The sequence below is a fragment of the Azolla caroliniana genome, unplaced genomic scaffold (genome assembly GCF_043228905.1).
Source record: "Azolla caroliniana isolate FFs.n. ecotype wild unplaced genomic scaffold, voAzoCaro1.0.p SCAF_10, whole genome shotgun sequence".
Lineage (NCBI taxonomy): Eukaryota > Viridiplantae > Streptophyta > Polypodiopsida > Salviniales > Salviniaceae > Azolla > Azolla caroliniana.
Window position 1 is genome coordinate 19,907,083 of NW_028230445.1, and position 72,089 is coordinate 19,979,171.

At 40.5% G+C, this 72,089-nt stretch overlaps 3 protein-coding genes and 1 long non-coding RNA gene across 8 annotated transcripts; 2 read left to right on the forward strand and 2 right to left on the reverse strand.

Annotated features, from left to right (window-relative positions):
* Nucleotides 1–18,806: 18,806 nt before the first annotated feature.
* On the forward strand, nucleotides 18,807–23,274 carry LOC147859445 (uncharacterized). The gene is made up of 5 exons (XM_087325695.1): nucleotides 18,807–19,075; nucleotides 19,169–19,248; nucleotides 19,355–20,914; nucleotides 21,261–21,564; nucleotides 21,709–23,274. Exons 1-5 carry the CDS (start codon nucleotides 18,889–18,891, stop codon nucleotides 22,542–22,544), a joined length of 2,967 nt encoding a protein of 988 aa, XP_087181821.1. The 5' UTR covers nucleotides 18,807–18,888; the 3' UTR covers nucleotides 22,545–23,274.
* Nucleotides 22,528–23,539, reverse strand: LOC147859446 (uncharacterized). The gene is made up of 2 exons (XR_015530346.1): nucleotides 23,200–23,539; nucleotides 22,528–23,070 (listed from the first exon to the last, which is right to left on the reverse strand). It is a non-coding gene; the product is annotated as an uncharacterized LOC147859446 (long non-coding RNA).
* A 6,500-nt stretch (nucleotides 23,540–30,039) lies between these two features.
* On the reverse strand, nucleotides 30,040–36,488 carry LOC147859447 (cyclin-T1-3-like). 5 transcript variants are annotated; one of them, XR_015530314.1, is made up of 7 exons: nucleotides 35,914–36,488; nucleotides 34,782–34,863; nucleotides 33,620–33,754; nucleotides 33,368–33,543; nucleotides 32,942–33,276; nucleotides 31,809–32,853; nucleotides 30,920–31,627 (listed from the first exon to the last, which is right to left on the reverse strand). XR_015530314.1 is itself a non-coding variant. In XM_087325318.1 (6 exons), the coding sequence occupies exons 1-6, from the start codon at nucleotides 36,363–36,365 to the stop codon at nucleotides 30,382–30,384; spliced, it is 1,032 nt and encodes a 343-aa protein (XP_087181444.1). In that variant the 5' UTR covers nucleotides 36,366–36,481; the 3' UTR covers nucleotides 30,040–30,381. The 5 variants fall into 5 exon arrangements, 2 of the variants coding, with proteins under 2 accessions (XP_087181444.1, XP_087181445.1); XM_087325318.1 differs by lacking the exons at nucleotides 30,920–31,627; nucleotides 31,809–32,853; nucleotides 32,942–33,276 and adding exons at nucleotides 30,040–30,416; nucleotides 30,560–30,711 and having other exon boundaries at nucleotides 35,914–36,481; XR_015530313.1 differs by having other exon boundaries at nucleotides 31,809–33,276.
* Nucleotides 36,489–38,995: 2,507 nt separating this feature from the next.
* Nucleotides 38,996–44,334, forward strand: LOC147859448 (transducin family protein / WD-40 repeat family protein). Its single transcript, XM_087325780.1, has 6 exons — nucleotides 38,996–39,488; nucleotides 40,192–40,353; nucleotides 41,390–41,576; nucleotides 41,895–42,320; nucleotides 42,550–42,957; nucleotides 43,784–44,334. Exons 1-6 carry the CDS (start codon nucleotides 39,094–39,096, stop codon nucleotides 44,033–44,035), a joined length of 1,830 nt encoding a protein of 609 aa, XP_087181906.1. The 5' UTR covers nucleotides 38,996–39,093; the 3' UTR covers nucleotides 44,036–44,334.
* Nucleotides 44,335–72,089: the final 27,755 nt, after the last annotated feature.

Consider the following 72,089-nt stretch of genomic DNA (forward strand, 5'->3'; position numbering starts at 1 on the left):
AATCCAATGTTCTAAGAACTATCAAACAATCCTTAGTTTGAACTATATGGGCAAGGAGAGTTTGTAATCGACTTTTGTAGATGAACAATCAATGTCATGGATATATTCTATCTCTACATTGGCTTCATACCCCAATTCAAATATTCTGTATGATCATGGAATTAGTTTTATCCATTGAGCTTTTTTGTTTTTGAAAGATTCACCTTAGTATATCCCTTGAAAACTGTACATGGAGAAAACACATAAGGAGACATATCATCTCACTTCTATCGTGATACAAAGGCTAGTATAAGCATATGATCCAGCAAATGTTGTCATATATGAAACAAGTAGAACAATAAAGATTAGTTATGCAACATAAAAGAAGGTATGGCATAATTCCACTTCAGACTGGAAGTTGTATCCGAAAATAAGTGAAGTCCTTGCCATCAGCTCTTAAAGTTTCATCCATAGAGTTAGGAAGATATTCAAGGAATTTGTCAAATATGAACACTATGACAAGCAAGTATAGTGAAGAAAGTTAGAGTAAAAGTGGATGTAGTTATCGCTCATACTCACCAAAATTTGGAAGCCAATACTTATAAAAGTCGATACATTTGTCTACCCACCCATACAAAAGATCCAATACAACTAGCTCTCTCTAAACAATCGTTTTTTGAAGGTTGAATGTAGCGAGAGTGGCAGTACCAAGTACCACTTGATGCCATGGCGGTGGTATGGAACGCCGATCAAGGCTCATGTCCATCTCGATTCCTTCATTCGAGGGTGGTGAGGTGGATCGGCACCCTTCTTTACTATCTATCATTTATTTCCTTATTTCATACATACATTAGAAATAATTTATAACCTGAAGACCTCTTTGTTGTGCACCAGTAACAAGTTATGCATGTTCTACTCCTAGAGGTCCCAACAACTTCAAGTGGTGTTTTAAATACTTTCTATACTAATTGAATGATTCTTGTACATAAGCCTAAGGATGCTTTACACTTTACTTGATGATCTAGTGATCTAGATTGATCCTAAGCTCTTTCACATCAAAAGTCACTTTGAGATCTTGTATCCTTGAACCTTTTCCATGCTTAAACCGCCAACTTGATCCTTAACCCTTTTACATCATCATAAGGTGCTCCAAGATATCAAACCAGCCCCATCATGTTTCTAGCTAGGGAACCTTTTTCTTTCCATGACTAATTTGCAGGACTGTGTAATCGTGATACATCAATGATGCGCATGCTAAACCATTTTATGAGATATCCTTGCAAAGTCCATGATATACATAAGACAATGTTTGTCCATTTCATCTCCAACCATGTATTGTCCTAATAATTCCATTTTAAAAATAATTAGCCAAAACATTATGTGGTATCTTTGGGTGATATAAAAAATAAGCCAAATTTCAATAATAGTTTTATTGGTTAACCAAGTGAGTGGAAAGGATGAAAACATGGTGGTATTTGGTGGGCACATCTCATTAGGAGCATATTGGTCAACCAAGTTAGTGGATTTGGATATAAGCATTCATTGGTTAAACAAGAAAAGAGTGCGTTCCCACAATGGAAGGCAAGGTTCAAAGTCATTTCCATTGTTATGAGATGAAAAATGAAAAATAAAGCCATCAAGCTTCTTCTTCTTTTCAATTACTACAGAAAAACACAAGAGCTAAAATCAATTCATTACGAAACGCAATTAGGGAAATCACATATTTAAGTTAATTAATAAATAATCATTTAATATATACGATAATGCTAATTACAATAAGATCTCATTACATGAGAGAGCATATGTTATTGATGTGACTATCATTGTATTTACCATGTATTTTGAAGTAATTTTCGTTGTGATTTCGTGGACAAACTTGTCACAGAACATGGATGAACGTGTCAGCCACACTAAACTTGGGGTTTTTAACACTAATGTCACACACAAAATTATTTGTTTGATTGTTTACCTATGGCCATTGACATACATATAAATTAATGATAAAGATATCACTTTAAAGGCTTAAAAAGTATGTCGATTGTCTGTGTGCTCATCAATGAGAAAAAAGCAGAGGTAACCATTTCAAGTCTGTGTTATCTAAAAAGGGGCCTTCTTTTGACAAATGTTCAAATAAAAATAGCTCTAGTTCTTATCGTGACAAAAGTTTAGAGACAAGACTTTTTTCTTTTTGAGGTCTTCCTTTCTGTATATAGTAATTAAAGTGAGCGGCTTAAACTAGTTTAATTAAAGCGGTTGTCGGTAGAAAAACTTGCACGACCAAGTTAAGACTTTACGTGAATTAGGTTAGAATTACCGATAATATAATATCTTGCACATACAACACTTACTTATAATAGAGCATCTTGAATATATGTGTATGTGTAAGATATGTGTATTATAAGTGTAACATCATCTTTATAAAGCTAACCTCTTGTACCCAAAAGCGGTCATCTTGTCATTGTTTTGTTTTTATATTTGAGACATGTTTCTCCAAACATGACGACATTGTGCACAATAATGCATTGTATACACCTTGTTTTAATTACATTTTTATGTGGGTTTGTATCGAGTAGGAGTTTCGTCCGTGGCTTTACGAAGGACATGTGCATCGGATCATGTGTGGCGCTTCAACATGTAGTGGTCATGACAAATTGTTCAGAAAGCAAAGGTCTCAATGCATTGCCCTTCCTGAGCTTTTTAAATATGTGAACTTTTGCCCCCAGCTTTTTAAGTAGAAAGAAAGATGTTTTTAAAACATGTACATATGTGAGATAGCAATCCTAAGTCGTTGTGCCAAATCCCACAATTCGATGAATTTGATTAATTGAAGTTTGCATACTTTCACATATATAGTAATTGCTTCAAAGTCTATGACCTACTCCTAGGGTCTATTTTGTATAATTTGAAACTAGAGACTTTTTTGGCATGGCCTTGGCAACCCTTGGAATGTGGAAAGTGATTTGTAAAGCCATGTTTTTCGCAAATTTGTTTTTTTTTTTCCCAAAATGAAGCTACTTTCCCATTAGTAAGGAAGGATTATTACAAGGAGGCTTAAACATAGATCGGGGAATCTCCCTCCGATCAAGTTCAAGATAATGAGACTAGTTACAACGCCTTTCGATTGACTACTTAATGTAAGTACCTATAGCTAAAAACGATGTCCTTCAGTGATGGCTAGTGCGAGACAACTCCTGGGGTTGACAACGAAGGGAGGGTGGTAAGTGAGACGGAAACAACCAGCGTGGGGGCTGATAGTTCCACCTCGGGCCACTTCCTCCTTGTGTCTCCATAGGCGTGTTCCACCATTTCTGCCAAAAGCGCAAACGGGCAGTAACCACGTCGGTGGAATGGCTGCAAACCTCATCCAATTGCCCTCATAGGCAGCTGATAAGCGCAAACCATATGTCCATGATCACTTTCCTCTGGGGGGCGCGTTGCCTAAATTAGTTTGTTACCAAGATCTAAAAGTAGAGTTGTGACACATTTCTATAATGAAACCAACATCAAACACAAATGCATCTAATTCTTCGCATTTCTCCCATTCTCGATCCTTCTTACTAGTATTTTTATTTGCACTATATCAAATTGCCCAAATGCTCGTCAATTAATCCCTACAAAGAGAAGTTGCATAGATTGTCTAAAAGTACAAACGTTCCAATGATATCGAGGGTTATTCTTTACAAGAGAAGCAATAGTTGGGATATTACATGGCCTTAAAAAAGAAGGCGGAGATTGGAATCATCATTGAAAAATTTTAAGACGTCCATTGTGTTATTGAACATGTCGTCGGTAATGAATGCAAAATAATACCTTGGATGTATAATTTGCTAAAATTTATAATGATGCTAGGTAGGTCTTGATCAGAAGAGTTGTTTCTTTCTTTTACAATATTGGTATGAAAGGATACATGGACTACAAAGCATGATTGTATGGGGGATATCTGTTATGTGCTTAACTCCTTAAGAATGAATACCATCATACCATGTAGATTTTGGCATGAAGATTGAATTCGTAGAAAGGTCTAAGGAATTAATCCTTATGTGGACAATGGAACTAAAAAATGTAGACGTGATGAAATACAATATGAGTCTTGCATAGTTGAAAGAGTGCCTTGTACACATGTTGTCACTAACTTAATCTCAAGGTTTGTGATGAGATTTCACATTTGATGTCAACTTGGCTCCATGGTTGGTTTAAGCACAATATGTGATCAACCGAGTAATCTAGTAGTTTTCCACAACAACTTGTTTTCCTTAGTTTGAGTTTTCTTTTTGTTTTCTTCACACCATTGGGTCTTTGATTGATTTCGTTTTGATACAAATTGTTTCCACCCTCTTTTGTGATGAGTGTTGTTGTGCGTGAAAGGAAGGCTTTATTTAATTGAAAACGATCTTGACACTACTTGCCAAAGTTTGTCTTCCTTCATTGCTTCTTCTTTGTATGTTTCCTTCTTGGTTGCTTATGTTATATTGCATCATGTGTTTTCTACTTCCCCTGTGTGTAACTTGTTCCATTACGTAAGTTAATCATGCACATAACTCGAATATAAGAAAATCATAAAATGAGTGTTGCACTTGGGTAGCTTCATAATTTCCATTGTAAAAATACTCTCAAATAGAAATATACTACTTGATAAGGTTGGGTTAACATTACGCTACATATGCCCGAGATTGTATGTGCTAGGTGACTAGCACTTTAAATATAATCTCAAATTCTAGGTCTATGTTCCCCTAGACACTAAACAAACAAACTGCCTAGCCGCTAATGGTTTTTTTTTGCTTTTATGTCATCCTCCTAACCACCCTAACAATAATATGCATTGTCACGAGAATCACGGAAGCCATGTTAAGGCTAGCTCCCTTTAGAAGGAAGAAAATGTTAAGTTTGATAAAAAGAAATTAGTTGAGCTCGTTGAGAGGAAATAAAGAAAGTCGTAAGATCATTATAGTGTGTGGTTTCATATCTTACATCCATTATTATTTCCTCATCTAGCACTCTCGTAATTTGGGACATGTTTGCTTTATCCCTTTGTCTTTAGATGTCCGCACATGGTAGGACAATCAAGTGGCACCACCTTGATTGGTTTTTGAAACAACTGACAAGGCTTGAGTGGTTATGGCGGGACGATAATCAAAATAATTCTACAAATTTTAGAAAGTATTCATTGGATTGTTGTTCTTAAAGACTCATTATCCAACTTGGAGACCAATATGGATCATGCTTTTGTCTCGCGAATGTTTAAAGACTATAAAGAATGTGGTCCAATATCTTGAAATATATTATCTTTTGGGGTGTGCAAGATGAATGCATGGCTCTCGATGTATCACATGCCACTCTATCAACAACCTATTTTTGGACCATACCGCGGTGCATTATTGGATGGAACGTAATATAGATTTCAGCTCATGGTTTGCCTTTGGCGGACTTCAACGACAAATTGACATGTATATGGAATGTCAACTTGAAAATTTTCCACATAACTTGCAATGATGTGTAGGATATGTGAAATAACAAGTCAATGGAGTCGTCAAGATATTCTTGTGTCACAAGGAACGTCTATTTGGGGATTTCTACTTCACCTAGTCTGGACTTATCCCTATACAACATTTTTCTGCATCAAATGACCTATACTATAGAGTTTTGGTTGTTGCTCGTCCAATCGATGAACTGTTTGGCATTTTACCCTTCAACTTTTGGTCGTATTGTTTTGACAGTTTGGTTTTGTGATCGATGGACACTCTTGATTGTTGGTAATGAGTACAATCCTGGGCAATCCAATCCATATCAATTATTTGGGTTTTCCCTCCGCCAATCCCTTTATGGTTATCATGCTTGCGATGATATTGGTGAGAGCATTTATGTCGAGTTCTTTAATGTATGTAAATCACACATTTTTAAATATTCTTTGTGGGTTTAAAATCACTTTGGATTTTTTATTTTAAAAATTCCTTCTTAGTGCAAGACTGACAAAATAAAAATGCCCATCAATCCATTGGCAAAAACAAAATTTTGTTATCGTGGGCAAACACAATGTAACTCCCTTCATGGATTGGAAAGAAACTAAAACGCAAAGATTAATGAAGAAAAAAAACTAATTGAATTTATGTTTTGTCAAAATCAGAAATTTTATTTTATTTTTTATATGTGAGAAGAGAAGACGACCCTTTTGAATTATATGGTTTTTGTTTTTTATTTTTATTTTTGTGAGAGGGGAATGCGTTGGCCATTAAACACAAGACACCCCCCCACCACCCTTGATTCAATGAATATATTGAATATGCCAAAGAGTGGTATGCCTAGGAGAATGCATGTTGCACATGGAATGGAAGGTTATAAACAAGTTCATGGGTATTGTGTAGATGTATTGGAGTGTGCATGGTTGCACATGGAATGTAGTTAGGATATAGATGTTCATGGATATGTCATGACTCATGCGTATGTCAAGGATGGGACACCGGATGGTATGATTATGAGAATCCATGGTATAAATGTTCATTGATACGCCCTATATGTGTAAATGATCTCTCTTGAATAAGTGTATGATTAGGGGAAGATATGTGGTCACACAAGGTTAGTAAGGACATAGTACATACACAATTATGAGTATGTCAAGGGTACGTTATGGACGGACACGGATATAGTATAACACGATTAAGTATACCAAACTCGAAAGTCCATTGACACTTTGTGCAAATCATTTTCATAAAGGGACATATGGATGCTACAATGTGCATAAATATCATGAAAATGTTGCGTGTTACTAATTATGCTATCTAAGAAATAAGCAAACACTCAAAGCTACAAATATAGTTTTTATCATTACATCCATAGAAAATATGGTGTCCAAAAGATTGCACATGGATAAACTTATTATTCATCAATTACTCATGTGTCGGAAAATGTGATTCATTCACAAATGCCGAAAAATCCCCAATATTAAATTGGCACAAGAGGAGATGTTCAAATAACCACGCAAATCTCTCAAAAAATCTAAGCTCTCTGATAATCATGCAAATCCCATTCATTTTGAACTTTGAATCTACGGAGCTACGTTGTAGGTTGTGAAGTTAACATCATAATTCCCCTAGCTTTAATTTCTTGTGGACAAACTCACACATCAAGTTATGGGAGGACATTAAGCCACTAAGTGGATGTGCTTGAGTGCTTACGAAAAGTCTAATGTCGTCTTGTGTGTAAACGACCTTCAAAGTTTGAACTCTTAAATTGAGGTCATGGTGGGTATTGTCTTTGGACCCCTCCACCCTCTCTCTCTTTCCATTATAATTTATGCATATTTTATTTGTAACAAAACGATGAATGTATTTGAATATGAGCACACATTATTGACCTGAAATATATGTGCATTTACCTAGAGCTCCCAAAAGACCAACTACGATTTCTCAATGTCACATTGAGTTTTAAGTCCCCAGGTGTCCCAATTACTACCATTCAGAATTCCATGATTGCTTCACAATTTCCACAAGAATTTAATTTCCCCAAATTTCTATGCAGCCGACTTCATTAGTCCCTCTATTTTTGGTCAAATAGATCTTCTTCATTAATGTATAATCGCTCCCAAATGCCGAAAAACCCCTCAACCTTATATTGGAATGAGGTGGCATGGACTAGAAGAAACGCCTCAAATAATTGTACAATATTTCGAAGCTTTTAGGCTTCTTTGGCTTTATCCCCATTCACTTTAACTTTGAGTTGGTATAGTGTTAGTTTTAGATTCAACTTACCAGTATAATTCCCTTGGCTTTAAATTCCTGCGGACAAACTCGCACACATCAAGTGATGTAAACATTTGCATTGAAGAAATGGCAGCACCAAGATCGTAGATTTTGGTACAAGAATAACCTGACAAATACCCTGTCCAACATGTACCATAAGGATTTATTACATTGGGTAAATCACAATGCATGGTGGGGGAAACTTGAGGCGACCTTATCTTCGTAGATGAGAACCTTCGAGAACGGTTAAAACGTTGGGAAGTGTCTCCACATCGCCATTTTTAAATCATATTTTATTGTTTCAAAATTACCTCAATAGTACCATATGTAGTTTAGATTTTTAGTACCACTCACTTTTATCTCTCTCTCTCTCTCTCTCTCTCTCTCTCTCTCTCTCTCTCTCTCTCTCTCTCTCTCTCTCTCTCACACACACACACACAAAATTCTCATGTTCAATGCGCATATATAGTTAGTCTTGTACGATGCTTCCACTTTCACCAATATGTAAGTCAAATGTCAAACATGGTCAATACCTCTCATATTTGTGATCATTATTATAAAATGATTCGTGGTCACTTGTGTTCCAAACTAGGAACATCTTGTTGGAATTGCGGTGATACATTGACGTTTTAGGATTATGTATGTGCATTCATTGTTGTGATTCAATATTGTGGATGTATATCACTTGCTTAAGTAAGAGGCAACTTCTTGATATTTATTACAGACATGTCCACACATCATGTACAACATAGAAATATTAAGTATATGTGCGCATATTGTGTTGAAACAAACACCCCATGCATTTGCCCGAATGCACAACATGCACACACACAGATTCACTTGAAAATAGGAATTACGCGCTCATATATATATCTTCAATGCACTAGTTTCTTATGGCTATGTACCTTCTAGATTTATCTATCATCAACATCAAAATAAGTGCTCGATTTAGAGAGAGGACCCTCACCTTTTTTTGCTTTGATTGTGGCTATTGTTTTCTAGCAATTAGAACTCCAAACTAAGTCATATCAACATATTTGTATCCATATAGCTTATCATATGTTAAGGATATATTTTCAACCTCCATGTGATAACGTACATAATCTATACATTGTGCATCAACCCCTCTTCCTTTCAACGTTTGCCCCGCTCCACATTTTTCTCTTTTCATATTTATAGTTCCACTTCTATTAGAAACTTCAAACCCCCTCATTCTATACCTTTCAACTCTAGTCTCAAGGCACACACTCTCTCTCTACACCCTGTTTACTTTCCCCACACTTTTAGACCGCACCTATCCCTACACACATCTCTCTCTTAGTCATAATGTGCACTCTCAATCACAACATTCATTAGTAAGAATTCTTGAACATCGAGTCAATAATCAACTCTAGACACATAACTCGAGGTAAGTTATATTTCGCCCTTTGACAAGGATGATCTAATCTCTCTCAAAAAGAAGAAGAAGAGAGAATGCTTTGTACTAAAATGGTCCACAAAATTGTCAATATGGGACCAAAGAAAAGGCACTAAGGACCAATGAGGAAGGGATGCGACTTTTCCTCAACAACCCAAAAAAGCATGTGGAAGCATCATACTTACTCTCAAGGGTGTGGATAAACTTCCCCCGTATGATAGCTAAAGTATATCGAGCTAGGTCATGTATTGTTTCCAAGTATATGAGAGGATGAACACATCCAAATATTTTACCATTTAAACGTTTGCAAGCTTTGCTAAATGTAAAATCTCAATAATGACCATCAAGCTCTCAAGATTTGCAACATATGATCCAAGGTGCCTATAGAATACAAGGCATGATAAAGTTGTATGCAAGCTAAATAGTTTGCTTATGTTTGAAACAAATCACAACTCCCTGTGGAAAAAACTTTTATGTAAGCATGAGCATGCAATCAACGTGTTAATTGCATACCATACACTACAAACGAGCGTGTAGCCATACATAATGTACTTGTGACTCGTGCACATGGTCATAGTTCATATGTAAACATGTCCAAGTGCGCTACTTGAGTTCAAACCAATTGTCCTACATGTATAGCATGCATGCGTTGAAAGTAAACAAATCGATATATCAAATGATAGAATTGTGGCAAAGAAAATTTCAAAAAAATGTGATACTCTTGCTTGAAGCCATCACTATAATCAATAGAAAGTGGCATAGTGATGCTCATTCTAGATGTGTCTCCCTATCCAAATAGGTAAGCGAAGAAAGAGACCATGTCATAACCACATCATCCCACGTTATTGTTCACTCTTGTGGTGGTTTTCAATGATATAACAATCTGGCTCAACATAGTTATGCATCCTAACCATGTGCCATCCACCCACAATAGTGAATTAACATGTCAATGGTTCCCTCTACCTCTAAGTCTACATTGGTTCAACCTAGTTCAAGAGATGGGGAAGGAGGCCCCTACATATAATTACGAAGGAGACCCTCCCTTTTGTTTGTAGGAGCATTAGGCAGGTGGGTAGATAATTGCGGGGAATTGAACAAACTAATAGATCACCTCTAAGTACTATTTTCAACACATGCAAAAAAGCACTACTCTAATTAGACATTTACTCAATATTCACTTGAACAACCAACAACACACCTAATACCAAGCGAATTTGTTGGTATATTTGTTTATCCAACACAACTTTTGTAGTTTTTATGATTTTATAATACCAAGGCGTATCTTTTTGAAGAAAAAAAAAACCAACAACGACACCTAAATGGTACTAAATGAAGTTGTTAACAATCTTGCCCTCACAAATAGGGTTTTACCAAACCTAATATATATCTTGTAAAGATATTTGTATTTAGTCGCCCTTGCGAGGGCAACCACATTAGAACAAAAGAAAGAGCCTGAGTCAATTGTGAAAGTTGTCTCGAATTCCTAGGGTGGCTACATGGAACCCAATTTGGCAAATGTTGTTACACTTGTTATCACTTGATCCCAAACTTATGTAGCTTGATGAGGGCAAGATTCACTAATGGAGCTCTTAATTGCACAACGCTTGTCTCTGGCCAAAAAAGCAAATAACGCATCCAACTTGGTACCATACATGTAACAAAATGTTTAGGATGGATCTATAACATGCCCTAGTAGCTAGGATGGATCTCATGGGGTGACTTGGGCCTATTAATCCCAAATGAAGGTCAATAGGGCAAGCATGAGTTATTGTAAGGTGATTCCATTTGTTCACATTCATTCAAGAGCAAACAAGCACATTATCCCATTTCCTAAGTATTGCACTTAGTGCATACGAGCATTTCCATATCATCATAACATGACATCACATTGTTTATCAATGGTCAATAAATAACAACACACTTGCATTCCAAATAGTTGGCTTTCCTCATCTCCTTGACACCAACTATATGCTCACTAATGTGTAATCCGTAAAAAACATATTGTAAAGTCTAACTAGTATTGTTCCACCATTGAAGGAAGTTACATTGATCTAATTCCACTATCAAGATGAACACGCTTGCACCAACCGAATGTCAACCGAATGTTTTTCGATCATGAAATGTTGATAATGAGTAATTTGCTACCTATGGGCATAGGTTGTTCTCTCTTACATGGAATCAAGACAAATCATCATCCAGTCTCCCAAAATATATGTAAATGTAATCAAACCTTCACTATTCAAGTTGGGGCACAACTTACATAAGTAATGAAGAATAGTATAAAGAAAACATTTAACACAACTAATAAATGTCTATCAAAGCTAATATATCCTCAAACATTAACTTACGATAGCTTGCCTCGTATGCCTAAGCTACAATGTGTGAAAGTTGATGTAAATACTTCACATTCATTTATAGAATACCACCATAAATGTATAACATATATTTTGAGTGCACATGCATTGCCCATATTCTTACGAAGAGGAAGTCACTTTAGAAATGATTGATGTTGAAAGCCTTGATGGCTCATTTGAACTTTCATCTCTTGCATTCCTATGAAGGTCGTACACTCAAAATCCCGCGTCCAAATTTCATCAACTTTACATCTTCATTTGAACTTCCATGTTTTGCATTATTGTGAAGGTTGTCATTTGCCTTGCACCTTTGCCTTTGGCATGTGAATGTGAATCCAAGATTCAACCATGAAGGCAAAAGTATGCATGACTTGCCACAAACCATAACTCTACATTGTAGACTCACATTTAAGAGCATTGGCTCTACATTTTAGTCTCACATTTAAAAACATTGTGCTCTACAAGAGCTTACCGTCACCAAAGTTGTGGAAATTCATAAATTAAGAGTTAAGAACTTAAACCCTTATCCTTTCTAGTTGACGCATGTCATGGTGACCATGAGAGTGACATCGATGTCTTTTTCATATATCTAGAACAAGGTCCTCGGGGTCCTCAACAAGTGTGTTAATCATTTTCAAGCCATTGGCATTGCTCCACCTTTAAGTGTCCATTATATACTCTAGACCTATGGTTGAAAGTATTGGTGATGTTCCAAAAGTCAAATTCAATGAGGTCCAATAGAAAAAAAAACTTTGACCTTATAGTTATTACTCTTTGGTGCATCTTAGGAGTGGAGAACTTTTCCTACCCCAATGGTTGATAGAGTGAAGAAATTTAATCGCAATTGTTCTTCTCCTTAATATTGACAGAGACATTAAATCGTCAAGGATAGTAATGTGTATTCCAAGTTAAAAGTTACGGCCCAATTACTATGCATGCTATTTGTGAATAATAAACGAAACATACTCAAAACAGTCAAACTTGCAAAGAGTTTTTTTTATGGGAAACGATGACTAAAACTCTTTGACATTAGAATTCCAAGGATATGTGGATATCTATAATGATTGTGTTTTCCAAGACACTCGGTTTATACAACGTTTGCTACGATAGACCAATTAGACATTGAAAGGTCGATAAGGGTATCAATAATCTAACACGGACAAGGAGAGGACACCCCATTGAAACAATTATACTCATTAACAACACGAAGGGAACAAACACTCTTAAACAAAGAATAAGAGCTTCTTGCGTGTGCTCATCACAATAACACAGATAGACAAGAATTACAATTGTGCTTATTTTATAACAGACCTTTAAAGATCATATTTATTAATATATATATGTACATATATGCACAATAAGCTCCAAGTCCAATATACATAGATTATTATTTTCTAGGCATGATTGATTTTGACCATTCCTTGACATTGATCGAGAGAGTGATTCTTCGTGTCCATGGGAGACTAAATATGATCTATGGAAATGGTTCAAGCCACATGGATCGAACTTGGGTTCCCTCAATTGTTACGATTTTTATGTTACGATTTTTAAAAAGAGATAACCACTTTGATGTTATAGAGCCTTGATGTGATGGTGGCATTTAATAATGATCGGTTATACATTTTTGCGGCTTTGTGTTGTATTTTAATATACTACATTTAATATCTATGTGTGCACGCGTGTGTGTGAAATAATATGAAATCTTAGAGTTCGTCTTCGAGTGTTGTCGAGTCTATCTAAGACGATCACCACGATAAAAGGTCCTCATCCATGGTAGGAAAAACAAGACAAAAAATGCTTGTCTTCGGCGCAATGTCCAACTCAAGGTTTGCCATCTAGTAGTTAAGAATAAAAAAAACGACTTGTATGTGGCAGCAATTGAAAGCAAGGTCTAACTCTAGTTATTATTTAATTATGTGTTTGCTATTTTAGCAAAACCCTTGATTGACCCCTCCTGAGCAGTTACATGTGATATTTGACGATTATATGGTCAATTAATTCCCGCGTTTCTTGATTATGTGTGTTATCTGCGCAATTGCCACAATCACTTGGGAAAATAACAAAAACATAGTGGCATCTCAGGTAGTTCCGAAGCTTTTCCTAAATATATGAGTAATACCTCGACCATATTTATAACATTTTAAATATGTAACTCAAAATCAGTTGTGTTATCAATCAATCACAAAGAGAAATGTAACAAAGGGGGCTTGTTTGGTATTAAGTGTGGGTTAATTCGTAATTAACTCGACGCAACAACTAACTTTTAGAAGATTGCAATATGGAGATTCTTGCCTACAACTCTTTTGTCAAAAGAGTTCTTGACATCTTAGTTGTGCCTTTAGTTGAAGGCGAGGAAGGTGATGATAATAATGCTCACAATGATGAATTCTTTATGGGTTCTCTAGCCTATATGATAAGTTTATTAGTCATAGCATGTTTTCTCGTCTTATGTAGAAAGGATTCCATTTATCTGCTCCGACTCTCTATAGTTTGCATATTGCCTATATGCGTGTATCTCAACCATGCATGCTCATAGATGGTATACATGAATGTATAAAAAACTTGTGAGTAGGGAGCTAAGTTTTATTGTAGCAAATATATAACACACTAATATATGCACGTAATCCCCAAAAATTTCTTAGTCAAGCATGAGTGCATGCATACCAATTATTTTGTGTGTCGTTGATTCATGATTGCTAGTGTGCAAACTTATACTCGGAAAATGCACTAACTCATATGGCTAATCCTCCAAAACTTGCACTTACATAGCTCATCCCACATTTTGCTAGCCATATATCATGAGTCAATATATTGGTACCAATCTCGAGTGCATGGATTTGTTTTTCATATTTTTCAATTGCTTTCAATGTTCCACGGTTCCTATCACCAAACACCACATGACTCAACAACCATACAAGATGATTGGCTATGCAAACGTTGCATATAACTTCTTCTTCTTTTCAAGATTTTTAGATTTCCACTTTTGGGTGCAATTTCAATACATGGAACATGAGCCTTTTGAGTCCAACGTTAGCTCTTTGCTTGACAAGTTTATTGTAGTTTAGATTCGTGTGTATGAATCATCAAAAATATTTCTAGACATTGGTAACATTTATAGACTCCTATATGTACATGTACATAGTTTAAGGTGATCCACGTTATTAGCACCCAACCATTGCAATCATCACGGTTTTATATCCCATGAACAAAAGTTAGCCTTGTGTGTCACAAAAAGGGGCTGAAGCGTCCATATCTTTTTGTAATCCATCCACATTTTTGTGAGGCAGGATTACTTCATATGTATGAAGCAACACAATATACAAACATATGACACAAGCAATTGTCCTCTCCTTCATGAGATCTAATCGAACTTTCAAGCTGATATATGAACCAACCAAACAATATAGGTGATTAGGAGACACCCCTACTTGACACTGATATTACTCGTCACATCATCTACATAAATGGAGATACATATATCAGTCTCTCTATCTCTTTGCAGCTTCTTCTTTAAGCCACAAAAAACTGCATGAGTAACAATAGATACGTCATCATTCGATCTCTCTTATGGATCAATGTGAAAGGTCTTGCGATTGCAATTTAATCAACTAGTTTGTAGCTATTTTTGCACGAAAGAGATGAAATGCATGAACTAACTTTGTGACATTGACTCGTGAGACAAGAAATGTATCTATCAAAGGTGATGCAACTAATAAAAGAAATTTATGTCTACATACAAGTTTTTCATCCAAGGATCAATAATGTGGCAGTGTCCATGAACTTTTGGAAAATAAAAAAGTATGTATGAAGCATGCTTTTTGATGCATGTAGTATGACACAAAGACTGATCATGCAAATATGAAGAGCCTTTACAAAGTGATAATGACAATAACGTAAGGCCTAATTCACAAAGGAAACAAAGCTTGTAGCACATTTGCTTGGCTTTCTTCATATTCTTTGCCGAAACAAAAGCAGGCGAGGAAATCAACAACTCGTTGCAATACCTATCGCAACTCATGAACGAATCACTAATATCATGCATGTTCTTCTTACTCATAAATCCCTCCCGTTTTTGTGGACTCCAACCTAAGGTGCTAGGCTAAATAAGGACTTCAAGAAACGAACATAAATCCAAATACCACAAAAGGGACGATTGGTTTTCGAGCTACATTTTTGAGCTTACTAATAAAAAACTATGCAAACAAGATATACACAAACTTATAACAATATCGAGTAGTGGAGGTCAATGGATTAGGAACAACTTGTTGGGACTGTTGTAATTATAAATGGGGAGGTGACCAACACACATGTGCGTGTCACAAAGCCATGTATAGAAAAGGGAGTGAGTGTGTGTGTGTCCATAAAAGAGGAGTAATTTTCCCCCCTTCACTTTAGAAGAACAAAAAGAAAAAGAAGAAGAAGAAGAAGAAGAAGAAGGGGAAGACCTCGCGTATAACTTGTATTTATTGTTTATTTTTTGGGTCACCCAGAAAATAGATGAGTCGTCAAAAAAGGGAAAAAAATTATTTATTTGATTTAACTGCTAATGAAATTAAAAACAAATTGAGATAAAACAAAACAAAAGAAACAAACTTTGTTTGCTTTATCTCCGACCCACAACTCTCCTCCTCGTTTTTTCTTTTCTTTTTCTTTAAAAAAACAAACAAAGACCTGCGTGTGTGTATGCGGACACTTTTGTAAAATAATAGAAACATAAAAATAAAAAGGAGAGAAAATAAATAAATGTATCGGGAAAATATTAAAAGGGAAAAAAAAACTAATATGCATGCAGCACGAGGCAGTTCCCACGCTACGCCATCTTTACCTCTGCACAAGCCCTTTCTTCTCTCTCTAATTAAAAAAATAAAAAAATAAAAAAATATAGCACACTTGTTAAATCTAACGTGTTAAAAAAAACAAATAAATAAACTCGACGAGAAAATAGGAATTAAGAAAAAATAAAAAAACAAAAAACAAAGCAAGGTAACAAATGTTAGTACCAAAGAGCTCTTTTTAATTTAGACGACCTTTTATTTTGGGTTTATTTTTATATATAATGTAGAATAATATGTAATTTTTTTGCTGTTTCTGGCTATAAACACTTTTCTTGTTTATTTAAACACATTGGCAACTAAAAAATAAATAAAACAAAACAAAATGTAATTAAAAAGGTAATTAAAAAAGATAAACAAATAGAATAAGCACAACACGTAGATTTGGTTCGGATGTCGAAGGAAATTAGTAATTAATTAAGAGAGAGAGAGAGAGAGAGAGAGAGAGAGAGAGATTGGGACGAAAATGAAAATTTACTTTATTTATTTATTGGTGGTCGGATAAAAATTTATCGCGGGGTGTCTGTTAGTTAGAAGACACGCACGCAATTCATTCAAAAGTTTTGAAAAAGAAAAAAAGAAAAAAAAGAAAAAACAGAAAAAACAGAAAACCTTTTTTTTTTTTTTTTGTTCGACAGTAAATAACAGACGTCAGATAATACATAATTCTATTTAGTTATATAAATCTATTTTTGCTAATAAATATAATTTATAAATATAAAAATCCCGGCCGGGAAATAATCTACCGGTTTTCTTTGACTGCACTTTTCTCTCTCTCTCTCTCTCTCTCTCTCTAAACAAACAACAAAAAAAAAACAGACACACACACACACAGAAACGAATTTCACGATCCGCGGTTGCTCATCAATCCATTTCATTCTCTCTCTACTCTCTCTCTCTCTCTCCTTCTTCTTCTTCTTCTTCTTCGTCTTTCCTTTGTCCATATTCCCGTGCCTGCACAGACAGACCACAGACAGACAGACAGACAGACACATTATCGATCGATCGCCATTGATTCATCTCGCCATCGCTGGCTGCTCGCTCTATCTACTCTTCTTCGTCGCAACTTCTCTTTCTCCGGGTAAGTAAGTTAAAGCTTTTTCTTCCTCCTCCTCCTCCTCCTGCACCTGCTACTCTGCCTACCTCTTTCTTATGTACATACATACATATTTGCTTCTATATACTTCCATGAACTAGCTAGCTAGGGCCTCAGAAAACTCTACTGTCGTCTGTCTGTCTGTATGTATGTATGTAAGCAATATAGCTTGCGCGGCCTTCTGCGAGATCGCCATCGCTACTTTCTTCACACCTTTTCACGCAAATTAATATATATATATACGTATACACACAAATGAATAAAAAAACCTCGGGCCTGCTGCAGACATGGCGATTTCAATACATACTGTGCATACATACATACACTAAATTAGAGAAGAAGAAATAAGGTTCTTTCTACATACATACATACATACATACAGTATATGTATGTATGTATATCTTCTGCTCTGGGAGAAGAATCGATGCACAGACAGAGAGACACAGAAGAGAGAGAGAGAGAGTGAGAGAGAGAGAGTTGAGAGAGAGCGTCTGAAGACTGATGATGAGAGGCTTAAAATGTTTGTTTGTTTCTTTTCTCTCTTTTTTTGGGGGCCTGCCTTTTTGTCTTATTTATTCGCTTTGTGGTTTTTTTTTTTTTCGTACCAGGAGAACAGAAGAAGCTACTACTCCCTCCCTTCTTCCTCCTCCATAGCTTAGCTTAGCTGAGACCTTCTCTCTCTTTCTCTCTCTCTCTCTTTCTTCTCTCTCCTCCTCTCTGTGCCAAGGGAGAAAGAAAGAAAGATAGATATATATCTACAGACTAGACTACACATGTATATATATACATAAATTCCTCTGCACAGTTGTTTGCTCGTCTCAGAATCTGAGCCATTACCTTCGCACGAATATATCTCCATATCTCCACATATGTATGTATATGTAAATCTCAGAAGCCGAAGATACATACATAAAACCTCCTTAACTCTATTTCTCTGTGTCTCTGTCTCTGTCTCTGATTGTTTCTTTTGTCTCTCCTCGATTTGATGAATGCAGAGAGAGAGAGAGATAGAGATCTCTCAAAATTTGAATTTCAAATATTTTCTCAGACAACCACCAACCCCCCTCCTCCTCCCACTTCTTCGTTTCCTCCTCATTTCTCTCTGCAAAGTAACGCTCCTCTCCACCATTTCACTATTATTAGTCCATCACAAGAGATCATATTTCTTCTTCTTCTTCTTCTTCATCGCCATCGCCATCGCCATCTCTGCTGCTCCTTCTATTCTTCCCCTCATCTCAATAAAATTTTCTCGCCGAGTATCCAATATCAATTGCTTATTCATGAATTTTCTGATCATTTCTAACTAGCGCCATAGTCCATTCCATCTATCCAAACTCTCGCAAAAACTGCTGCAATCTTCTAAGCCCGATTTCATCGTCATAGCTCCGTGCACCACAAAAATCACTCTGTCTGTTCCTCTTCCATATCCTGGTTCTTACGCTTTATCAGTCCTGGCCCCATTGCCGGAGTAGCAGCTATGTCATCAGGTTTTACTGGTGTTCGAAGTGCGACTGAAGAATCCATGTGGAGAGTTCATGGACGAAAGGGTGAGAATTTGAAGCTTGGAAATTCCTGCATCAGTGTCTTCTCTCAAATTTTCCATCGGAATCGTTCCATTGGAGCACTGGGACATAAGCATATTCCTCCAAGGTTCCATCATTCAGGTAAGCCGCAACATTTATTGACCACTCGATCAAGTTTTGCATTCTGTAGTCACACAGGGTTCCTGAGTAGGAAATCTTTCTCATTTTCTGCAGAAGCTCATGCATCATCAGCAACCGACAGGGAGAGTGAGCCCGTGTTTAATCAGTTCGATGGAATTGTGGAACCATCTTTGGTAAGAGATTAATTATTACAATAATGCAGTAATTGTAGATCAATATGACGGTGGAGTGATATACAATCTAAGCACTGTACTGTGTAAATGTATAATTGAATGACAGAGAGAGGGCGCTATTCGAAGCAGAGACAATATGTCTGGGATCCGAGAAGACATGAACATCTATGTAGAAGGGCACCGTGTGTGCAGAGAAGGCGATTATTCATCGAGATCAGAGCTTATGAACACTATTGAACTCAGAGAACTTCTTTACGCGAAGCAAGATCCATTCATTCTTCAGGATGCTATACGAGAGAAGAAACAACCAGTGAGGATGAAGAGCAGTCGAAGCCTTAAAGAACAACCATTGCAAGAGATAAGGTCACACAGAAGAAGGAATTCTGCAAGCGATGGTGATGGGAGGAAGGCAATGCAATTCGAATTAGAGACGAACAGTTCTGAGGCTATCGTTTCTTCTAATTCATGCGTTTCTATTGAAGGAAATCTAGCCCAAACCTCAGTTCTGAGCGGTGGTTCTGACTCTATCCATTCTAAAAGAACCATACGAAGAAGAGATCGAGCTCCTGCAGAAAGCATGGTTGCTATGCCGTTAAGTAAAGCGGAGAGAAATTACAAGGAGGCAAAGAATCACGAGGATGTATCGATGGCGACCTTGTCCACAAAAAATCAAACCAGTAAAGGATCTAGTAACAGAAGAGCTCTTCTGATGGAGGCAGCTTCAAAGATCCTTGAAGGTAGTAATCGTTCGCGATCAAGGAGGCAGTTAACCTCTGTGCGTTCTCTGTTTGCTGACGAAAATAATGGCAGGCCGAAGAGCTCTCATGACCATAACTTGTTGAAATCGAGGGAAAAGCTGTTGAAAGCAATTAACGCTCAGAAGCCTGAGCTTTCAAAGAAGGAGAAGAAATCAGATCCGCCATTGCCGACCAAAATGTTCAACTACAGCAAAGAAGGGTCAATGTCTACACGGAGCTTGAAAGAGAAGAGAGAAAGGATTGATAGGGAAGGTGATTGTGAAGGCGATCTCGATCTGAATAGAGTTCTCATGTCTGCTGCAAATGAAGCTACCCTGGCCACATCTTCTGATTCTGTATGCAGAAAACTTACAGTGAAGGACACTCATGAATTAAAGCCACGACTTTTGATGGAGAAGGAAGATATGAGAGCTAAAGGAGGAGCTACTAAAGCTGAACGAGATATGATAGCTTCCAAGACAGTGAAAGGCGAAGAAGATGGGTATTCTTGCAGGGATTCACATGAAAGCCCAAGCTCTTCGTTAATAACACCTATTCCGTCTATTGTCCAAGGTTCTCCTGAACATCTTCTCTTCGAATATCTCCGAAAGGTTTCTGCTACTGATGCAGCTTCATCGATGGGCACTGCAGAAGGAGAAGTTTCTGGAAAAGAACAAGAACAAGAACAAGTAAGCAAAGAAGAACTCAAACAAGGAGACGAAGAAGATGATGATTTCAATGTCTCTGCCTTGCTATCGTCTACTGATTTCAAAGCCTCTGATTCTGATCTGGTTGTGAAGCCAAGCTATCAGAAATTATGTGATTTCAGTTGGTGGGAACGAGAGGGTAATCATCAAGTGGGAGCCACCATTATTGCAGCTCCTGACGCTGAAGAAGAACACCTGAACCTGCAGGAAACGAATTCTCAGGTATCCTTTCTAATTGAATTTGAAGTCTTTTCTGTTGGTATTAACCTTCTATAAAATCAGTTCTCATCTTCTCAGCAATTGCTTTCTTTTAGTTATCTCTTTATCTTTTGAGCGAAATTCTCTATTCTTCCTTCGGCTACATAGCTTTGATCTGATATAACCTTCTCATCGATCTTTCTTTTGTTGATTCTTGGTATCTATTGCATAGCTTTAAGAGTCCTTTCAAGAATAATTCCCGCTTGAGGAAAATCCTTCTTGTTTGGTTCTCCATCTTCATTTGCCCCATACGATCATCTTTTGCAAAGTCTTAACAACAGAAAATCTGTACTGGTTTTTGCTGCTGCAGCTCATGTCACCTGTTGCTGAGGAATATGGCAGCGATGATTGTGTTTCTCCGACAGTAACGAGGAATCAATTGATTCCTGTGAAGCTATTGTATGAGGATGGGAGCAACATCAGCAAGAATGAATCCGTTCAGATTCCTCTGTCTGCAACGGTCGCAACTTCCACCTATCCTTGTGTCGAAGAGTTTCAACAATCCAGTCCTGTGTCCGTGCTTGACGATGCAGTCTTTGAAGATGAAGAAGAAGAAGATGATGACGAAGAAGAAGGCTCAAGTACTATGGGCAGTCGTCTCGACTGTTTCGAAGGTATCTAAATGCATGCAATTTTTTCTTTCTTTTTCTCTTTCAATTGGTATGCTGCAGGATTGAAGCTTTTTTGGTCGTATGTATCTATTTATCTCGGTTGATTCTCTTTGACATGTCTTCTTTTCTGTTTACTCTGTTTTGCAGAAGCCAAGCAACACTGGTTAGAAAAGGTCCATCGCTTTGAGATGCTTGCAAAGATGGATTTGAACATGTTGATGAAGCTTGCTGCTGAAGAAGAAGAAGACGAAGAAGACGAGGAAGAAAGGTCCTTTGACAAAGAAGCAGAAGAATCACTGCCTCTCAACAATACTTATGACATATCTTCTTTTATCTCTGATCAAATAGACCCGGATTCTAGTCCTTGTTCTGTTAATGGGATCGATCAGCCTTCACAGACTTGGAGCTGGATCAAAGGACGTCCATGCAATTCAATGGGATTGGCAAATCACAGAGGCTATACTAACTCATTGGAAGAGATCAGTCTCTACGATTATAATACTAACTCATTGGATGCTTCAAATGCAGAGGTAGACTCAGAGCTATATCATATAGATGAGGAAGAGGAAGATTTCACAGGTAGATCAAGCTGTGAAGATGGTGGCATATTTGATTTGATGGAGAGATTCAAAGAAGGGAGAAGGAGAGATTGCAATGGTTTAATGGCTTGTTTATTAGGTCAGGATGAATATGCAGATCTTATCAAATCAAGATTAATCATCCATCCGTGGCTTGATGTTCATACAGACATACTGCATGATCTTGGAAGACCTGCAGTATCTTCTTTATTAACTTCGGTAGATGCTATATTACAAGAGTCATCATCGTCAGGTTTGGGCTGTAATTCTTCAAATAAGAAGGGAAATGATTTTCGGGTAGAAATTGAAGAGTTAGGAATTGAAGTTGAGCGTATTCTATTCTCAATGCTTTTGCATGAGCTTTTGGGCGAAATTTCTTCAACAGGTGCCTACGATTTGAATTAGTAATTTCTGAAGCATTTCAATTCTGCTGGATTTTCTGGAATCAGCGGCTAGTTTTACAAATCTGCCGAAGTAATATCCGAGGACTTTCAGGCTCAAAAGATATTCTGGAATCGGTGACCGGTTTTATAAAGTTCAAGAATTAATAATGACCGATCGGATTGATCTCTCTATTATTGTCTAGGTAATGCAAAAATTTGCCAGCAGCAGTGCTAAAACAACCTCGTCTCTGATGTGATGATTCATTCTCCAATTTTGATCGATCGCTGAGACAGCAGAAATCTGAAGAAATAGTTTTGGAAAAAGTACAATGTGATACGTGCTCTCAATTTGCTTGTTGAGACATTTCGTATATGGGGATATGCATGATGATGCAGTAAAAACGTGACTGAAGGTAGCATGCTATATATCAGTTGGTTTAAAAAAGAGAGCTTTTCTGTCTGAAGAAGTAATTGTGCACACACACACACATATATATATATATATATGTGCCTATAGTGAAAATCTCCATTTTGGGCATGGTGAAAACCTTCATTGGAAGAAGTATATGACTAATCTGTTTGAAGAAGTAATTGTGAATGAAGTATTAGCTCTATACGTATTCACACATATATGAATGCATATGGTGAAAATCTGTATTTTTGGGGGTGGTGAAAACCTTCAATGGAAGAAGTTTATGGTGAAAATCTTCATTGGGAAAAGTATATGGTTAATCTGTCTTGTTAATTGTGAATGAAGTATTAGCTATTTACTTACACACAGGATGTGAAAATCTCCATTTGGGAATGGTGAAAAACATGGCGTCATTGGAAGAAGTAAATGTTGAAATTTTCCTTCATTGGAGGAACTCTCAACATGGAGCAATGTATTGAGCACAATATGATTGAAACAGTAGGGGGTTTTGCAAAGTGTCTGAGGTTTTTGGAGTCTCACTATTGTTTGGGTTCCTATTGGGATTGAGTTTAAGACTTTTAAGTGTATGTATATATTTGGTAAAACTAGGGAATCCAACTCAATTGGCTTGTTGGGATTGGCATTTTGATCATCATGAATATTAGAAAATTTCCTTGGGGACAAGAGATTTTGTCGTGAATGTATTGTGATTTCAGATGTATAATATGAAACCATATTTTATGTTTGTTGTTAAAGTAAAAGACCATTAATTGCAATGGATTAGTCCTAGTAGGGAATTTGTAGAAGATTAGGGGCCATTATGGTTTTTTTATTTCTAGTCTCCATTCATGTAAGAAGAAATCGATACTTTTAAGTGTAAGATCTCTTGTGAAAAGAGATCTTACACCTTAAAACTCTTAGGTTGTAAAACTAGTAAGCTATTGAGGTAGTTGACAAATGTTTAAACCATTGTAATGTATGTCTTGATGCTTCAGGTGTCTAGTCTCCATTCAACTGAGAAGATTGTTACGATGCAAATTTGCACATGTCATCTCTGTTTATTGAGCTCATGGACAACATGCACCATAGATGCATTTTCCTCTCACCTACATTTTGCTACTGATTCTGAAAGGTAACTTATATTAAGACATGATGATTGGATAATTTCTCAGGTTTCGTTAAAGTTTATGTGCCATCACATGATGATAGACATTTGAAAAGTGGAGAGATAGAGAGAGGAATAAGTATTCACAAGTTTGGTAACTTTTTGGTTATTTTGGGGATGGATGCAACTCATGATACCTTTTTTTATTATTACCTTGAAATCCTAATAGTACTTGATGAAGCTAGTGGGTTGCCAGTTTGGAAGGGCAATTGTAACCACACATGGATTGGAATTCCGAATATCTCATATTCCAAAATGAAATGTTATTTAAATATAAATGATTGAGAGTAGGGTAAATGGCATTTGGTAGTATGATGGGTGGACGAACCATTTGCCTTTGCATGCCTTGCATTGGTTTTTGCTTTCAATCTATAGGTGGTCCACAAAGGGACAAATTGATTGCCCATGCCCATGAGGTTTCTTTTGGAGAAGGTACCAAATCATGACCATGAGTAATACACAAATATGCTCTCGTATTACATAAAGGGCAAAACAATGTAATGGCGAAGAAGCATAGCTTTACATTCGTGCCATAATGATTAGTTCATAGTAACTTGACAGGAGAGAAATTAATAAAGGATAAAGGTCATACAATGGAGAGAAGGAACGGATCAATAAACGATAGAAATCATTACATGCCACATGGTAGACGGGGGCATTAAATGTTCAAAATCATTACTACATGGATATCAAGCGAGAAAACGAAAAGAAGTTTAGTTTTAAAGAAAATGGACAAATTTTGAAGGGTCTACATCTTGTGGTAGAGATAAGAAAGATCAAAACGCCAAAGAGTGTTTGATTTGAGGCACAAAGAGTGAGAGAGTGTGTGTGTGAGAAGCATGAGAGGCGGAGGTGAAGTACAGAGAGAATTTGATAAATCATGAAGCATTGACTATGGGAAGTTTTGATACTACCCTATAATGAAGCTTTTTTTTTTCACTTTTAAAATGACTATATGTGTGAATGTTCATTGAGTTGCATTTGTTGTTAAGCATCATTGCCAATGGTTTGCGAAATCTTTTTGGATGTTATGCTTAATGTGAAGGTTGAGCTATTGTACACTTTGGATTGAGAAACTTGAAAGAATTGTTGAATGTTTAGTCTATTCATTTATGATCACCAAAGCCATTCAATAGAGAATGGATAGGTAAGAGTCTATTAACATAACATGGCCAAAAAAGTAGATGTGATTGATTCACTTATCATTAACATTGCATTTCTTGGCCCTTTGGCTATTTTAAAGACAGTAACTACAGTGACATTCATACTGAAATTTAATTAGTTGTTGAGATGGATCTTAGTTAAATGAAGGATCCATGGCTAGCCATTGGGATAGTCATTTCTTTTGCATCTATTTTGTACTTTGTAGTTGATATGTTTTTAGAAAACTAATGGAAGGATATTTTGTTTTGAAAAAAAAAAAAACTACAATGACATTTATGAACCTGCATGATTGGGGGAAGGTGGTCTTGAGGAAATGGGCATGTGCCTATTTCAATTTCTTTGAGATTCACAAGCTTGTTTGATGCTCTTTTATGTTTTACCACATGACTTACTTTTAACATTTACTTAGTTTTAATCACATCCCATGCTCTTATGATTCCTATCAAAAATCTATTGGATGCAAGATCCCGCCAATATGATAATATGGCATGGTTCCTTAGAGATTGTGAACAAGAGAAGGAAAAAGCTTCTTCACTTATGAAAAACGGTTCCCCTGTTTACAATGCCAACTCAAGAGCCTCAATGGCACTATTGACTTTCATGGACTCTTTCTTGAATATCAACAAATTCCAACACCTTCTACAAAGTTCGATATTTGGTCTTAGAATTATTTTACATCATTGTACATAAAAAGTTGTAGCCTTTTGGGCAAACAAGTTCAAGTTGTATAGGCTTTGGGCGTTTTTTTCTTAATAAAACATTTACTTAGTTTTCATGGTTTATGGGTGCAAGGATAGATATTCACTTCTCGTCTCCTCTCATGTTTGCCATTGTTTAATTATTCATAACTTGTGTCCTTACATGTTGACACACATTTGCCCAACCTTTGTAAATTAGACTAGATAGTAAAATTCTAGAAGGTGGTTTGTCTTTAGTGATTAAATGACCAAGTTTCCAAATGTTGGATCCAATCCACATTTCCAAGCTCATGTTAGATGTCTTCTATCACATTTTCTATCATGTTGATATTTAACCTATGGCACAAGTCAAGAATTTGTGAAGATTTATGTTTTGATTAAGAAAGGCATCTACCAAAATTTTGTCCCAATTTGTAGATTGTTCCTTCTTGTAGGTTGCTCTCCAAAAATCTCAATCACACCCTACATCAAATGATAATTGGTTAGAGAAAGGCATATTGTTAACAAACATTAATAATCAAGATGGTTATTTGTATTGAGGTCAAATGACTCAAAAAGGAATGTGTGCCTCAACTTGGTTGCCTTGATAGAGTCAATGGGCTAGATTTTGTTCAACACAAAAGACAATATGTCTCGGTGGTTTGTTCCTTTGTTGGTCAAAATGTTTTCACACCTGGTCTCAACAATTTGAAAATCATATCCTCATAATCCAAACCAAGTCCAATTGATGTCATTTATCTTCACATGCATTTGAAATATGATCATACCATCACAAGGATGTGTGATATTGAAAATATCAAATGGTTTGACTTCGAATGCACAATATTGAGCATGTAGTAAAAAGCAAAATTTTGTAAATTTTCCCCAAAAATTGGTGAATCAACAAGATTGCATCACATGATAGATTATTGACCTTTTGGCCTTCAATTTACATGCTTTATAGTTGGACCTAGTGGATTGGATATTCCTTCATAAGGAAAAGGTAACAAGCTATTATCGGTAGTGAAAAAACATATTGTAGCAATACAAAATGACTATGTGAAACTGAGCTTCACATGGCTTGTCCAAAGAATATAGATTGAAGGTCATAAAGGATAAAAGCCATCAAAAAGAGAAGGAACATATTGACAAGTGAGATAGATGGAAGGTCATAAAGGATGAAAGCCATCATATAGAGAAGGAACAAATTGACAAGCAAGAAAGTAAAATAATTTATCTTCTAAACATGATTATTGTACAATTATTTTGACACATCTCAGCAAATTGCAAAGGCAATTATTATTCATTGACTATCCATTAATGATTAAAACCCAATGGTAATTTATTCCCATAACATTTGTATGTGAACGTGTTACTTTTATCGTTTTTGAACGCAATTATTTAGCCATGAAAAATGATTAGGATGTGATATGAACACCTTGTAGGGCGTCGAACTACTTACCAACATGACTAATCGATGTAAAAATGAACACTCTAATGAATAACATAAGCTTTGTAATTGAAACACAAATAAATGCTACCCTTTAAAGCACACAAAACCAATACTTGAACCGAATATATTATTATTTTTTCCAAAAAGAAACCAATATATTATTAAACTATGCTTTAAAATATATATTAAGAGTAGTATGTGGAGTACTTTTGAAACATTCCTCTACAACAATTATCTAAGCTTATGAGCATGAAAAACTACAAAATCATGACACCAAAAGATAAAAATAGAAGTTATTAAACTTGAAAAAGGCCAATGTAAAAAAAAACAGAAGAGACGAAAATGTTCATCCCAAATCAAACATTGGAAAGCCAAAATCTCACATAGGCAAACTTTCATTCCCCTAAGGCTTTGGAAGTAAAGTATTTTTTCACATTAAATAAGGTAGATCGTAAAACAAATTGCTACATGATGAGAGAATCAATTAGATGGCATGAATTTCACACAACAAATGAGTGATGATCTTCACAAAAGGTGTATACACCACTAGAATCATAACATGAAGTATAGGATGTAATACTCGAACATTGTATACCTCTCCAAATCATACCTCGTTTGTGAGGAAGGAGGACATCAAATTTATGGGTTTAGCTAATTTATGTATCTTGGTTATTGCATATTGTGGCACGATTCCATCGGTTTGTGTGGTTCAATCCTAACTATTTTGTATAAATCAAGACTCAAATATAGAGATCATTTTGTCTCAACGCCAATATTGAGCTTCTACGCATCTCATTCTTGCTTGCGTTAACCCAATGTAGTTTTTATTCTTGATTGTATATGACATATCTTGCTAATTTGTCATGTATTTCTTGCATATTTCATATATTTTCTTTGTTTTCTCATAGTTCCATAATCATTTGAACCAAAATAGTTTTACATTGTTCTAGTATGATCTCAATCAAACTTTTTCTTTTTTCATATTTATATTTTTGTTAGTATGAAGGAGGCTATGACAAACAAGGAAGTCATAACATCCTTGTTGCAATACATTCAACAACTTGCTCCAATTGCCGCTGACTCTAATATGTTCGTCATCATTAGTCGAGATTGATGAGGATGAGAGGAATTTTGACTCAAAGTTCAACATCTGTATTGCATGTGGTGCATATGACTCCAACACACTATTAGTTGAGATTGAGGAAGAATTTAGACTTGTAGCAGATTGGGAAGATGATTCTACTTGCACCATACCTTGGAATCTATGACAAGATTTTCAATGTTGTGGATAAAGTTATAGACTTCCCCTATTACATTGTGTAGCCATTGTAAGGGGGGTAGTGTAAGTGTATCATCTCTCTTATTTTCTTTGCAAGATAGTATGTGATTGCTCATCTTTGCTAGATTTTTGCATGATGTAAGAAACCATCTACTAACTCCTAGTGCACTACAACTTTGCTGCATGCGTGGCACTACAGAGAAGCACCAAAACTCTCAATACATCAACAACTTTTGTCACACACAAAATTGTTTTCTTTGTCATTGATTTTTACCTTATATAGAGACCCCCATATAGACATTTCTCATTTTTTTCAACTCATTCAAGTTAAATGGAGAAGCATCAAAACTCTCAATACATCAACAACTTTTGTCATACACACAAAATTGTTTTCTTTGTCATTGATTTTTACCTTATATAGAGACCCATATATAGACATTTCTCATTTTTTTCAACTCATTAAGTTCAATGCTAAGGCATTTATCTCATGCTTCTACTTGCCTTCATGATGTTGTCTTCTTGATTCTTAATCTCCAGCTAATACTTATAGTATCTTCCTTCTCTTCTCACAGGTGCATGTCACAAGCCTGTACTACTAAGATTTCAATATACTTGACTAACAAAGTAAATCAAGCCACCAACGGGTCCATTTAGTGTATGAGAGGACACACTCTTTAAATTTTAAAATGATAAGTTACTGTAAGTTATCTCTAACCCTATTGTGCAAAATGTATGCTACCATGAAAAAATTGCCGAAGTTCCAACTGTCTTAGGTATAGCTATTCCAATATGTCATTATGATAAAGAAATTGAGGGCTTAAATTAAGGGCAATGTACGTATTACTACAGATACCACCTGCCTACCCTCCTAAGGCAGAACCGGCACTTGGTGAATGTCAAGTAGAAAACAGGAAGGAACTTTGGTAACGAAACAGGCCCCCCTATTCACACTTAATTCAGATTAGCTTCCAATCAAATCAATACAAATTTTAGGAAATCGTTTACCATAATATTTAAGAATTAGCATAAAAAGATAGCGTTCAACAGGAACTGAATTGCATAATCATTAGTCGTCTCATATGGAAATTTTCAGAGCTTTTTTTTTCAAGAATTTGTGTGAACTTTTGACCAGAAAAACTATATCAAAATTACCAAAGCCTGTACCACCATCGAAAAGAACCCAAATGTGTGTGCAAACATTAAAGAAATTCTGTATCAACAATTACTAAGCCTGTCCTGTATCAACATGATAAAAAGTCAGTATCAACAATAACAAAAGTTTGTATGAACAAATTCCTAGTGAGGGAAATTCTAAACTTGAAGAGACCCACACATGCCTCAACTCTCATGGATATTTTGAAGATAGCAAACACTTTAATCTTTAACATCTATTACAAAGAATGGAAGAAAATACACCACATCACATCAGCGTAGGATGGTCTTTTACCTAGCTGAACCATGTATTAGAAAATGCTTATATTTGCCTTACTTAAGGCTAATAAAACTAATGCTAAGCATTTGCATTGTCTATATTCCATGTATATTTACCAAGATGAGGTTCCATCCTCTTCATATAATCTTTGATTTACACTTTGCCAGAAACAGAAACCAGCTAGCTCAACTTGGGATAGTAATATTTACTTACAAAAACTGCAGAGCATTTGGAACCCCAAACAAAAGTTACCAGGAGATATAGGACGTGGTTAAATTCATCTGTCAATTTCCATCATCTGTTGCACAACAACTGATGAAAAACAAACCAAATGAGTGTTAATAAAAGAACATAAATGAGAAGAATTATTAAGAGGCACACTGAGAGGTAGAACTCACAAACGAATAACAATCAAACAGAATCATAATACTAAGCAAAGAATTAATTGTCCTTACTATCCAAGATAACTCGGGTTGTCTTGAACTCCTGCCACCACTCAGGTTCTCCATTGGAAAACAAGTCTATATTGAGAAACCGTGCCGCAATAAACACAGCTCCAGCAGCAATATGATGAGGTTTAAATTGAAGCCATAGTGAGCTACGAAGCCTGCAACCTCACCATTACTTTATTTCATTTCATAAAGGTTTTTAAAGTACATAAAGGGCAAACAAGCCCAGTCATGTAGAAGTTAGAACATGTTTAGTTTCTAAATGAAGAGGATATCTACTATCAATTGGTTTGCAATCTGCATACATGAACACTTTCGATAATCTGGGTATTGCAGACAGACGGCCCTTAAATTTTTCTTGATGTGGCATTGTAATCAGTCTTATGGAAAGACAAGAATGCTAGTGGGGATCCAAATAAATATTTACTCTGGACAGGTAACTACTGCACACTCAAACAAACAGTTACTTCATAAAGCAAAAGAAAAACTTACAACATGGTACTTACAGCAATGATCCTGTCCAGATGTGCACTGCTATAGCTCCCATAAACTAAACCATTCAGCGCTTCAGGAGCCCAATGTGTGTGGAGTTACTGACTATCCCTCCCATATATAGTTTTTTTTTACTAACTCGATCAATTCACATAGTATTACAGAAAATTTTATTTGATCAGTATAATATAGCCTTGCATTTTGCCTAGCCTGTGTAAAAAAATACAATATAAAGAAAAAATGATGGTTTCCATCAGCAAGTAGACAGCAAAGAGAGTAATGCGTCTGAATAAGCTGAAGTTCACACCAACTATGAACTCCACTAGTGTCCATTGATCAGCCTTTATTAGGATTGCAAAATAATTTTTTGCAGGATGTTCTTTTTTATGCTAATGTTTCATAAAGCATATAGCAACTCGACAAAAAGTTAGTATTGCCTTCAAGAATGTGGCTACTAAAAATATGTTCTACAAGATTGAAGTCCAAGTGACCATAAGCATATCTCCTGAAATAATGAACTTCGCACTAACATGCATAGGCCATCCATGGTAGACATGATGGTATGAGACCATTGTCGTTGTCCTGGAAAATGAATGTCCCGTTAATAATCTGTATATTCCATCAAATGAATAACAGAATAGAGATCTTTCAAACGTTTTGGAACGCATAATATCTAACTATTCAAAAGTTGTCTCAATACCCCTAACACAACACACACTAGGTTCATTGCAATTAAGCTTGAAAAATGACGGTGTTAAGATACCTTCCAAATATATAGCTGTCCTTTTCTTTGCAGCCAAGTAAGTGCACCTTGTTATATTGAGCATGGCGCTCACATTTCCTTCTGGATGTAAGAAACGAACTAGAACTTTGTAAGATGTCCTGATATCTTCACTTGAAATAGCCTACTTCTTGGTATGTTCTTGTCAGCCAAGGGTGATTCAAGCTACGAGTTTTTAAACCAACGGGCTGAAACAGCCAAGTAGAATAGCATGCCAAACTGCCTCACTGGCTGAACGTGAAGCACACAAGTAGATGTTTTTGATTCATCAACACCATCTTCACTTGTACTTAAGCGCCCAGCATTACGCCATTACTTGCAGCTTGAGAAGGTTATTCTAATTTCTTCCTTGGTCAGAGCTAGTGGTCCTTGAAAAGAACTCTCCACAACATTATTTAATGACTAGAAATTTTTAACCAGAGTGTTGAAAAAAACTAATTGAATTGCATCAAATTCGTGCCTCACTGACTCAATGATTAAGCAGGCAACAGCATATTTTGTTTGTTGTCTACATCACCACCATCATTTCTTCAGTGCCAAACCTTGCTCCATTAGTCATTAGTAGTAGCTTAAAAATGTTTTTCCAAGTTCTTGCAGACTGAGTGTTGTCCTTGAAAGGACTCCCCCACAACGTTATTCAATTCGTAGAATCCAAATTCAACTGCATGACTCATTCGCTCAATATGACATGGTCAATCACATAAATTATTGTTGATTCATCTACACAGCAATCTTCACTCCTCAAGCATCGAACATTACTCCATTAGTAGCAGTTTGAGAATGTCATTCTCATTTCTTCCTGGGACAGATAGTTGTCCTGGAAAAGGCTTTTCCCCCTAAGCATTATTGCATACTAGTACCTTAAAAAGGTTATTCTAATTGATTATTAGCACATATAAAGGTCCAGGTAAAGGACCCTCTTCACAATGCATCATCTCAAATAGCCTGAAGTCTAGTTCTCAAACAGCCTGCTCATCTCATTTTGTAGTTTGTCAGCGGTTATCCAACTGCTCAGGTGCAAATTTCTCTGGATTTGAAATTCGAATGCTATGTACATTTGAGTGATGGATAATCTCTCAGGGTCTCTGAAATGCTAAATCAAAATCACAAACTACCTCTGAGTGCAGAAATCTTCTTTCACCTAAGTGCAGTTGGATTAGACCACAAGCATTTGTAATTGCCTCTTCAAAATCTTCCTTCACCTAAGTTCAGCTTCAATTAGACAACAAGCATTCATGTTTGCCTCTTGAAAAATCTTCCTTCACCTAAGTTCAGCTTGGATTAAACCACTAGAACTTTGTTTGCCTCTTGGATTAGACAAGAAGCATTTGAGTTTGACCAATACTCGTAGTGATTACAATACCCATTAAAGCTCTAAACTTTGATCAAGTCTCTCTCTCTCAACGAAAAAGAAAAAAAACGAGTCACTTGATTTCATGGAATAAAATATCTGCTATCACAACAATAAGATTTTGAATTCCTCCAAAATTCCTGCACATTAGGAAGGTTTGAATGAAAATGTACACAGATAACTTGCTTACCCATCATTCACAAGTTTCAAAGTCATTTGAAAAAGTGCACTGTGCAGCAGTCCATTTTTATTGAAGACTGTCATCAATAATTTGTATGGATGCTCAACTGTGAGCTCAAAGTCCAAAGCAGTTAAAAGTGTTTGTTCGGCATCCAAAATTTGTTCCTTAAAATGCTCGAACCAATCCTGAGTAAATAAAACAATGCATTCAGAATAATAGACAGATAAAGATCAGTCATAAAGTATAATATCATGAGTTTACATTTCGCATCCTGAAGTTGTATTTTGCCAGTGCTTGTCTATGGGACATTTCATACGAGATAAGAACCATGCTGTCCAGTGTCCTTGGAGTTTCTTCTGATTTTGCAGCCAAAAACAAACAGCTGGTAGAAATTACCTGTTGAAAAATAAAACATAGTATGTATTTAATTATCAAGTTTAAATTGTACTCCTTTCAAGTGAAATTCTAAATTATACATTCTAAACATATATACAATTTTAGGAAATTGGAATCAATGTTTACAATTATGAAACAGAATGTGATACATCTCATCACATTGTGGATGAGAATTTATCACACATGTATGTTGGCATAAAACCAGATGAGCGATACAATGCTTAAAATTTATTCCAATGGAACTTTGGCAGAATTTTTCAACATCTTACTTTGTTGAATTTTGCTTCCATTGACATGGAAAAAAACGATTTATCAGACTAATTCTTCTAAAAGTGGATAGTTGCCATAAAACATGCAATTCTGCAATGCTTATATGCTTGTATCATATTGGAAAAAAGCACATATAGCAAAACATTCCATTGACATGGAATTTTTTTTTGTCATAAACTACAATTCTGTTATGCTTGTTTCATATTAGAGATACAAATATATACCCTAATATTTCCAAACATATTACAAACAAGACTTGATAATAACATTAAAATCATTCTTTGATTACTTGTGTAAACACTAAATCAGCATGTTTCTAAGGTTTATTCAGATTGTTATTAATGCCACTTAATCAATGAAATAGCAATATGTTAAATTCGTGCTTTGAGTACTTCCATAAACATTAAATTAGCATGTTTCTCAAGTCTATTAGAACCGTGATTGAAGCCATGTAATCAACAAACAAACAGATATAACCTGGCATTCAATTACAACTTACAACCAATGTTTTTAATCAACCGAATGATTACAATCAACTCACTATTCAATTATGACTAATAGCATTCAATCAACAAAAGAGCATGAGTAACTCGACATTCAATTATGACCAATGTAATCAACGATGATCAATGTTATTTAGTCAAATGAAAGAATACCAATCAACTCATCAGTAGGAAAAAGAGGCTCCTGCATGCATACGCACACACATAAATGCTATGAGAACCAATCAAAAAGAAATGAAGAGGATGAGATATACAAATCTATCATATGCAGCATGTGATCTCCGCAGAAAAAAACGATGGCAGAGAACCATAGCTGTTGCTATTGTTGATTGAGGCCTGAAAATATTAGAAGAGATGCATTGTTAGATACATGAAGGAGAAAAGTAAGGTTAAAGAAACTCTACATACAAGATTAGACAAAATCATCATTTTTTACTTGATCAAGAAGTTTTAACTCAATATTCAGAGATTTCTGAGCATTAACAACGTTAATTCATTCTCACAGTCAGAAATAGAAGGATAAACATGAGAATTGAATAGACTTGACAGTAGGATGCATATAAAAAGGACAGACAAACATCAATTTCTACAAGATGAAAGAATCATACAAAAAAAATATGGATTAGTGAGCATTATGCTATTTTATAATCATAAGAAGAAGAAGAAGAAAATAAGATTTAAGAGGTTCAACAGGATGATGCATAAAAATGAGAAGACCAAAATCATAAATTTTCTACCTGATCAAAGAATCATTATTTAACATTCAAAATTTCATGGGAATTATGTTAATTTATTCTCACAATAAAGAAGAAAGAAAACATGAGATCAGAGAGGCTCTAAGGTATGATACATAAGAAAGACAAGACACCATAGAAAATCTCTAGGGGATCATGGATTTGTAATTTGACACTCGTATTCATGAAAACTATGTCATTACATTTCTAGTTTCATTCTCGTCAGCATAATTTTATTTCTTCTCGTGAAGGATTATAATAAATTGACAGTCAAAAGACATAATTTCGTACCAATAATTGATCGTTAATAGGCACACATAGAGTCCTAAGCAGCACATTCTTTATTTTCCCATTCAAAGAATGGAGACGGATAAAATATATGATAAGAGTTTCAGAATTCTACGGTAGGACACATGAAAACATAGAGCCAGAGAAAATTAAGCATTTTTCTGCCAGACCACTAAAACACATAGAATTCAAGAAAAGAGAAACAGAACGAGAAACAGATAAAACTCACAGTATTCTATCCGATCATTGAGTTGTATTTAAACATTCAATGATTATGTTTTTGCATTCTCATGCAACACTAAATTGTTCCAATTCTACACATTCAGATTTTCAGAACATATACAGATGAGATGAAGTAACTCACAGTTTCATCCTCATGCCGAGGTTCTGGATAAACGAACAGTAAGACTGGCGAAGAAAACTTTCTTCTACTGCGTCAATACCATCTCTTCTAGAAGGAGAAGACTTTTCAATCTCTTCACGGGAGAAGTAACTATCTGAAGATGATGGTGAAGACGACGGAACGGAAGAGTAGAAATTGTTACTGGTACAAGAAGAAGTTGATGACGACGAAGCAGATGATCCGGGATCTTCTGTTCTAACGATGGATCCGAACAAAGGAAGAGCCACTGTAGATACATCTGCAAGATCTTTGTGATTTGCAAGAAGAAAGTGTTGTTTGGGAGGATGATGATGATAGTGATGGTGATGATGGTAATGGTAATGCGGCTGCTGAGAAAAGTAAGGATTGTGGAGATAAGGAGGAGGAAAAGGAGGCAGTGGTGCACGGGACGGTAAGATCTCTCTTGTAGCCATGGCGTGGCGATGGCGATGGCGATGGCGATGGCGATGGCGATGGCGATGGCGACGGCGATGGCGATGGCGATGGCGACGGCGATGGCGAGGAAAACACAGAAGAGAAAAAAAACACAGGAAAGGAAAAGACAGGCAGAGGGAGAGAGGGAGAGAGACGTGAAGGGGTGATAGGAGGAGGATAGTCATGTTCACACTTGTCCGGACAAATGTTGCATTCACACTTGTCCGGACAAACGTTGTTCTCATTCGGCCAAATGTTACGATTCCTTTCACCACGCATCCATCAATCATGTGGGGGGGGGGGGGGGGGGGGGGCGGTATGTGCACATCTTCTCAAATGTTGCAATGCATGATTATCCATGCCGCTTGCTTCCTTCTCCCGTCCATTTGAGCATTTTGGCCCTTCATAGTCATACATTTGAAGATCTCATGTTCTATCGATGTTAATCCCCGCATTGCGTTGTTGTTACCCGCCTCCTTTGCCTTTTCCATGGGATGTTATCATCCTACTCTTGATTGGGGCTAGCTCTAACGTGAGCATTTGACATGTTTGTGAGCATGTGTTGGACATTTGATAAAAAGAAAATGTGTGGCCATGACGGCGAGGCTTTTTTTTATCCCGTCCTTATCCATCTTTGGAATTCGGCTACCTTTTGGTTGTTGCCAAGAGGACCCATGCCTATATTTATAACAAGGAACGTGTGCGACGTATTTCCTTAAATTTGGCACGAAGAAAGGTAAAAAAGGTTGCGAATGATGAGTAGACCCTGAGAAGTCAGCATGTAGATTAAGAATAGATATAGATATTTTCACATGGAGAGGCTTGTCTAATATATGTAGAATGACAAAAGAAAAGACCCGACTACATTAAGAAAAGTCAACGGAAAAGAGTGATGTAATATGGTCATATATGATAGCTACACCAAGTAATGTAGGCATATATATATATATATATATATTATATACTTGGTGGTGTTTGACATCCCGGCCTTCTTTGTTGATGATCCTGTTATGTTTATTCTAAGAGTATTCTCCACTTGCCACTCCTCTTGTGAGATGTTTAGCAACCTTTGCCTAGCCGATTGCTTCGACAACTCCAACGTTCTCTCCTTTTTCAAAATTTTATTCGCCTCTATTGTTAATCGAGGTGGATTTAATAATGACATCAATTGTGCCACAACTAAGCAAAAAGTTGAGCAATATAAATGTTGGGGTTATTATTAGTGGTTAAATTTTAAAAAGACAAGTGAGGAGGTACCACAAGGCTTTCGATTCTTATGAGAGATTAGTAAAAATAAGTATTGAGGTAGGTATTCATAGAGTATGGGTCAGTGTTGAAGCTTGGTTTAAAACCAAACGACAAATGTAGGGGTATACTAAGTAATTAAAAGGGCCTGATGGAGATGTACTACTCCATATGAAATTGTAGTGCATGGACAAGCTCAACAACAAAAGTTGAAGCCACACGATCTTACAAACATGAAGAGGGAGAGCGTGATGTTGTTTTGCAAAAGTGTGGATCAAGATGTGATATCAATGTAATTCTTGCATGTAAAGTAAGGATGCACAGATGACAAACTAATGGGATGTGAGGCAAGAGTTGTTTTGCAGAAGTGTGGGTCAAGATGTGATATCAATATAATTTATGCATGTAAAATAAGAATGCACACATGACAAACTAATGGGATACGATGCAAGACAACACAATAAAATGGTTGTTGATATGGATGCAGAAGCTAGTTGGCAAAAAATTCAACATATATTTGCATGCATACATACAATAAGAAAAATAAGAATGAAGACATACACATGTACGCAATGTTGAGATCTCAATTAAGATTATAGGCAATAAAAATACATTGGTAAATATAGCATGCATGAACTTTCTTCTTCTCTTTCCACTTTTTTGTCTTCTTGAATGAGCACATACAAGCATATCAAGATCCAAGGCACAACAAACCTACGAAAACCCCAACAATGATGGGTGATAGGTAGGTACAAGGCGGGACACCAAATTTATGGTGTGATGATCCCAACCATCATGACAAGAAAGAAAAATATATTAACGTCTTCTAAGGCCAAAATTGGCCCATGAGACAAGAGAGACGAGTGCTTGATGATGGCAAGCGAATCATGTGAAGGCAACATATTGATGCCACAAAATTGCAACTTTGAAACCTAGCTTATGTGAGTGCATTAGAACTCATGTTGGTAACGACATGAGGTTGAATAAGATTAAAAGCCATTTTTGGCTCGTATCTAACCCAATGTTCAAGGTCGACATTTACAATGTGATATTCTAAATTTGTTTTTTTTTTTTTTTCTCGCCTATTCCCGCTCACTTCCACAATGTCTCCTTCTAATGTTTCCTCAATAAGTCAACTACATGTGTGGCATAGCATCACTTGAAAATCTTTTTCCTAATAGATCTTCTTCGGTACGCCGTCTTTAGAACCTATATAGTTTCAATGTCTTTAATTACCGGAAAACCAGATGAGAGGATTTGGATCTCGTGATTCTTTTGTGTAGCTTTCTTTCATCCAACAAAAGAAGAAGAAGAAAGAAAATAGCAAAGAGCAAAAAAACAAAAAGCAAAGAACAAAAACCAAAAGAACAAAGAACAAAGAACAAAAAACAAAAAAGCAAAAAACAGGACACTCGGTTCCTCTCTGTTCCTTCTCTCCCTTCTTCGCCATAGCTCGTCGACCCCTTCCACAGATTTCTGGCGATGGCGGAACTCGTAGAGACGCACGCAGCTGTCCCTTCCACGGAGAGAGGCCGAGGGATCCTCATCTCTGCCGATCCGAAGTCCCCCTCCATCGTCTACTGTAATGGTCGCACGATCTTCATCCGACGTTTGGACGATCCTCTGCAAATAGACCTCTATCGAGATCATCAGGTACCTGTGTCAGTTGCTCGTTTCTCTCCCAATGGGGAATGGGTTGCTTCTGGCGATTCTTCAGGAAATGTGAAAATTTGGTCTCGTTATGGACCTGACCATACCCTGAAGTATGAGTATCGAGCCCTTTCTGGTCGGATAGATGACCTTCAATGGTCTGCTGATGGACAACGCATCCTTGTCTCTGGTGATGGCAAGGGTCAATCCTTTGCTCGAGCTTTCATGTTCGTGTCTTTATTTTTTTCACTTCTTCGATCCGTTGAATTATTTATGTAGTTTTGATGAAAGGGAGATATTTTGTAGTAAAGATTCCATGGAATGTGGAATGTGAGATATTTTGTTAGAGTTCAAGATCTAGATGGTGTCTGCTGAAATCTTTGAAAAATCTTTGATATTATGGTTGCTTTTGTCATAAAATCGCCATGACATGTTTTGATTTAATCTTGAAATTGTTCCATTATGTTTTTTATAGTTTTTCGGATATTTCATGGATTGTTAGGATTTAAATTAATTGCATTGTTTGACGATGTTTTTAAAAAGAAATTAATGACTTTTCTAACAAGGTTTTGTTTTCAAAAGAGAACTTTGTAGTCTAGATAATATTTTCTTTCATGGACTGTTAGGATTAGAGTGGATGCCATTAATTATACTATTTCATCGTTAGATCCCTTGAATTTTCCATGTTATTCTGAAAAGATAGATTTCTAGCATTTTTACTAATATATCTTCCATGGCAATGTTATAAAGTTGATTTCAGTGTTTGGTGATGATGTTTTAAAGAGAGCTTTGTAGTGAATATTTCATTTATGAATTGTGGATTGCGGACATTGTTAATGTTTGTAAGTTTTTTTGCAGTTTTTCTAGCTAGGATTTCATGGTTTCTTAAGGTTTATCTTTGGTGGCATGATAGTATTGTGATATATGCAGGTGGGATACAGGCACAAATGTTGGGTCCTTTGATGGGCATTCGAAACGAGTGCTGAGCTGCACATTCAGACCTGTTCGACCGTTCCGAATTGTCACGTGTGGAGAGGACTTCCTTGTCAACTTCTATGAGGGTCCCCCCTTCCGGTTCAAGACATCTTTCAGGTGTGTTGATTTAATGCCATTGTCTTTCTCAAAGATTTTCTGCTGTTAAACTCAAAAACGAAGGTGCATTCTTCATAATTGAGGTAATGGGCACATATAACCTTAAACTAGCTAATAAGGAGAGCAGCTAACTACCAATTCCTTGACGGGCACAAAGATGGGCAGCACACAATCTGTTTGGCTGTGGTTTGGACGTGGATACACTATTTCATGATATGTAAAGGGCTAGCTAGATCTTTACTTTATAAATTCCATGGACTAAAGGTCACGATCCTGATGGATGTATCAGAGGATGGTTTCAGTAATGATGATTTCTTAGAATGTGTACAGCTTCAAGTTCCCCCGCCCCCACATTTTCTCCAAATTGTGAACCTTATTAAAGATTAGGCCAGGAGCTTCTTTGAAGTGCAATTTTATGTATGGGAAGCTATCTAACTGAACGTGAGAGAGAGACAACAACAAAACCTCATGCAAGTTTAGGATGGTAAAAGGTTATATAGATCATTTTCTTTGTTAATAGCGTACTCTCCTGGTTAAATATTTAACCTAATAAGCATTCTCAATTAATGACAGCATGTGGAAGATGAGAGTCTTACCTTCCTCAACTGTATGCCTGTACTATGCTACGTCAGTAGGTTTCTGTTGTGGATCAGAGTGGTACATCTTGGATGATCAGACCTTATATTACAACTCATATGGAGATTTATAGATTAAAGAGAATGTAGGAATAATGACCATGATAGAAGTGTAGAAGGGTAGCTAGCACTTCATATGCCAATAACCCCTAAGGTCTTTGTCTACATGATAGTCATCTAGATTGTTGTCAGCCAATGGCCATCCTGTAGCTAATGAACGTGATCTAGAACTTTTGATAAAGTAGTCATTGTTATGTTTGTACATGTCTTGTATCTCCGTGAAAGTAATAAAAGAAGTATATTTTTATAAGTGTATGTTTTGAGGCTTTTGAAACATATTATGCCCCTTTACTGGAGAGTTCGACCAATTCTAAATTACAGATGCTTCTTGCTTCTTGTAGGGGTCATTCAAATTTCGTGAACTGCGTGCGTTTCTCTCCTGATGGAAGCAAGTTTGTTTCAACTGGTTCTGACAAAAAAGGTATTCTTTTTGATGGACAGACTGGCGAAAAAATTGGTGAATTTCTTCCTGAAAATGGGCATAAAGGAAGTATTTATGCGGCAAGCTGGAGTCCAGATGGAAAACAGGCAAGAAAAATAGATGTGTGCACATTATATATGTAAACGCAGTCCGGATTGTAAATATAAGCTTATCTGTGAGTATTGTAGCTTTTCATAAACATGCATTTGGGCACAGGACAAATCCGCATATTCTTTAATATGCATGACCTTGTTTTATGAAAGCAATTCATTTTTTCAACCCTCAGGTTGTAAAAAGTGAGTTCGTAAAGCCATGTTTAAAATCTGAAACTATCCTTAATTGTAGGTTTTCTCTGGTTATCGAACTTTCAAAGTTTAATAATGCAATCTCCTCTAATCCTCTTGCTATTGATTTTGGCTGATTAGATTCTCACAGTATCAGCCGATAAAACTGCGAAGATTTGGGACATTCTGGAGGATGGAAATGGGAAAGTAAATACTACGTTCAACTTTTCAGAGGGTACTGGTGCTGAGGCAATGCAAGTGGGTTGCTTATGGCTTAATGAATACCTGGTTACCGTCTCGCTTACTGGTTCCATCAGCTACTTATCTCCCTCTCATCCAGATAGTCCACCTAGAATGCTTTCTGGGCACATGAAGAATATAACAGCTGTCGCAGTTAATGTAACTGGTAGTAATGCTGAACTCTTTTCTAGTAGCTATGATGGGCTGATAATTAGATGGGTTTGTGGAGCTGGTTACAAAAATAGACTGGAGAAAAAGGATTCTGTTCATATAAAGGCAATGATAGTTGCTGGGGATGCGCTAGTAACCTGTGGACTTGATAATAAGGTAATGTTTTTAGGACTATAGTCATTGAGGTTTTCTATTTGATATGCTTCTTTATTGTCTGATTGTGTTATTTGCATGCATGTTGTTGGAGAAAGGCTTGATATACATAATTTACCTAATGCCATATGGTCAAAAAAGTCTGGACAGAGTCTGTGCATCAATTTGACGATGTAGGATGAGTTGCCAATTTTTCTGAATGGAATTTCTTACTCATTTATTTTGCATATAGCTCCGAAGAAGCCCTTTGCCTGGTGATCTTTATGGAGATGCGGAGGCAATTGACTTGAAATCTCAGCCGAAGGACTTGGATGTAGCTTTGAGATCTCCAGAACTCCTTATAATAACAACAGAAATTGGAGTTATTCTTCTTCGAGGATCTCAAGTTGTGCCAATAAACAATCTTGGTTTCACACCAACGGCTGCTGGAATATCTCCAGAGGGAACAGAGGCCGTTATTGGGAGCCAAGATGGTAAGCTCTATATTTTCTCTATAAAAGGGGATACCCTTGCTCAAGAGAGAGTTCTTGAGAAGCATCGAGGTGCAATTACAAGGATTAGATTCTCTCCTGATGGATCAATGATTGCTTCTGGGGATGCAAATCGAGAGGCAGTCGTTTGGGACACCATCACTCATGAGGTGGGTTTTCTTTCTTTGTGCGACAGTATCTTGTGCTCCAAGATGTACTGTATTTTGTTAAAAAGCCTAGGTTGGAAAATAATAGTTGTAGTACCTGCATTGTTGGAAAGCCTAGTTTGGAAAAGTAATGTTTGTGGAGCCATAAAACTGGGGAAAACAAAGGGATTCTGCCAAAATATTCGCGAAGTTTTCAAAATACCAGTATATCTATGTAGCACAAAATCATGAAATTGGACTCCTGTGCCTTTTCTTGAAAACAATTATATTTCTGAATATTCGCGAAGTTTTCAAAATACCAGTATGATCTATGTAGCACAAAATCATGAAATTGAACTCCTTTGCCTTTTCTTGAAAACAATTATATTTCTGAATAAAAATCATCATTATGTATTTTCTATTTATCGTCAATATTTATATGCTATGGCCCTCCACTTACACATGGGTTTATGTATATCATCATTTTGTGCTTTACATGGAATGTGTCGTACATGCAATGCATCAGATTGGTCTTTACAAATTTCTGTTTTAGTTTATAGTTTATTGCTAGTCTCTCTCTCTCATACGGCTTTGTAAAGGTTAAATCACCAGATTATGCTTTGCACGTTGTGTTGTACATGCAATGCATCAGATTGTGCTTTGTAAATATATGCTCTTGTGCATAGGTTATCGGAACCTCTCTTTCCGTCTCTTATGCATGATTCGTAAAGGTTAAATCATCAGATTGTGCTTTGCATGTAATGTGTCGCAGTGCATTGCAAATATCTATTTTTATTAATATACTTTCCCGAAAGGGCTTCATGAGATTGACTTGTTTTCACACTTGCAGGTAAAACTGAAAAATATGCTTTATCATACTTCTCGAATCACTTGTCTTGCATGGTCACCCGATAGCACAAAAATTGCGACCGGATCGGTGGATACTAACATCCTTGTATATGACATTGGCAAACCAGTTACAGCGCGAGCCACAATTAAAGGGGCTCATCTTGGTGGTGTTACATGTTTGGGATTTGTCGATCCCATCACTGTTGTGAGTGGGGGAGATGATGCTTGTGTACGACTATGGAAGGTGTTGTGAGGTAAAGAGTGTGATGATGAACATGGTTTTTGTCTGTGAATGCCTTTTGTATCAGGATGATGATTTTGAGTGTAAAATAATATATTGTAAAAGTTCTCTCGTTACAATTTAATGACTGGCCCTAAAAATGGTCATCTAAGGTCATTGTTTATAGATTTGGGTTTTTTTGTCTTACATTGCAAGTATTTGGTTTGGTAACTTGCACCAAGTTCAGTGAGATATTTTATTATAAAGCTTAAACAAAAGACTCAATTTTCATTAGAAGATAAAAATGATTATTGTAAGGAATGATTATTCCATTTTTGTGGAGCCACTAAATATAAGATGGCAAGAGCATAACTAAAAAGCTGACTCAAAAACTTCAAGTTTAGATTAAGGTTCACAAGACTTAACATTTTATAAAAAGTAAGTGAAACAATATCTAAAAATTGCCTTCTGCTTTTATGCAAAAGAGGCAAGTTAATGACCTTATTGAGGTTCATCTTGTTTGGCATTTCCTAGATATAGCCATAGATACTATGATAATAGTATCTTGGAGCTCTCACCTAGACCAAAATTCAAGCATACTACAATTTCTTAAGCACTTCAACAAAGGAGTATAATTTAACATTACCAGCTTTTGTGAATTTCTATTTATTATTTGACATGCATTATAGACTAGCTAATGCTAGATGAACATACTTTGCAAAGATAAAATGCTAACCAGCACACCCAACACAACTAACAAATAATCCTATGTTAATAACGTGCCAAACTTTGCAATAGAGAGGTTTTGGGAGGATTAATTTGTCTGTAATGACAATGCTTGTCATTACATTACTGAAGTCTAAGAGTATACTTGACATCTTATGAAATGCTTCATAAAAACACGAGTGTATGCGTCATGCATATCTAGTTTAGATGACAGGTTCCTTTGCTTTCCCAACTATTTTTCATGGAGAGTTTTGTGAAAGTGAGAAGATCAACCAATTTCACACATATCGATGACTCTAGCTTGACTCAAACTCCACCAATAGTAGAGCCCATTTAGCATTTCTTGTCGATATGTGAACATCTTGAAGTACATATGGGATCAAGGACATGCTAGTAATTATTGCAAAGCGATGAGGAAGTAGGAAGATTTTATGTTTTTTACACACGTACACCAAATGCTAACATCTACCTTTTTACTTATAGGATGCCTTTCTCAACACTAGACATGGATATATTATCAAAGTAAATATAGTGCATAAGCTTGTTCTAAGAACCTTGTTGCATAAGAATGGCTCAAATGGCACGGGATCCAACACTAAGAGAGACCAATAGTATTCCTATCAGGTGATGTAAGAATAGGGACATTTGTAATGAATTCTTTTATCCTTTACCCTCATAAATTGCTCTTGAGTTGTTGATGCCCATGCAACGTTGTTGGCACAAAGAATGAAACGAAATATATAGAGTATTTGCATCAACATATGAATAAATCTTTCAAAATATCGTACTTATGGAAAAAGCCCTCCAAAGTTTGATGTTTTTTGGGTGACATCCTTTGAGTTGCCTCAATCTTTGAGCTATCAACTTGAATTCCGTGAGACACTACATGACAAAACAAACCTCTTTTCCAATGTGACACTTCTCGGGATTTAGTTGCATCTTGCATTCATCCAACCTCTTGAAAGCCAACCACACCTTCAAGTGATCTTGCGTGCTAATATATATTGCAAAGCCATATATAAAGACTCTAATAAACTTCACAAAGAAAGCTTGAACACATTATTTTCAAGATGATCAAAGGTGAATACAACAATTGTTAATCCAAATGGCATGCATCAATGTGTAAAACATTCCCAAGGTGTAATAAAAGTAATCTTTCTTTGGTTTTCCTTAACAATCTTAAATTGAAAGTAACCAAAATAACCATCACCCAAGAATGCATTACATGCCTTGTTATTTAATCTAGGATTTACCCTGAACCACATGTGTCATATTGTATGTTTTAATTAGAGAAAGAGATTGTCTCTCGAGCAATGATGAGTAATGGTGGAGTTGCATCAAATATTGCCCTCATAAGATCTATTCATCAAGGATACTTAGCACATTATTGTTTAATTATCTATCAAATATTGGTAATGTTATTGAGGTTTGCAACAAATGATGATATTGTGGGTCCGTACTTTCCATGCAGGGGACAATTGGCAGTGCAAGCTTTGGTAGATGTTTCTTTCATGTTTCGAAAACCCTCATTAAGAATCTTGAGAAGGGGATGCACGAACGGGACCAATTTGCGTTGGGGTCTGGATTGCATATTATTGGAAGACATCTTGCCTCATCTTGTGTACAAAGAGAGGTTTTGAACGTTTGGGTTGGAATTGACATGCAGTTAGGAAAGGCTCTATCTTTTGACATTTGGGGTATATTTTGGGAGTGAATGCTATAAATGCCCAATTAATTGAAATTATTACTAACAAGTTGAGGGATAGGACAATGTATTGGAAGTTATAATCTTGGCCATGTCATGAATGCCTTAAAACTCATACAATATATGAATGCCTTAAAACCCATGTTGTTGTTGCCACCACGGACTAAGAAGGTTTTGCATTTCATTTAGCAATCTCTTTGATGTTTGTCATGGAGAAAGTGAGGTAAGATAGGGATCACACTCACAACTAAGGATATCTATTCTCTAATATTTTATTGAGAAGAAGGGTATGACATGGGAGGATGACAATTAAGGCATCATGGTGGCAATTACTAGGTAGTATTTGTATGGGCACCACGTAGTATTGTAATTTCTTGCGAATGGAGTTACTCTATTGGCATGGAAAGAAAAAATAAAGCCAACAATTTAATTGTTTGTTTCATTTCAAGATCAATGAAGGAGGAGATGTAATTGAGGCTAGATCCTAGAGGGTTTTGGACTTTGTTGAGGTGCAATGATTAATATGCATCCCACTCAATTTGGGTTTATTTGGCATAACTACAAAGTATAGCATACAAAGGGTCCTTTACCTATTGAGATTGAAGAGCAACCATGGATGATGGGGTTGATTGTTGTTAATGGGTTTAGGCTCAAATTTACAAGGAATTACTAATCTATAATATCATTTCCTTCATTGAATACCTTTGATGACTATCATCCAATAGTAAACACGAACAAAAGGTACATAACTTTGATTATGGATGGTGATAGATCTTGAAATGTAGTTGACTATAAATTGTCACCTCTTGTGAAGGTCCTTGATTTTGAAATATTGGTCAGGGTTTATCTTTGGGATTAGCGGGTTGAGGGAAAAGTGCTCTTTATCTTTGGGAAGATTAAACGAGGGGCTAGACACCCCCTAAATTTATTGCATTTTCATAATAGGGAAAAGTACTAGGATACCCCTGGAAGTTCGTCTATTTACCAGAATGCCCTTGAAAGTTCCAAATTTACCAAACTACCCCTATGTCCAAAAAATTAGACTTTATAAAGTAATTATACACTCAAATCTACAAGCCCTATTTACCAAATATGGAAGAAATGGACCCGGACTAGCCCTATTTACCAAAGATTTGAGTGTATAATTACTTTATAAAGTGTAATTTTTTGGACATAGGGGCAGTTTGGTAAATTTGGAACTTCCAGGGGTATCCTGGTACTTTTCCCTTCATAATAAAATAAAGTAAAAAACCACTCTCCTTGTGTTCTCTCACCACATTTTAATATTCATTGACTATGAATGTATATACTACATTAATCTATTATTATTATTTATTTTTTTCCAAAATGAAGCTACTTTCCCATTAATTAGGAAGGATTATTACAAAGAGATTGTACAAGGAGGCTTATACATAGATCGGGGAATCCCCCTCTGATCAAGTTCAAGAAAATGAGACTAGTTATATCGCCTTTCGGATTGACTACTTAATGTAAGTACCTATAGCTAAAAACGGTGCCCTTCAGTGATGGCTAGTATGAGACAACTCTTGGGGTCGACAACGAAGGGAGGGTGGTAAGTGAGATGGAAACAACTAGTGTGGGGGTTGGTAGTTCCACCTCGGGCCACTTCCTCCTTGTGTCACCATAGGCGTGTTTCGCCATTTCTGCCAAAAGCGCAAACGGGCAGTAACCATGTCATTGGAATGGATGCAAACCTCGTCCACTTGCCCTCGTAGGCAGATGATAAGCGCAAACCATATGTCCATGATCACTTCCTCTGGGGGGCCGCACCAAATCCTAAAAGACCTTTAGGCAACGCGCTTTCCATACATACCACAGAGTGAAGCCTACGATCAACATCCAAATGTCCAGGAACCTAGGGGATGTAGACTACAACCCTCTCTCAAATCGAATCTTGGTGATTTTGCCTCTCATGCATACGTAGCACCAACTATCCGTATTGAAGGCGTCTGTCCACCTATCGACAAAGTGATGAAGCCATGCCGTAACACTCCACGATGTTGTTCCTTCCACTTCACATGCCGCAAGGAGGCGAGTCACTCTATCTCATACCTTTCGAGCTTGAGGGCAATCCCACATACAATGCCTCAGAGTCTCAATAGGTGAATGGCAAAGTTGGCAGCCTAACGATGTCGTGAAGAAAACCGTCCACAAGCGGAATCGGTGCACCGGAGCGTAGGAACTGGCTCTTCATGCACGTGCGCCTTATGTTGTACATAAGAGAGAATTAGGTACATAGAAGATCCTAGGTAGGTAGATTCGGTAGGAAGGAAGTTAATGGGAAACGGCTCCTTTCTTGCCTATAAAAAGGGGGGAGACGAGGAGGAGGAAGGGGGATCGCGGTTAGAGAGGACGAAGTGCTGTCGGGTTGTCGGCCGAAGGCTTCTCTCTCTTCCATACTCCGTAGCTTCTTCCTGTGCAGGGTTTCGGGAGGCTCGCGTTGCTCTGAGGAATGCCCGAGTGCTTCCGGCAGCACCTCCAACCTACTCCTTTCTTTCTGAGCATTTACGGAGAGGCATCAGCATCTGTTCGCCAGCCTGTTTGGTTGTAACCGACTTCGGGCTTCTTGTTGTTTGTCCTTGTTAATATATATATACATACATTCGTGTCTCTCTACGTCGGTGTCCCACTCGCGTCTTTGTGTCGAAGGGCTGTGTCCCTGTGAATCTACGCCCACACGTAGTGGGTCCCTTCCCTTCTCCTTTGTCTCTTGTTCTTCGGTACAAGACCCCCGAGGCCCCGCCTCATTCCACTCATCCGCGAGGAATACCTCGACATCTTGGTGAACCCGATGTGAACGAGGCGGCAGAAGAGTAGAAGATGAAGGGGTCGGATCTTGCGGAGGCCATGGCTTCGGCCGTGGATCGGATATTGAGCGCACGTGAGGGCACCGACGCCCTCGACAGAGCCATTGAGGTGGTCGTCGGTACGATCGGCCGGTTCAGCGGAAAGGATGCCACGAAGTATTTGGCGTCCTACGGGGCAGAAATGCTGATGCGGGACATTCCGGAAGAGAGGCGTCTTGCCGGGTTCCCTCGAGTGGCGATGCTGAGCATCCATGCGGAGGTGCTCGAGGTACGGGCGGAGAGCCGTACCTGGGAGGAGTTTGAAGGCCGACTCCTAGAGAAATACGGGCTGGACGACGCGCTCCGGCTTTCGAAACGGGACTTCATGGAATGGGTGGAGTTCCCCGGCAAGGGAAGAAACGCGTCGGCACTCCTCCGGGAGTTTGAGGAACGCTTTGCGCGCCTTTCGGCGCTTGACCGAACCGTTCTGGATACGAGCCGGGTCCTACTGTTCGTCAAGTCGATGGACGAGCGGGACCGGGATCAAGTCGGCTCCTTGCTGGAAACCGAAGACGGGCTGACGACCGACTGGGCTGCGGTTAAGAGAGTCTGTGGCCGTTTCGACAAACGGCGAGAATGGGTTGATAACGGGGCGGCCGGTGCGGGCTCGGTCATAGCAAGGAGGCTTGAACCGGCACCGCAAGGGCGAAGGGAAGAGACCCGGGAGCGGCTCGAAACCGGTTCGGCTTCGACCGGCATGGTCAATGGCTCGTCCGGAGGAGCAACGTTGGAGGAGTTGACGCGGGCGATAAAGGATCTCCAGATCGCCCAGGCTCGAAGGGAAGGCGACGAACCGGCTCGTGACCGACGACCGGCAACAGGGAACAGGTGCATGTGGTGCGACGAGGTCGACCACATCCGGAAGGACTGCGGCGATTTCGCAGAGGCGTTGAGGAACCGAGTGGTGTACCTATGGGAAGGCCGGGTGCACGCCAGCGACAACAGAAGGGCCCTAAACCGAAACGACGGGCGAGGAGGAATGAAGAGACTGATGGAAGAGGCAACGGCCTGACACGTGGAGGCCATCCACTACTCGGCGTCGGCCAGCATTCGGGTCGGGGGCAACGAGGCCCGAAAGGAGAGCAAAGACGGATTCTGGTCGGCAATGCTGGAAGGCCTCGCCGGCGCACGGCTGAGGAAAGATGAAGCGGACCGCGCTGAGAGACGGGTCCGGGAAATAACCGGGTGGAGCGACCCGGTCGAGGAGAAGACGGGCTTCGTAGAAGCCGCCTGCAGGAACTACGAGGCTCTGGTAGAAGACAAACAAGTGGGGAAAGCCGGAGCGGCCGGGCCCTCACAACGATACGAGACCCGATTCGGGCAACGACAGAACGAAGCCGCTGGGTCCAGCGCGCAAGATAACCCCAGGAAGGGCGGATACCGACTGGGGACGGAAATAGAAAGGGCCACGGACCTACGAAAGGTCCTAGAAGAACGGATCCTCGACAACAAAGTGGAGCTGTCATTGCGGGAGGTGCTAGGGATCACTAAGAAGGAGTTCCACGACTCCATTGTGGACTTGGTGAAGCGGAAGAGGCTGTCGACGGAGACGGAACCGGAAAGACCGGTGGAGGTGCGGACGATGCACATCGACGACATGGCGCTGGAAGATGAGTGGGCGGAGAGCCACTATTTGAGGCCACACTGGGCCCGAGCGACCACGGAGACCCCGATAAAGATCGGAGATGTCCATGAACCGGTGGTGGCACTGGTGGACCACGGTTCGGAAATAAACCTGATGTCCATGGATTTCTACAAGAAGGGAAAATGGCCGATCAACACCAAGCACGAGTGGAAGATACGTGCGGCAACGCGCGCCACCGAGGAACTGCACGGGGCCTGCCCGAACATGCGAGTCAAGATTGGCGACGCCGAGATTGACCAGCACTTCTTCGTACAGGAGACGTCCTCGCACCCGGTCATATTAGGGGAATCGTACATCACGGCGGCGCGAATGGAGACCAAGGTGCTGGACAACGGTTCGGCCTACGCGAGGGTCAAAAGCCAGGACGGGCGCCATTCGGTCCAATTTCTGACGGTGCGGCCGAACCACGAGCGAAACCGCGAATCCCTCGGTGGCGAGAACCGAGAGGATTTTTAGAGAGGGCTGCCAAGGCGTGGGGCCGAGACAGTCCGGACACTCGGGAAAGACCCCACAACTGTACGATAGAACCGAAACCGAAGAAACCTTGTACGATAGGTAGAAAATTCTGCTTCTCCAACAACGGAGGGTGTATGATAGTCGGTATCGTTGGCCGAGAAAGGGCAAGGGCGGAGGAGCGACTTCGAGCGTGCGGAGTTCTCGGCCTGGACGAGGAAATCAGCGGGGCCGTGGAGGCGGTCTCCTTCGACGACACCTTGGGGATGCTGAGGAAGGTAGCCGAAGAAGACCTTAACGAAGACCGGACGATATCGGTATGTTCCGAAGAGATGTACGAAGTCATCGCGAACTTCAGTCAGGGGCTCGGGTCGGATCGGAGGCCCGAGTTAGCACAAAGTACAAGACTGTGGACCGGAAGGTAAGGCCAGTCATGGCACCCTTACCGGAGGGCAGCGAGTCCCGAATCAGAGGGGTTGCGTCGGACCCCAGCTTACGAGATCCGGTCTGCATAGGACACACCTTCACCGACGGGACGCTCCGGGAGCTCAAAATAGGTGGGGGCGGGTTCTTACTGCCGGCGGAGTAAGACCGGTTTCGGAGAATGCTCGGAAGGCACGGGAAAGCCTTCGCATTCTCACCGGAAGAGATCGGGTGCGCAGACCCGACAATCGTGGAGCCGATGGTGATATTCACGGTACCGCATGTGCCGTGGAATCTCAAGCCGATTCTAGTACCGAGAGCTCACATCCCAAAGTTGATGGAGCTATTGAGGCAAAAGGTCGATATGGGCATTCTCGAACCGTCGAGTGCCCCATACTCGAACCGATGGTTTACCGTACCAAAGAAAAACGGAACATTGCGCTTCATTCAAGACCTGCAGCCGGTCAATAGAGTGACCATTCGGAACGCAGGAATCGGACCGACCATAGACGAGTTCGCGGAGGCCTTCTCCGGAAGGTCGATTTACTCGGTCGGTGATCTGTACTCGGGGTACGACCAGTTCCAGCTAGCCGTGGAGAGCAGAGACATTACGACGATGCGAACTCCCCTCGGCCTAGTGCGAATGTGTACCATGCCACAAGGAGGGACCAACTCAGTGGCCCACATGGTGGATGCAATGAACAAGGTACTGAGGGATTGCATCCTGGACATCACCATGCCATTTCTAGACGACATCCCGATCAAGGGGTGCCCGGTGGAAGAGAAGGACGCAACACTCGGACCAGACGGATGCCGACGATTCGTGGCAACACACATCGACGACTGCGAGAAGGTGCTACAAAGGCTAGAGGATGCGAGGCTCACCTTCTCCGGGGAGAAATCGGCCTTCGGGCAATCAGAAATCCTGGTGGTCGGACACCTATGTGGACCATATGGCCGGAAGCCGTCTCCGGCAAAGGTAGAAGCCATCTCCGCGATGAAGACCGACTGTAGCTCGGTTACGGAAGTTCGGAGGTTCCTGGGGGCATGCGTATTCTACCACATATGGATCCCGCATTACGCCCACGTTGCGGAACCGCTATACGAGTTGCTGAAGAAGGGGCGAAAATTCGAGTGGCGAGATGAGCACACAGAGTCGGTTCAGAAGTTGAAGGAAGCTCTTGCGGCAGCACCGGCGCTCCGGAAGGCTGTCTACGAGAAGGGTACCCCGGTATACATAACGGTGGATACGAGTCCGACCGGGATCGGATGGGTCGTCAACCAAGAAGACGGGGACGACATTCAGTTCCCGATCCGATTCGGCGCGAAGGTCCTCAGTGAGCGACAACGAGGGTACGCCCAGGTTAAACGCGAACTCTGGGGTATCGTTTCGGCAGTAAAGGCCGACAAAGACTACCTGATCTGGACAGAAGTGATTATCGAGATGGATTGCCTGCCAATTCTCGGCATGGTTTCCGGATGCGCGACACCGGACCTGGCGATGCTCAGGTGGATAGCGTACATCAAGTCCCTGGACCCAGAAATACGACACATTTCCGGAAAGGACAACGCCATGGCCGACATGCTTTCGAGGACGAGGTTTGATGACGAGGGGGGCATGGTTTCGGAGGACGAAGAAGTCGGCGTGGACTTCTTCGAGGCAACGTATGTGACGACCGATGGGACGAGCACTCCGGCACTTAACGGCTTCGACGAGAGCAAGTACGACGGCGAGTGGCTACAAATCGGTGGTTTCTTGAGGACAATGACGCCGGATGCGTCATGGAGGAGAGACGAGGCCAACTGGATCCGGAAGAAAGCATACCGATTCTTTCTCCGGGACGGATACTTATGGAAGCACCCGAAGAAGAGGAACGACGTCCCGCTCCGGGTGGTGGCGATGAAGGAAGAACAGGAGGAGCTGCTGACGGCCTACCACGACAGCCCTTGGGCCGGACACCGAGGAACGTGGGCCACGTTCGAGAAGATAAAGGGGAAGTACTGGTGGCCAGGACTGTACCGGGACGTGCATCGGTTCGTGACAACTTGCGAGAGCTGTCAGATGCACTCCATAGTCCGACATCGGGACGGGCTTCACCCTACGTACCCTCCGACCATCCACTTCAAATGGATGGTAGACCTGGTGACGATGCCGATGGGAGTAGGACAGATGCGGTATCTGGTCCTGGCTCGGGAAGATCTGACGAACCAGGTGGAAGGCCGGGCCCTTCAGAACAAAACGACCGCAACCGTATGTCGGTTCCTGATCGAGGACGTGATATGCCGGTACGGGTGCGTCGGGAAGATCGTGGCTGATCGCGGGGAGTTGGACGCCGAAGAGGCCGAGGAGCTGTTCGACCGGCTAGGAGTCAAGCTCTCGCTTACCACTGCGTACAATCCGGAGGCGAATGGAAAGGTGGAGCGTGGACATGGACCGATCGTCAAGGCGTTAGTTCGGGCATGCGGAGGTCAAGTCGGGAACTGGCCGCGGCTGCTGCCTTACGCGTTGTGGGCTGACCGAACTACGCACAGTTCGGTAACCGGATTCATGCCGACAGAGCTCATGTTTGGGCAGAAGCCGATCATGCCGATGGAACGTACGATCTTCTCATGGGCAATCGTGGACTGGAGAGACGAGATGAGCTGGGAGGAACTATTGGCGGCGCGCATACGTCAACTCGAGCGAAGGCCGGAGGACGTGGAGCAGGCTGCGGGAAAGCTTCGGGAAGCAAGGATGAGGAACAAAGCCCGGTTCGACCTAACGCACCGGCTCCGACCGAAGAAGATCGAGGAAGGCGACTGGGTGCTAATCTACGACAACAGCCTCGACAACCAGCACCGAGCGACACGGAAGTTCGCAAGAAGGTGGTTCGGGCCTTACGTGGTACAAAGCGCTAACGACAACGGGACGTACCATCTGGCGGAACTCGACGACACGAGAATGGCGATACCGGTAGCTGGGAAGCGGATCAAAGCGTTCAAGAAGCGTCACGACGACGAGCCGGATCCGGTTAACCTGGACTGGGACGACGAACGATCCGAAACCGAGGAAGAACCGACGGGCGGGGAATGAAGGCTGGACCGGTTTTCTCTCTCCCAACTCAATTTGGCGCATGCCGGTGGATGCCCGGTTAGGTGGGGACGGATGTTGTGAAGAAAACCGTCCACAAGCGGAATCGGTGCACCGGAGCGTAGGAACTGGCTCTTCATGCACGTGCGCCATATGTTGTACATAAGAGAGAATTAGGTACATAGAAGATCCTAGGTAGGTAGATTCGGTAGGAAGGAAGTTAATGGGAAACGGCTCCTTTCTTGCCTATAAAAAGGGGGGAGACGAGGAGGAGGAAGGGGGATCGCGGTTAGAGAGGATGAAGTGTTGTCGGGTTGTCGGCTGAAGGCTTCTCTCTCCTCCATACTCCGTAGCTTCTTCCTGTGCAGGGTTTCGGGAGGCTCGCGCTGCTCTGAGGAATGCCCAAGTGCTTCCGGCAGCACCTCCAACCTACTCCTTTCTTTCTGAGCGTTTACGAACAAGCATCGGCATCTGTTCGCCGACCTGTTTGGTTGTAACGGACTTCGGGCTTCTTGTTGTTTGTCCTTGTTAATATATATATACATACATTCGTGTCTCTCTACGTCGGTGTCCCACTCGCGTCTTTGTGTCGAAGGGCCGTGTCCCTGTGAATCTACGCCCACACGTAGTGGGTCCCTTCCCTTCTCCTTTGTCTCTTGCTCTTCGGTACAAGACCCCCGAGGCCCTGCCTCATTCCACTCATCCGCGAGTAATACCTCGACAACGAGCCGCCACGTTTACCTAACCATTCGCCAACGGGAACCACATTATGACCGATTTGCCACCAAAAAAACTTTATCTTTTCCGGTGTCGCGGTTTTCCGTGTGTGCGTGTCAAAGGGGCGGGATCACGGGGGTCTCGGACGAGGAAGAGAGGGATGCTAGGAAACCGACTCCAGACACGTACCAGAGGCAACCAAACACGAGAGAGAGAGAGAGAGAGAACACCGACTCTTATGTACAGGAAACAAAGGAGGGGGGGAGCTATGCACCCAACACCATGAGAGACACCAATATGCGTAAACAGATATGAATAAATATATTACAAAGGGGAAGATACAACCCCGGCTTCGAGCCGGATACACTCAGAAGAAGAAGAAGAACTTAACCCAAACAGAGCTTTGCCACCATGGCTGCCGCACCCAACTTCTCAAGAAGGAGAAGAAGAAGAAGACCACAAGTAAGAAAGTTACTCACCCTAGAAAATTCTTAACAAAATGACCCTCGACCAAAATGGTATACCCTTGTGACTCAAAATGGGCAACCCATTTACAAGGGACCCTCCCTTCCTTTTATAGCACAAGGAGGGAGGTGCGTAACAATGTGGGATAAATCCCGATTTACATGGGATTCTCAGTCCCGACTTGACCCTTTTATTCACACGTTTTACAAGGATAAGTGCACATGATGCACTCCGCTGATTCTTTTGATATTCCCTAGTTTCTCACTATGGCCCGAAATCTTCACGACATTTGCCCCCACTAAACCGCACGTCCACCAATACGTGCCAAGTTCGGAGAAGGGTGAGAGATTCCGGTAGGTGAGGAACCGGTCTTCCGTAATCCGCATTCCGGCTACGTGTTGGCCTTGCCGGTCTAAACTGTCGGCACCGATTCCTTCTTCGTGTTTGCCTCCCCGTAGGCTTGTTCAACCTGTCGATAGGTCATTCGCCGCGATCCCGTAGCACACGTGCTTCCCGTTGGCCCTTCTTTCGACCGCATGCACGCTTCTCGTTCCTTCAAATACGCGGTGTCCTCCGTCCGAGGAGCACCCGTGATGGCCCGCTTGGCCTCTGTCGACCTTCGCTGTTGCCATTGGTTTGGGGCCTTCCGCTTGCTGTCATCCCCTCACCCCCACCAGCTAGTTATCTCGGGTTTGGCCTCTAACGCCAGTTGTTGCCATTGCGACTGAGCCGCCGAGATCTCCGAAGTGGGTGTGGAGGATCCTTCTCCGGCCCTCGATCTTGTTTCCGGTCTCCATTCCGCGTAGTCCATTTACGCGCGCCCGTGCTCTCGTTCCCGGCACCGCCGTGTGCCTTCTTTCTCCTTGTTCGGTACCACCTGTGCCGAACGTTGTCCCGTTGTCGTGGAGAAAACCGGCCATAGGAGGAAACGGGGAAAAAGATGCAGAAATAGACCCTTACGTGTGGCCGCGCTATTTGTTAAGATGTAAATAAACTAGGTAGTACACATTAATTGTCTAGGGAATCCAAGCGTATCTCAGTCCGACGGGACAGAGGATAAATGTATGTAACCGAGGGAGTAACGGTCTTCCCCGGAAGCCTATAAAAGGGAGGGGAGAAGACTGATACAGGGATCACGCATTTTTGAGTGGACGAAGTGCTGTCGGACTGGGAACTGAGCTCTCCCCTCCACTATCGTTGTTGCTTCTGCAGGGATTTTGGGTTAGGTTGGTTGCCTCAGTTGCGTGAAAGCCCGAGTGCTTCCGATAGAGGCTCCACTACGTATTTTAGTGCGTGTGTTCGACTGTGTTGAGTCTGTCACCGGCTTGCTGGTTGTAACATTGCAAGCTCTATAATCTACAATACTGTTATTGGAATTGATTCTTTCCTTCTGTCTCTCTGTGTTTCTGCGAATCTCTCTCCCTCTTCTCTCTCACGCTCCTCGGTTCAGGGCCCTCGCGGTCCCGCCTTATTTCATACGCGAGAACTTAACAACACAACATATTTGGTGAACCCGACGTGAAACAAGGCCGTAGAGGAGTTGAAGATGAGGGGATCGGAGCTTGCCGAAGCCATGGCGGCAACAATTGATCGGATAGTAAGTGCTCGCGCGGGCACATGCGCCCTCGACAGGGCCATCAAAGCGATTGTCGACACGGTAGGCCGGTTCAATGGAAAGAACACCAGGAGTTATTTGGAGGCCTACAGGGCCGAAATGGTGATGAGGGACATTCCGGAAGATAGGCGGTTGGCCGGTTTCCCTCAGGTGGCGACGCCATGCATTCACGCAGAGGTGCTCGAGGTACAAGTTGGATGCCGGACCTGGGGAGAGTTTGAAGGTCGGATCCTCGAGAAATATGGGCTCGATGACTCGCTTCGGCTTTCAAAGCGGGATTTCATGGAGTGGGTGGAGACCCCCAGAAAGGGGAGGAATACGTTTGCGCTCCTCCAGGAATTTGAAAAACGGTTCGCTTTGTTGTCGGCGCTGGACCGGACTGTGCTCGACACGAACCGGTCCTGCTGTTCGTCAAAGCGGTGGACGCGTTGGACCGGGAGAAAGTGGGTCTCCTATTGGAGATGGACTAAGGGCTCACGACAGACTGGGCCGTGGTAAAACAAGTCTATAGTCGTTTCGATAAACGACGTGAATGGAGCGGCGAGGGATCGCTAGTAGTAGGGATGATCCCGACAAGGAAGTTCGAGGGTAAGGAAAGATGAGACTCGAACTTGGCTGGAGTTGGGTGCGGGCCCGTCTGACGCTGTCAAGGGACTCTCCGGGGGATCAACTCTAGAGGAGTTGACACAAATGGTGCGGGATCTCTAGATCGCGGAGGCTCAGAGAGACAGCAACGAACAAACTCGTGTCCGGAGGCCGCCGGCAGGGCAACGATGCATGTGGTGTGACGCAGTCGGTCACATCCGGAAGGAGTGCGTGGATTTCGCAGAAGCGCTCAGGGCTAACATGGTGTACCTCTGGAATGGGTGGGTACACGTGAGCGAAACTCGGAAGGCCCTGGAGTTGAATACCGGGCGCGAAGGAATGAAGCGGTTGATGGAGGAAGCTGCGGAACGACATGCAAAGGCCATCCACTACTCGGTGTCGGCAGGGATCCGGGTCGGGGGTGACGAGGATCAGAAGGCGAAAGGCTCCAGATTTTGGCCACTGGTGCTAAAGGGCCTCTCCGGGGTTCGACTAAAGGAGGAAGAGGCGGATAGCGCAGAGCAGCGGATCCGGGGGGTCACCGGATGGGACGATCCGGTCGAGGAAAAGACTGGCTTCATGGAAGCCGCGTAACAAAACTATGAGGTTCTGGTGGAAGATAAATGCTGTTGCGAAGTTTCGCGCACATGTGTTACTTGGGCGGGACCACGGGGGTCTTGGACTAGGGAGTACTCAAGGGATAGAGAAGACCCGAGGTTTGCTTTATGACAATACTACTTCCCGACCCCTTCCCGAGCAAGGTCTTGTTGCCCTTTGTTTTGTGAGGTCGGTGGCTCTCGTTGATCACGACAATTTATGTTGCGAAGTTTCGCGCATGTGTGTTACTTGGGCGGGACCACGGGGGTCTTGGACTAGGGAGTACTCAAGGGATAGAGAAGACTCGAGGTTTGCTTTACGAAAATACTACTTCCGGACCCCTTCCCGAGCAAGGTCTCGTTGCCCTTTGTTTTGTGAGACCGGTGGCTCTCGTTGATCACGACTCATCGACCTTCCGAGATCACCGCATGAGCCAAGTGACCAAACGGGTACAAGCAAGATGAGCACACAACATGAATGCACAAGGGGACGATAATACAAACACGAATGTCCGTACGTCTTTATGAGGAGGAGAGGTGCATGGGCATGCTCGAACGCTCCCTCGTCACAAGACGTCGAACGTATGAGGAAGACACAAAACACATGCACAAAATGCTCGCACGCCTTTATGAGGAGGAGAGGTGCATGGGCAAGCCCGAACGGTCCCCTTGTCATGTCAAGACGGCCGAACGTACAAGGAAGACACAAACACACACACAAATGCTCGTACGCCTTTATGAGGAGGAGAGGTGCATGAGCAAGCCCGAACGGTCCCCTCGTCACAAGATGGCCGAACGTACAAGAAAGACACAAACACACACACAAAATGCTCGTACGCCTTTATGAGGAGGAGAGGTGCATGGGCAAGCCCGAACGGTCCCCTCATCACAAGACGGCCGAACGTACAAGGAAGACACGAATAAAGAAAGAAGGAGAGAAAGAAACACGAATGATATCAACCAAAGAGATAAATACGTGTTCGATTCCAACGCAAGAGGATCCTTTATAAAATAGGGTTTTGTTTACAATGGCAACTTATAGTTAACCACAAGCTCAATCAAAACATAAATATTAAATGCCCTTAGAGACAAAAGCCAATCCCAACAAAGATGAACACACGAGCACCACCAAAATGCCAATCCCAACGAACCACGACCACCCGAACGGCGAGCACACGGGCTCGCAACGACGAACGGGGCGGAGCAACGTCGAACCAACGAAGCTTGGGCTCATGAGCACTTCGAGTGCCGACGCGAAGAAGACGAGCACGTGGTGATGGGGGGGATGAAGGGGTATGAGATGAAGAGAAGTGGTGAATAAGGAGATGAAGAGCTTCGAAGGAAAATTGGCGATAGTCTCCTCCTCCCAAAACGTCCTCCTCAATGAGCCCCCCTCGACCTCCTTTTATAGGAAAAAAAGAAGGGGGGGTCGCCAAATTTGTCTTCAATGAAAAAGGAATAAAATTCCTTAAATCACGCTGCACTGTAAGACTAGATTCAAACTGTGCACCTCCAGCTAGTAGTCAATGTGATTATCCACTAGCCCACTAACTCTCTGTTATACAATCTATAATTCTATCTCTATAAATTAATAGTCTGTCTCCCCTCTACCTTTTATCTCTCCTCTCTCTTACTTAATCAGTGCATAGTGCGCGTGAACCGGCTCTTCACGCGTGCGCGCCCTTTAATGTATATAATAGAGAATTAGGTACAAAGGTATATCCTAGGTAGTTAGATTCGGTAGGTAGGAAGTTAATGAGGGAACGGCTCCCTTCTTGAAGCTATAAAAGAGAGGGAGGCGCAACGTGAAAGGGAGATATATTTTATTGAGGAGGACGAAGTGCTGGCGGACCGAAACCGAACGCTTCTCCTCTGTTCGTTCTCCATCGCTCTTCTCTGCAGGTTTTCGGGAGGCTCGCGCTGCTTCGAGGAACGCCCGTGTGCTTCCGGCAGCACCTCCATCCTATCCCCCTTCGTGCGCAGACGAGCAGGCATCGACATCTGTTCGCCGGCCTGTTCGGTTGTAACCGCTCGCGTGCTCTGTTGTTTATTTGTCATTCGTTAATATACAAACATTCGTGTCTCTCTGTCTCTGTGTCCATTCGTGTCTTCCGCGTTGACGGGCCGTGTCCCTATGTTTCTTTGCTCATACGTAACCGGGCGTCTCTCTCTTTCTCTTTCCCCTTCTATCACCTGCTCTTCGGTTCAAGACCCCGGTGGTCCCGCCTCGTTTCTCCACGCACGCGCGTAGTAACGCGACAATGAGCTTCTATACCTCCTTTCCACCCTTTCTTTTCCTTTTTATTTTGCATATGCACAATTAATCGCCTTTGTGTGCACACACATTGCACATGCACATTTTGACCCCCCTTTCGCCGGTTTTTCCCACCCTCGAGCACGCCACATCACGACATCCACCCCCACCAAACTGCACATCCTCTGGTATGTGCCAGGAATGGCGGGCTGAGGGTGGTCAATAGTTCATTTCCTCCTCCTCATTGACCCTGTGGCTTGTTGTTTGCTCGCCTTTATCTTCGTCAAGGTCATCGAGGTTTGGCTCCTTGTCGTGTCGCTTTTTGAAGATTTTGACCCGCTTCCTGGCTATTGGTATAGCTAGCTTAATCCCATCGAATTCAACGAGATGGTAGGTAGCATTATCGTTTGCACTCGTTACCACGTACGACCCGAACCATCGCTTTGCGAATTTCTGCATCGACCTATGTTGATTGTCGAGACTAGTATCATATACAATCACCCAGTCTCCTTCTTCGATCTTCCGAGGGCGCAGTCGGTATGTCTTGTCGAATCGGGCTTTGTTACTTAGCCTCGATTTCGTAATTCAGCACCGACCAGGGACGCAACACGCAGTGGCGGATTTTTTGAGCAGACTCAAGAATGGAGAAACAGTACAGAAAGACGACGACGACTTTCCGGACGCTGACATCTTGCGGGTAGCGACACTAGCAGAAAAAACGGAATCGACCTTTCCGGACCGGTGGCTTATGGAAATGACGTACACACTACGCACCCGTTTCGGCACATTGGCAATGTTCCGTTCGACGAAAGAGGTAAGCAAACATACATTAAAAATGTCTTGCATGTTCCCACCATCACGAAGAATTTGGTCTCGGTCGGCCAAATGGTTGAGCAAGGGATGCAAGTACGATTCGACCAAGAAGGGTGCTTCATCGAAAAAGATGGCCGAATCATCGCACACGGAAGAAGAGAGGGCCGGATGTTCATTCTCGATTCACACGAGATGAAATCCGTCATGTTCGCGAAAAGCACGAAAGCCGACTCCGACATAGAGCTATGGCATAAGCGAATCGGTCACATCAATCTCAACAAACTCAAAGCAATGAAATTGAAAGGAGTCGTCATCGGACTCTCGACATTCAAAGAGAAGGAGATTGAAGGTGTATGCGAAGCGTGCCAATTCGGCAAGCAACACCGACACCCATTTCCGAAAGAGCGAAAGGTGAGCAAAGGTCTACTTGACGTAGTCCATTCCGACGTATGGGGATCGGCTCAAACGGCGACATTCGGCGGATGCCAATATTACGTACTCTTCATCGATGACTTTTCTAGGCACACTTGGATCTATCCAATGCGGCAAAAGAGCGAAGTGTTTGGACACTTCCAAAAATTCAAGAATGAAGTCGAGAAAGCCACCGGCCGACATGTGCGATGTCTTCGATCGGATGGCGGCAAGGAGTACTTCTCGAACGATTTCACGGCGTATCTCCGAAAGGAAGGAATTCGGCGAGAATTCACTTGCCGACACACTCTGCAACAAAATGAAGTAGCCGAGCGCAAAAATCGGCACATCCTCGAAGTAGCGCGGGCCATGATGAACGAGAAGCATATGCCCAAGTCATATTGGGCCGAAGTTGCAAATACGACCGTCTACCTAATGAACCGATGCACAACATCCGGCGTGCACGAGGTCACTCCGCACGAAAAATACTTTGGAAAGAAGCCGGACTTATTGCACACCCGGATATTCGGCGTGATAGCGTACGTGCACATCCCCGACGAGAAGTGTCAAAAGCTTGACCCGAAGTCGGAGAAATGTATCCTCGTAGGATACTCACTGGAGCAAAAGGGGTACAAGTGCTACAACCCCTCAACTTGAAAATCTCGAGTAAGTCGAGACGTCGTATTTGACGAGTCCGCTTCCTGGTACGCACGAGAGACAACTCCGACTCTGACTCCGCTCGACCCGGAATCCTTCGAACCAAAGATAGAGGATTAAGATCGCCTTACATGCATGTTTGAAGAAAGTCCGATCACGACCCGACTGAGCGAACCACAAGAGCCTTTGAGCGATCAAAGCACATCACGGCCTAGCCCGAAGATGGACAAAGGCAAGGCAAATATGGCGGAATATGAAGACGATCGCTTCGATGACGATGAGTTGACTCACTCACTCGACAGTGAGTTCAACGGCTTCAATGTTCCAATCGGAGCTAAGAAAGCCCTCATCTCTGCAAATGAAAACCTCCGTCGCTCCACCCGTGAAAAGAATCCGGTCAGCCGATTCGGCTACAATGATTACATGGCATATCACTATGCCTTTATGATGAAGGTGGCGACAGTACGCGAGCCGGAAACATTCTCCGAAGCAGCCAAGGATCCACGATGGATCGAAGCCATGAGCGAGGAGATGCAGGCATTACGCAAGAACGAGACGTGGGATCTCGTTCCCACCTCACCACACAAAAAGGCGATCAGATGTAGATGGATTTACAAAGTGAAGTACAACACTGACGGTTTCGTCAACCGCTACAAAGCGCGACTCGTAGCGAAAGGCTACGCCCAAACGCACGGAGTTGACTACGAGGAGACCTTTGCCCCGGTGGCAAAGATGACGACGGTACAGACCATAATTGCGCTTGCCGCGGCGAAAGGGTGGCACCTCCATCAAATGGACGTCAAGAACGCCTTTCTACAAGGCGAATTGGAAGGGGAGGTGTACATGATACAACCACCCGGCTTCAACTCGAGCACCCATGCAAAAGCTGTATGCCGACTCAAGAAGCCACTCTACGGCCTCAACCAAGCACCGCGTGCTTGGCATTCGAAGATAACACAATATCTTCATCAAATCGGCTTCCGTATGTCCAAATCAGACAACTCCCTCTACATACGAAGCAATTCCGCAATTCCGATCGTCATCATCTTATATGTGGATGACCTAGTCATTGGAGGTGAGCATCTTGTCGAAATCAATAAAGTCAAATCCCTCCTTTTCGACAAGTTTGAGATGACGGACATGAAGGAGCTCCACTACTTCCTCGTCATCTGTTACCCGTATAGGTATACGGGAGGGTTAAGTGTAATGTGAAAGGTGTAATGTGGAATATGAAATGTGAATGTGTGAGTGTTAGGTGAGGTAAGTAGGTGTACCTACGTCCATTCGGCTTTTTGTAAAGATCTTATATAAATCCTCACTCATGGGGCATGAAAATATGGAATATTGAAGTTACCCACAAACTGTGTCTGTCTTGATTCTCTCTCTCTCTCTCTCTCTCTCTCTCTCATTCGTTCTCTCTGTGCATCTCATCTCTCCCTCTCTCCTCTCACACTCGAACCCCCTTAGGAGGGGGGTGGAACTGATCTTGGCTCCACCCCCCACCCAGAAACAACATCGAGGTAATTCGGACTCCGGCCGGAATCATGATTTCTCAATTGCACTACATCCTCAATTTGTTATACAAGTTCGGTATGGCTAAGTGCAAATCCGTGGCAACCCCGCTTGATCGTAATCTCAAACTAGATGCAAACTCCGACACCAAAGCGTGTGAGCTGACTTAGTATCGACAACTCATCGGGAGTCTCATCTACCTCACGATCACTTGACCCGATCTCAGTTATCCAATCGGTCTCCTTAGTCAATTCATGCAAACATCACGTGATACTCACTTGGATTGTGCTAAGCGAGTTCTACGATACGTGAGCGGCACAATGGATTGCGGCATCCTCTACAAGACCGCGATGCCAATACGCCTCAAGGGGTACACAGACGCCGATTGGGCCAGCTACAGAGCCGATAGAAGATCAACCTCTGGATTTGTTTTCTCCCTCGGTAGCGGAGCAATATCCTGGAGTAGCAAGAAGCAACCTATCGTCGCTCTTTCGAGTACGGAGGCGGAATACAAGGGCGCAGCCGTAGCTGCGTGTGAAGCCGTATGACTCAAGAGGATTTTGAAGGATCTGGGCGTACCCATCACGGATCCGACTTCCCTTTACTGCGACAACATGAGCAGTATCTATCTGGCTCAGAACCCGGCGTTCCACGCGTGGACAAAGCACATCGAAGTGCACTATCACTTCATCCGAGAGCGCGTTCTAGCTGGCGATGTCGACCTACAACATATTAGCACCAATCTTCAAACGACCGACATCTTCACTAAAGCCTTAGGAGCCGACAAGCTCTGGCAATTCATGACCAACCTCGGATTGACGATCCCTGACCTGCTTGAGGGGGAGTACTGAAGACATTACGCAATAACACGTGGATTCCGCAAGCCGCGCACACTAAGCAAGAACACGTGGATTACGCAACCACGCAACCATGCAACGAAGCCGCGAAGAGCCGATCTACCGCGCAAAGCCGCGAAGAAAGATGCAAGCCGAAGCACAGACTTTGCAACTATGCACAATGCAAGCTGGAGCACGGATTCCACAACTCCGCATAAAGCGAGTCGACACGAGTCGACGCGCACTCCGGAACGCGAGTCGAAGTGGATTTCGGATACTGTCTGAAACCGACCCGACTTGAGCTTGAGGGGGCGTGTTGAGAATCAAGATCAACTTGGTCTAGTGTGTGAACTCACCTTGAGAGTGAATAGACACTCCAACGGTCGAGAGTCACCATTAAGTCACCTCTTTGTATTCTAGCATTTAGTATGAGTCATAGAATCATATTCTATGACACATAACTTATGAGCTTTCACATTCCCCATGCTCCATGAGCCTTGTAGTTAATGAAGAGAGAGGGTGACTATATAAAGCACCCTCCTCCCACCTTGTATTTAGTTGAGTCTTTCTCCTTTGTTAATACAATCTACCTTGCGTATTCTCTATGTATTACTCCTTGTCTCTCTCACACACACACTCTCTCTCATACACACACATAACTCACATCTCTTCCGCTGCACAAGAATCATCTCTTGATTCTTTCTCTAAAAGATAATTTGCAACAAGTCTGGTCCACTTCAATGGATGAATGGTTACATCAACCTTGGTTTGGAATCCTTTATTTATAGATGAAGAAGGATCTATGTTGGGGAGGAGAGTGAGATTAAATTGGGCTAAGGTGGATTCATCTTTTGCATCATCTCTTAGTAAGTGGCAATGCTTTGTTCACAATCCCATTGATATTATGCAACAAGAATATAGAGGAATAAGAGGAGGAAAGATGATAGTTGATGAATTAAGGAAATTGCAACTACCCTTGATGGATAATATACATTCTAATTGTCATAAGTGGGTGAGATTATTTTCAAATTTTACTTGGAGTTTGTGGCCTTAGAGATAATGATACTTTCTTGAGTTATGATGTTTTACAGGATGGACGATTAGGGTTGATCCCCCTAGAAGATGAATGTTTCGCTGAGGCTACATTAAAACCCATTAGAAATCTAGCTAAGGTAGATAAGATTTGGATCCTAGACCCTGATCTTAATGTTGTTCATCCATGGTGGGATCTATGGGTAGTGGACAAAAAACCATTATGTGAATTGGAATGGGATCCAGGGGAATGGAAGTGGTTACCTACATCATATTCTGGGGAGGATGTTATAGGCCGATTCCGTTTTTTCAATATTTGGTTCGATTGGGAAGGGAGATGTTGCGACGTAGGATACCTCATTGGCCGACATTAGCTACAACATGGTTGAGTTATAATGTTGATCCTACTCATATGACAATATTTTGGAAATGGGTATGACCTCTGCAAATTCCAAAAGAAGATTATTCTATTTAGATGGTTGATTGTTCATTATGCGGTTCTTGTTAGGGTTTCGATGCATTGTAAATATATGGATTAAGATGTGTGATTTTTGTGGATTAGAGACGGAGTCTCGTCATCACCTATTCTGGTCATGTATGGTTGCCAAATTGGTTTGGAAAAGGATGTTACATCTATTGCATGAGTTATATGGCTCTAGAGTATATAAATGGGGGGCAGTGATGTGGATTGCTATTAAGGGTGAGGTACAAGATTATGAGCACGAAAAGGTTACCTTTGCATTACATACAAGAGGTCGATATGCTGAGGAAGTGTCGTCGTGTATGCCTATTAATTCAGTACAGAATGGGGGGGTTTAGGAGACTATTAGTTCCATAACATTATGGGTTTTGTGGACTAGTAGATGTTCAAGGATGTTTTAACAAATTCAATGGAATGCTATGGATGTAGTCAAGGAGAGTTGGTTGACCTTGGTGCATACACTAAAAGGAGAATATGACATTATCAAGGGTGATTCAGATGCAGTCTTTTGAAAGGAAGAGGTTTTTAAGAAGAGACGAGAAAGGATGAATGTATTCGACATGGTTAATTGTTGTATACGTTGGAGGCATCAACCACCTCTCTGGGTATTTCCTCCACCGATATGAGGCATGTGGCTATGTATAACTGTTCTTGGTACTGTCTTGGGAGTTATGTATATCAATGGCAGTCTATGAGTAGTGGTCAAGAAGAAAGACCTTCGAGACTTATTTTCTGGTTTGTTGAAATCTTGTGGCAACATGGGAGATATATAGAGAGGGAACAAATTTTTCTATTTCGTCAAAATGGATGAGCTCATTAAAAACTGAAAATGATAATATTTTTACACATGGCTTTCAAATGAGGTGCTTTGGACCTCACTCATTACAGGATATGTAAAGAATGGCTAAGATAAAGAAGCATAGAATTATGTTCAACTTATGCAAGTTTAGGGTATCTTTCTCAATCCTTTAGCTCTGATTTCTATCTTAATAATAGGTGGACATGCACGTGTTGTTAGCAGAGGCCAAGATATGGATGTGGTGATAACAAAGAAAGGATTAATTGAAAGTAATGTGATTGTTGGAACTGTCTTGCTGAATATGTATATGAAATGTGACTTTCTTGTGGAGACACTCAAGACTGCACTGATTTCAAATGCTTTTATATGGCACTTACTGTTGGGAGACAGGTCCCTCCGGATGGGAAGGGAGAAGAACAGTGCCGACGAACAAACTCGGCCGAGGCCGATAGGCCGAGGCCGAAACGGTATGAGGAGTACCTGGCTACGGAGAGCCGGATGATACAGGCCCGGTACGAACCGGATGAGGAGTACCCAGCTACGGAGAGCCGGATGGTGCAGACCCGGTACGAACCGGATGAGGAGTACCCGGCTATGGAGAGCCGGATGGTGCAGACCCGGTATGAATCGGAGGAAGAGACATATTCGTAAATATGTTTCTGAGAGCCCATCGTGGCTATATTTGTAAATAGCCGAAAAGTCATATTAGTATAAATATGACTTAGGGCAAACTAATATGTTGTTGTTGTTACTTTTCTTGTTGGTGCAAGAAGAAGAGAGAGCACGTAATAGTGTACAGAGAGAGAGAGAGAGAAAGAGGTCATAGCCTCTGTTGTAACCGCCGCCTGTGGCGAAGAGCGTGAGTCCGAGGTCGTTGCCTCCGAGAACTCACTGTTATGTACATTCATACATAGTGACAGTTTGCAGCCTGTGGGCTGCCGTGGTTTTTCCCCTAGTTTGGGGTTTTCCACGTAAACCTCATGTGTAGTGTGTGTACCATTTCTCCTCTTTGTGTCGCATTTCATTACCTGTTTTTCTGTGTATGAAAAGAATCTCGGTTGTGGCCGAGCGTCGGACATAAGGAACGTTGAGTTCTCGTCACTTACATATGCATTCAAAAGATATATCTTTGAATGTCATCACATTGTTTGTGGCTTGAAAACATGTGGAAGTTTTCGAGTAGTAGAAAAAGAATAAGAAGTGCACAACCGTATTTGAAAATAGGGTTTGGAAAATGATCTTGTAATCACTAATATGCTAATTGATATGTATGCAGAATTCCATTTCTTCTTATGAGATGGATGGAGTCATTGAAACAAGTGGGGGGAGGATGCTTTTATATGGCACTTAGGTATGCATTTAGAAGAATTCCATTTCTTCTTGTGAAATGGATGGAGTCATTGTTCTTCAAATCTTGCATTCAAGATGTGATTTTCATGTTTGAACACATCTGATCTAAAAGAAAGGAAAAGAACCCCATATTGTCATCACTCAGCCAGGTATCAACTTGGATATGTATGCAACATGTGGAAGTTTATCGGATGCATAAAAATTGTTCAATGGGTTGAGATCCCTCAAAGTGGGTGCCGATCACATGGCTTTATATGAAGGCATGCTCATACATGCTAAATCAGGGATCGAGGCATACAAAATGACCTCTATACCATAATGCTTTGCTTGAGTTTTATGTTGAATGTGGAAAATAGAGGATGCTTGGTCATTGTAAATGTGGTGGTAAATTGGATGCATGTAAAGTTTTTCAAGGATTAGATGACCCAAATGTGGTATCTGGATAAGTTGAATATGAACATGATGAGGAAGATTGATTTGCTTCGAGTATATGCAAATTCATGGTATGTCTCAACTATTGAGGAGGTGCTTTCAATCAAGTCTATCAAACGAAGGATTCACAGCTAGCCACTTCCTTTCCATCTATTTTGTATTTTGTAGCTGATATGCTTTTTGAAACTAATGGAAGGATATGTTTTCTTGAAAAAAGAAAAAAGAAAACTAATATATTTTGAAGTGCATATAATAAATTTTCCTTTCAAAATGATGGGTAATCATATATTTTACACCTCAACAATGACCTCTTCATATTTTTTTTTGACCTTAAAAATATGGTTGTTTAACAAAAAAACATGATAACGATCATCAATATACTACCTTGATGTGAGAGGAAGCATTTCTTCATAATCTTGATCTTGGGGATCTATAAGTGTGTGGTGGAGACATTCCTTGAAGGAGGTTGATCTATAAAAAATGGTGATTATTAGTGCATGTTCACGAAGGGAGAAAAAGAAGAATGTGATTTGGATTGAATCTCAATTGTTGAGCCTCCTTGAAGATGGCAACGAGAATATAGGCATTGGCCAATATCCACCCTTAACTGGCAAATTATTCTTAACAATCCCCTTGGAGTTGATAACATGGATGGCTAAAGGATTAAAACCTATTTGCATTACAGACTTATTAGTTTTTGTACGAAACATAAAAATTGGAACATTCTTGATTCAGTAAAAATTGAAGTTATTTCACATATACCCTTAAAGCATTTCCAAAAATTGTGTTAAAGCCCTAGATTTGTTACATTAAAAAAGGTATTTTTTTCCAAAAAACACGTGAAATCAACATCAATTATATGAAATCTATAAGAAGCACTTGATAAATCCAATGGACAAACCAATCTTCAAAAGTTCAATGCATATTTGATAATGTATAAAAAACACACATTTGACATCAAAACCGTAAACTATGTTTTCTATCACCCATAAAAATAATAGTCACATAATTCGGCATATACATAGTATGTGTTGTCCTCATATGTATCGATCCTAATGTCATCACAAAGTTTGACAAATTTTCTTCATAGGTTGGCATCACATCTTGTGCACAAACTTGTATACATCTACTTACTAAAGATTTATCATTCATTAATTAGGATCGACAAGTGCATTGCCTCAATTGGATTGTGATCATGAGTCATGGCCTCAAATATTTAGTAAACTCTCATGTAGCCCCTATAAAAATATTTGTTATCTCATAGGTTTGGAAACCTAAAATTAGCTTTTGAAAATTTCGAAGGTTTCAAGAATTCCAAGTAAGTTCATCCTAAAACTTCTATGTTCAAAGATGATTTATGTTCTTAGTGAGAGGAAGTTTAGATTGTCAATGCTCTTTGCATTTGGAGTTGTAGCGTGAAACAATATGGTGTGTTTTCTCTAAAAGGACAATTCCAAAAGTTCACTGATGGAATCATCTTTCCTATTGGTTGAAACTTGACACCAAATCATTTTGGGAATATCTCAAATGCTTCAAAATTGAATCAAGAAGTTGCCTAATGCACAACACTTCAAATGTAAAACATTACAATATTAGCTGAAGTTATGCCCTAAAAAATGGTCGATTTGTTGGATTTTAATCTATTCAATTAAAATTCTTGTACATATAAATTGTTTAGACAGCTATTGTAAACGAAATACCTCATGAAATACCTAGTGCTTTGTACTCTCCATTGCATTATGTACAAAAAGTAAAAGCTCATAAAACGTCTCGCTTGTGCACTTTCTACACAAAAAGGCTTCATTTGAGAGAAATTTAAAGCAATTCACTTTCATAGCATTCATATTTTACGCTCTTTAAAAACAAATGTACACACAATTGTTCATTGAGGTGGAGTGTATTAGGTAGGTTATATGAAACAAAAAAAGAGTTAATGAAATCCTTGAAAACAAATGAAGATATACATGGATTCAAAAGTAGGGATAGTTTTGCCAAGTGTGTAACAATGATCTCATCACCCTTAGAAAAAAGAGGATGACCCATGTAGATTAACAACACGTGTTGGTGTGGGCTATTGAGAAGTTTATATCTATAGTGTGGGCGTCTATAAAGTGGAGTGTCCAAATCTCGGTTTCAACGGGTGTTTGGTCCAGTAGTTTGAGGTAGACTTTTGAGTATCTGAAGTCTTGGGGATTATAACATAATTGTCACATGGGACTACATAGCCCCCACATTTATGGACGTATTTTGATTGAGATGAGGGGTGTCATGGAAACCCTCATTGATTTTGTGGTGGGCTGATAGGATATCGTAGTCCATCTACTATTATAATTCAACTTTTGTAATTAATACACTACTCTTTATGAAAAAAAGATAGTGTGTGTATTTGTATGTACATTTCGAGAATTTCAAAAAGTGACAGATAGTTTGGAGGGCCCAATAAAAAATAAACTTATAGTGGTAACACTTGTTGTTTGTACTTTGTTGCATTTGATATATTCGTTATAAACTTTGTCATACTTGTCAATTGGGCTCAAGAAGAGTAAATATTTCAAGTCATGTTTTTTACGTTGGGATTATGTATGCTATGGTTTGCTCCTAAACCTACAACTTCATGAATCCTATTTCCAAAGGTTCCTCGAT

What these genes read in the sequence shown, in the direction of transcription:
- LOC147859445 (XM_087325695.1), top strand. Translation starts at nt 18,889, where the DNA reads ATGTCATCAGGTTTTACTGGTGTTCGAAGTGCGACTGAAGAATCCATG. An exon ending in TCCAAGGTTCCATCATTCAG is followed by an intron (nt 19,076 to 19,168) that starts GTAAGCCGCAAC and finishes CATTTTCTGCAG; the next exon opens with AAGCTCATGCATCATCAGCA. An exon ending in GAATTGTGGAACCATCTTTG is followed by an intron (nt 19,249 to 19,354) that starts GTAAGAGATTAA and finishes ATTGAATGACAG; the next exon opens with AGAGAGGGCGCTATTCGAAG.
- LOC147859447 (XM_087325318.1), bottom strand. Translation starts at nt 36,365, where the DNA reads ATGGCTACAAGAGAGATCTTACCGTCCCGTGCACCACTGCCTCCTTTT. An exon ending in ATGCTGCATATGATAGATTT is followed by an intron (nt 33,755 to 34,781) that starts GTATATCTCATC and finishes ATTTTTCAACAG; the next exon opens with GTAATTTCTACCAGCTGTTT. An exon ending in ACAACTTCAGGATGCGAAAT is followed by an intron (nt 33,544 to 33,619) that starts GTAAACTCATGA and finishes TTATTTACTCAG; the next exon opens with GATTGGTTCGAGCATTTTAA.
- LOC147859448 (XM_087325780.1), top strand. Translation starts at nt 39,094, where the DNA reads ATGGCGGAACTCGTAGAGACGCACGCAGCTGTCCCTTCCACGGAGAGA. An exon ending in GGAGTCCAGATGGAAAACAG is followed by an intron (nt 41,577 to 41,894) that starts GCAAGAAAAATA and finishes TTGGCTGATTAG; the next exon opens with ATTCTCACAGTATCAGCCGA. An exon ending in GGGACACCATCACTCATGAG is followed by an intron (nt 42,958 to 43,783) that starts GTGGGTTTTCTT and finishes TCACACTTGCAG; the next exon opens with GTAAAACTGAAAAATATGCT.